This window comes from Mya arenaria, chromosome 6 (assembly GCF_026914265.1).
Source record: "Mya arenaria isolate MELC-2E11 chromosome 6, ASM2691426v1".
NCBI lineage: Eukaryota > Metazoa > Mollusca > Bivalvia > Myida > Myidae > Mya > Mya arenaria.
The window spans coordinates 16,683,918-16,756,006 of record NC_069127.1 but is presented as its reverse complement, the minus strand read 5'-3'; the positions used below and the strand labels follow the sequence as shown (position 1 = coordinate 16,756,006).

Genomic DNA, 72,089 nt, shown 5'->3' with positions numbered 1-72,089 from the left:
TAGCGGATCCTGGGGGCACCCCTAAAATAGTCCAAGTTTACCTTATAAGAGAAAAAATAATAAATACGCCCAAAATGGACCATTTCAGATACGAAATTGTTAATATTTCCTTGGGGGAATATCCCCAAACCCTCTGCTAACACTTTAAACCAAACTAATTACGCCCCCTCTAACGTCGAATCCTGGATCCGCCCCTGAGTTGTATACGCTAACACAACAAAAGCTCGGACAGGCAATCAGACAATGTAAAACAAAGCTATATATTGGCAGGGTTCACGGTTTTATTAGTCTATGGTAAACTTGTGTCATGGTTATATAAGGGCATGGTCAGTGTTATTATGTTTAATTTTTCTTTGCTAATTTCATTTTATTTCTAAATTCGGCCATATTGTAGGTCTCACAAAGAATACGAGGATAATTGTTGATTGCAGTGTAAGATCGTATTTTATTTCACGAATGTCTTGGAAAATTATGTTTCACGAGTGGCGAAGCCACGCATGAAAATATTGTTTTTTCTTCGATTATTGCCCCTCGCTCTAACTTCTATTTTTCACAGGCAATATTTTCGTGCACATTTTTATTTACAGTACCGAAATAACAATGAGAAATTTGTTTCTTAAGTTTAGGATCTTACACTAGTTGTCATTTAATATAGTAATATAAGAAACGAAGGGAATGTTTTTTTTCATTTTCATCAAATTACACATTAAACACATTAAACATTACAAATTACACCTTACACATGACGCAGTTAAGATTTCATTAGTGTAACATAAATTTGTATTCATTTTAGGTATAATGTTAAATTATGTAGTTTATTACACTAGTGAAATAACAAAAAACATGTATTGACGAGTACATGAATGTAAATTTGAATTTAAGGGAAAATATCAATATTGTAGAAGTTTCAAGTAAACTTCTGGAATAAGTATTTTAGTTTCCGTTTCGATGATACCAATTACTGTGTTCGCTGTGTTATAGCAGGGGTCTGGTTGACGGAAACAGCGGGAATCAGCTCCAGCGAAGAGAACGTAGACTTATGGGTGGAATTTTTTTTATTTCCACTGAAATTGGAATTCTCTGATCGTTTATATTGAACAAGCGAAGTAACGTAGTGAACACCAGTGCCTTCAGTGCCTTGATTTACTCACCCTCCATATAGAGGTGCTCACGGCAACAGTCTCTATAATGGTGGTCTGTGTGCTTTCATCGTTGTTAAGATCGTTAAAAAATGGCTTATTATCTGCAAAAGAATGGTATTTAATTATGTTCGGTAGTTTACTGAAAAATAGCGATAGTGTCACGTAACGCCAACGCTCACTTAACTTTCGTGATAGTTCGTTCAGTAACCAACCAACAACTGTTCAAGTGTTCTAAGTCTTTATTGTTCACCGTTCTTTCTAAGTATAATAATCAGTATATAATAAAGTATCATACGGGCCATATGTCTAGTCCACGCCCAAAATCTAATCTAACTAACATGAGTAACATGCGTTCATATATACTGCTGATCTCGTCCAGTTTGTGACAGGTATGCATATCTAATATCTTATTATAGACGAAGGGATGTATTCTATAGTCATGAACTGTCACGCTAATTGGTCTAATAGCCAGCGGCTATCACGAACTGTCAGCATCTAAGTGTATCTACATTTGATCATCATGATGAAGTATTTACTTTTTGATACAAATAAACTTTGAATTCTATTATTGATTTTGTTTTTTACTTTAAAGTGTTTCATACGTAACTTTTATGTTACGTAACACTTTAAAGTTGATACGTAACGACGGTTACGTGACAATAGATTATATCATGATAAATTTACTGTTTGTTAAAAATTGAACGCCAAATCTACATAGACTCTTATATTTTAAGAGCTCCGCAAATATTTAAGGAGCTCTTGAAATAATAAGAGAACTCTTCTTATAATAATAGAACTCTTCAAATGGTTTGAATAGCTTTCTATAACAGTTGAAGACCTCTAATTGATTGAAGATATAATAATGTTAGCAACGATTAAGTTTGTGCTCTCATTTGTTGTATTAGAGAGATCTTTTAATCAATTAAAGCTCTGATAGAATCAGAGAGGGCAACAGATTATTATTAGATCCAATCTTAACAAATCCGTACGTATCTTCACTTGATTTAAAGATAGCTCTTATTTCACTAATAAGCTCTTTAATTCAGCTAAATTTGAAAAATTCTTCAAACAAATTGTAGAGCTCTCCAAATGATCTCTTGTTCAATTGATGCTTTCATTAATTCGATTGGAGTTCTCTTTAATTGATTTGAAGAGGTCCATATAATTTTGTATAAAGCATACTTCTGTCGAGGCGGACGCCAAAAGGGTATTCCCGGGAGTTAAGAAGGGTCCCTGAGTTTGACCAATTAACTGCAGTTCCGTTAGTGAGAGACGGTATGGAGAGTACTATATAATTTTCGCCAGCTCCTCCGCCACGCGTATCATACTTCATTGTATCTGCACCAGGAGTGTACCTAAGCGGGAAAACGTGTACTAATGCACTAATAATTTCGATATAGTATTTTTTGTGAGTCAAAATATTACAATTGTTACCCGGCCTTATAAAATCTTATTAGAAACTTAGCTAAAGCCGTATATTAACTGCATTTGTCATAATTGAAGATGACATAATTGTAAAAATGATATCAAGAGATTAAAGTTACAGTGTGATAAAACATTTAATTAAGACATCAAATACATTGGTAGCGGCGACGAACAACTATTTTGTTTCTATTGGTTTATACTCACCATCCGAACAAATCGCCTGGGTGAACGGTAATTTCGGCGCTATTTGGGAGATTGTAGTCGCATTCTGCAATAGCGAACATGTATTACTGCATTAAGTTGCTAATGTCTGCGAGTTGCTTCCCCGCTTGCACTGCGATGAAACATGGATTTAAAACAAAACAGTTTGCTTACGTGTGCGACTGTTAGCCTTGGTGTTAGGATACTTTACGACAATGGCCTGACTCCACAAAACAACAACACTAACCATTCACCGCAATCAAAATAACAGGCTCAGCAGCTACCTGATATAATTTTTGGCGGGAAAATATTTTCTCGTCTTAAAAGCTTTAATGTGTCGTCTGCAATCTAACCAAGTGTAATTCAATTGCTTCATTGAAATGATTCCCACCCCCCCCCCCCCCCCATTATCTACTCATTTAAAACTACTGTACGTATGCTTGAGGCATCTTACTTTTATTGTGGATTTTACAAGCAAAAAAAAAAAAGGCCAATATTTCATTTAAAATGTCTTGTACCTCCGTTATTGCAGGTTTGCGACCAGTCGCCAATGAGAGTGTAACCACTGCCCGATGGCCGCCATATTTGGTAGTGGAACTCCGCAGTATTAAATTCCACATATGCTTCAAACTCGTCCAGCAATCCACAACAAGTAATTTCATCGCTTATTACCACAAACGCAGCATCTGTGCGAAATAAAACATAACAATTCAGTACATGGCAGGATTGAATTTACTTGTCTCAGCGATATTACTTTAAAGTAAGATTAACTTCGAGGAAATGGGAGTTTATTTCATAGCATTTTGGAGTATTAACGATTAACAATACAATCTTACCGGTCATTCCTTCCGGTCCACCATCATCGAAGTTCTCCATTCTGCCAACGTTTCCTACATCTGTATTGTCCGAGCATAATTGACCTGCAAAGAATCATTGGCATTAAGTAATTAACATTAATGGGTAAAATTACCGTTGTGAAAACATACGCATTACCAAAAATCATCTACCCATTTACTGTTCTCGCTTATCCAAGCAAGTATATTATTGAAAACATTAAACAATCTATCTTCAAATTCATTTGGGACAAAAAGCCAGACAAAATAAAAAGAGATATTATGTACCAAAACTACGAAAACGGTGGACTAAAACACACAAATGTCGAACTCATTCTTTACTTCATTAAAGCTGTCTGGGTAAAAAGATATTTAGACGACAAAAGTCAATGGAAAATATTTTTTTTATTTCTTAAACCAGAAGCTTATTTACTATGGAAATGAATTGGGTTTTGAATGTGAATTAAACAATGTCCTAATAAACAAACTTTCAGAAGAAGGTTCATTCATTAATGATGTCATCAAAGCCTGGAGTAAAATTAAACAAATTTACGACTCAGACTCAATGAAAACAGCTAAAACAGTGATATGGAATAACCAAACAATTTGCAGTATAGGAAACACTATGTTTTTTAAACAATGTTATGAAAAAGGTATTAAGTATCTTGAACATATTTTTGACTATAGAACAAACAATTTTTATGAATTTAATCAAATAGAATACCTATACAACATAAGGAACACAGATTTTATAAAGTAACAAACACTTGTTCAATCAATTCCAATACATATTAAGACTCAGCTGACTACAGATGGGAACATTCAAACAAATATTCAACAATTTAAAGAAAAAGTTGAAACATCAAAACAAACAAATAAACTTATATATTCACTGTTGTTGCAAAATAGTCTTCAACCGACTTCTGAAACAAAATGGAAAGAAACTCTGGATACAAGTGAAAATCTGGAATGGAAAACCACATATGGTAACTTTTACAAATCAACGATAGATACAACATTGCGTAGCTTCAACTACAAATTCCTTATGAGAATATTGCGGACGAACCAATTTCTATTTAAACGCAAATAAGTCGACTATAGTCTATGTACATTTTGCAATTCAAATGTAGAATCAATTGAACATTTGTATTGGGAGTGTCAAAATCACAACAATTATGGAATAACAACTTTATCCATTGACGTCAATGAATATAACAATTTACAAACAGGAAGCCCTATAAGGCATTGTCGAGAAAAGCAAGTACAGTAATACATGTAACTTTCTAATTATATTAATGAAATTTTATATCAAGTTTCACAAAATGTAATGACAGACAATTGTCTTTCGATGCATTTTTGCATTATCTGAAATTAAGAATCAAAATAGAAGCGCAAATAGCATTTAACAATGATAAGTATGAAACCCACAGAAACAAATAGGAAGTATTCAATATTCTAAACAACTAATTTACATAGGAAGACACATCTAGTCTAAACAACACATCATGGTTTTTATTCCTGAAATAAATAAAGTAATATTTTTGAACACAAAAAAGCACATCACGTTGTGTGTGTGTGTGTGTGTGTGTGTGTGCGTGTGCGTGTGCGTGTGTGTGTGTGCGAGCATGCGTGTGTGTAGGCGAGCATGCGTGCGTGCCTGCGGCTGTGAGTGCGTGTGTGTGGGTGTGCGTGCGTGCGTGTGTGTGTGAAAATTTCCTATCCAACATAGTAATGTTTAAGTATATGTATATTCTTAATATATTAGGTAAATATGATATATGTTGAAAATAATTGAGAAAAAAGCATCATCGGCATGTTTTAAGAATGTTTAACGCTTTTGATCCCACCGCTTACCCCGTCCTTTCGTAAAACTTAAGGGGGATGTATCCTTACCAGTGAGTGGGGTATGAAGCCGAAACCCAAAGGTGGGCTGGTTGTGTAACAATAACGACCGACATAGACCACACGTGATTATTATGAACGGTAGTACAGCCATTTTTTTTCTCGAGCAGATGAAATCCTTTTAAATGACTGACTGTACATAGCATTCCGAGGGGTGAAAGCGAAAAGGTTATATCTTCTTCATTTATTTAATGTCACTTATAACCTTTTTTTTGAGGTGCTAAAGCATTTAAATCGTTAATGAATGCACATTAGTTGTGGGCCAGTTTGACAAATTTGTGGAAGAAGTAGTAGTAGTAGTAGTAGTTGTAATAGTATTCCGACGCTCTATTGCCTCGGCAATGTTGCCATACGATCGCAAGTCCGGCGCTCTTTCGCCTCGATCATGTTGCCATACGATCGCAAGTCCGGCGCTCTTTCGCCTCGACCATGTTGCCTTACGATCGCACGTCCGGCGCTCTTTCGCCTCGGCCATGTTGCCTTACGATCGCAAGTCCGGCGCTCTTTCGCCTCGGCCATGTTGCCTTACGATCGCAAGTCCGGCGCTCTTTCGCCTCGGCCATGCTGCCTTACGATAGCATGTCCGGCGCTCTTTCGCCTCGGTCATGCTGCCTTACGATTACAAGTCCGGCGCTCTTTCGCCTCGGCCATGTTGCCTTACGATCGCAAGTCCGGCGCTCTTTCGCCTCGGCCATGTTGCCTTACGATCACAAGTCCGGCGCTCTTTCGCCTCGGCCATGCTGCCTCACGATCACAAGTCCGGCGCTCTTTCGCCTCGGCCATGTTGCCTCACGATCACAACTCCGGCGCTCTTTCGCCTCGGCCATGCTGCCTCACGATCACAAGTCCGGCGCTCTTTCGCCTCGGTCATGCTGCCTTACGATCACAAATCCGGTGCTGCTTTACGATTTCAAGTCCGGCGCTCTTTCGCCTCGGTCATGCTGCTTTACGATTACAAGTCCGGCGCTCTTTCGCCTCGGCCATGCTGCTTTACGATTACAAGTCCGGCGCTCTTTCACCTCGGCCATGCTGCTTTACGATTACAAGTTCGGTGCTCTTTCGCCTCGGTCATGCTGCCTTACGATTACAAGTCCGGCGCTCTACCGCCTCGGCCATGCTGCTTTACGATTACAAGTCCGGCGCGCTCTACCGCCTCGGTCATGCTGCCTTACGATTACAAGTCTGGCGGGCTTTACCGCCTCGGCCATGCTGCTTTACCATTAAAGTCCGGCGCTCTACCGTTTCGGCCATGTTGCTTTACGATCACAAGTCTGGCGCTCTATCACCTCGGCCATGTTGCTTTACGATCACAAGTCTGGCGCTCTATCACCTCGGCCATGTTGCTTTACGATCACAAGTCTGGCGCTCTAAGTCCTTTGCCATGCTGCCTACCGACCAGAATTCCGGCGTTCTATTGAAACGGCCATACTGTCTAACGAGCACATGTTCGGCGCTTTATCGCCAAGGCAATGTTGCATTTCAAGTAATTATTATTTATAAGGTTAATTGATGTGATTATTATTAAAATCATCATCATAATTATTACTAGTATTACTTTTATTATAATTATCACGATCATAAGCATTATGTATTATTTATTATTATTATTATTATTATTATTATTATTATTATTATTATTATTATTATTATTATTATTATTATATTATTATTATTATTATTATTATTATTATTATTATTATTATTATTATTATTATAACTTTTAGTAGTAGAAGTAATAGAATTTGTGTTAGTTTTACTATCATTTACCTTTGACGTTCACTGTGCAAAGTAGTAAAAATATTCCTCTCAATATAACAGTCTTCATGTCGGATGTTTTAGCAAAACTGATTATCTCAGACTATTTGATAAACTATAGAAAATATCTAAAACTGTGCCTTCTAATAGACTTTTTATTGGTGACTTATACAACTTTGCTGTCGGATATGTTAAAGGCGGAGCATTGGCTTTTGTAAATATTATTTAGATTGACAAAAATGAGGATTGTTGATCCGACGCTATATCGACACTTGTGCCTAAATAGGGATCCGACACCATATCGACACTCGTGCCTTGATAGGGATCCGACACCATATCGACACTCGTGACTAAATAGGGACACGACACCATATCGACACTCGTGCCTAAATAGGGATCCAACACCATATCGACACTCGTGCCTATAGGATCCGACACTTATCAACATTCGTGCCTAAACAGGGATCCGACACCATATCGACTCTCGTGCCTAAATAGGGATCCGACACCATATCGACACTCGTGCCTAAATAGGGATCCGACACCATATCGACACTCGTGCCTAAAAAGGGATTTGACACCATATCGACACTCGTGCCTAAAAAGGGATCCGACACCATATCGACACTCATGCCTAAACAGGGATCCGACACCATATCGACACTCGTGCCTTAATAGAAATCCGACATCATATCGACTCTCGTGCCTAAATAGGGATCCGACACCATATCGACTCTCGTGCCTTAATAGGGATCCGACACCATATCGACTCTCGTGCCTTAATAGGGATCCGACACCATATCGACTCTCGTGCCTAAATAGGGATCCAACACCATATCGACTCTCTTACCTAAATAGGGATCCAACACCATATCGACATTCATGCCTAAATAGGGATCCGACACCATATCGACTCTCGTACCTAAATAGGGATCCAACACCATATCGACATTCATGCCTAAATAGGGATCCGACACCATATCGACTCTCGTACCTAAATAGGGATCCAACACCATATCGACATTCATGCCTAAATAGAAATCCGACATCATATCGACTCTCGTGCCTTAATAGGAATCCGACACCATATCGACTCTCGTACCTAAATAGGGATCCAACACCATATCGACACTCATGCCTAAATAGGGATCCAACACCATATCTACTCTCGTACCTAAATAGGGATTTGACACCATATCGACACTCGTGCCTAAAAAGGGATCCGACACCATATCGACACTCATGCCTAAACAGGGATCCGACACCATATCGACACTCGTGCCTTAATAGAAATCCGACATCATATCGACTCTCGTGCCTTAATACGAATCCGACACCATATCGACTCTCGTGCCTTAATAGGGATCCGACACCATATCGACTCTCGTACCTAAATAGGGATCCAACACCATATCGACTCTCGTACCTAAATAGGGATCCAACACCATATCGACTCTCTTACCTAAATAGGGATCCAACACCATATCGACATTCATGCCTAAATAGGGATCCGACACCATATCGACTCTCGTACCTAAATAGGGATCCAACACCATATCGACATTCATGCCTAAATAGGGATCCGACACCATATCGACTCTCGTACCTAAATAGGGATCCAACACCATATCGACATTCATGCCTAAATAGAAATCCGACATCATATCGACTCTCGTGCCTTAATAGGAATCCGACACCATATCGACTCTCGTACCTAAATAGGGATCCGACACCATATCGACACTCATGCCTAAATAGGGATCCAACACCATATCTACTCTCGTACCTAAATAGGGATCCAACACCATATCGACACTCGTGCCTTAATAGAAATCCGACATCATATCGACTCTCGTGCCTAAATAGGGATCCGACACCATATCGACACTCGTGCCTTAATAGAGATCCGACACCATATCGACTCTCGTGCCTAAATAGGGATCCAACACCATATCGACACTCATGCCTAAATAGGGATCCGACACCATATCGACACTCATGCCTTAATAGAGATCCGACACCATATCGACTCTCGTACCTAAATAGGGATCCAACACCATATCGACACTCATGCCTAAATAGGGATCCACCACCATATCGACTCTCGTGACTAAATAGGGATCCGACACCATATCGACACTCGTGCCTAAATAGGGATCCGACACCATATCGACACTCGTGCCTTAATAGAAATCCGACATCATATCGACTCTCGTGCCTAAATAGGGATCCGACACCATATCGACTCTCGTGCCTAAATAGGGATCCGACACCATATCGACACTCGTGCCTAAATAGGGATCCGACACCATATCGACACTCGTGCCTTAATAGAAATCCGACACCATATCGACACTCGTGCCTAAATAGGGATCCGACACCATATCGACACTCATGCCTAAATAGGGATCCGACACCATATCGACTCTCGTGACTAAATGGGGATCCAACACCATATCGACACTCGTGCCTAAAAAGGGATTTGACACCATATCGACACTCGTGCCTAAATAGGGATCCGACACCATATCGACACTCGTGCCTATATAGGGATCCGACACCATATCGACTCTCGTGCCTAAATAGGGATCCGACACCATATCGACACTCGTGCCTAAATAGGGATCCGACACCATATCGACACTCGTGCCTAAATAGGGATCCGACACCATATCGACACTCGTGCCTAAATAGGGATCCGACACCATATCGACTCTCGTGCCTAAATAGGGATCCGACACCATATCGACACTCGTGCCTAAATAGGGATCCGACACCATATCGACACTCGTGCCTAAATAGGGATCCGACACCATATCGACACTCGTGCCTAAATAGGGATCTAACACCTTATCGACACTCGTACCTAAATAGGGATCCGACACCATATCGACTCTCGTGCCTAAATAGGGATCCGACACCATATCGACACTCGTGCCTAGATCAATATTGATGAGCTGTCAATATAAATAAACTGACATTTTGTATCTACACTAGGGATCTCCGACATAATGAATAAACCTTCATGTAGGATACTATCTTAATTAGAGATATCCGACAAAATATGGGTAATCATGACAAAAACACCATTTTGAATACAACCCAAGTTATGCTACGTTGACACTATGTTCCCGGTGGCCGCGGCAGCCCCGTTCGCCCGAAACGTATTGCGCCGTGGGATTTTGGCCATTTTTGTCTCCATAAACAAGTTTTGTTAGGTTGTGCTAAGTTTCCTCACGTTTTATCAAGGTAACCGTGACAAGCCGTAGGGGCGAAAAAGTGGTTCGTCCAAGGCGCACTAAGGTCCGGGCGCGGTCTACCAGGGATTCATGTACGTTGCGTCCCGGTCCGATACGTTCTGATAGGATCCCTCACGTTGTTCACGTCTTGATCAAGGTCTGATGCGTTTTCCACGTTTTGTCAATGCCTCCTATGCATCGAACGCGAACACCGCAGAGCTTTGGATTACGTTTGTGCCCACGATATAAAGAAAATCCCCCAGGCAACACCAATCCCTGTATCAGAATACTTCGACAAGTAAACATGAATTCCCAAGATGAAGAAGATTTTGTGTTTTCACCGCAAATGAAACGTAACGAAACGGCTATCGTCCACCCTAGCTTGCCGTGAAAACCGTGACAAAACGAAGCACGACGTGACAAAACTAGAAAGGAACTTCAGATGCCGGGGATTACATATGATTCCCGCCCCCCCGCCCCCCTACCGACGATTTATAAGTTGTGTAACGGCCTATTACGTACTGTGACGTACTGTCACGTGTCATTGCTTTTACCCCGTTTTACTACGACCTACTACGTTTCATATCCACACCGTGGCTGCCGTGGTAATTTTTTGACAGTTTAAAATTCTGGCCCGGCATGCACGGCAATAACGGTCTGTCACGTTTGCATATCCCGTTCCCCCGCGCTGTCTCACGTTTATCCCGTTTTCTCCACGGTTGTCTGAAACGGGGCTGCCGTGGCCACCGGGATTAACATAGTGTTAACGTAGCATTAGTAATATCCGACAATATATCGTTCATAATGAATAATACTATCTACACTAGAGATCTCCGACAACATATCGGCCATAATGAATAAACCTTCATTTAGGATACTATCTAAATTAGATATCTCCATAAATATATATTCTTAATTACTTTTTTTATAAAACACTATGTTTCTAAATTTGAAGTTGACTTTACACAACCAGGTGGCTGGATTAGCAAGACATACTCGGAAGTGTTTAATTCAATTAAGTTTTAACTTTTTAAGTCAAAAATAAAAGCCGAGTTATAATTTTCTATTGAAACAGTCTATGTAAAATCAATACTCTTGGACAAAATCTGAATCGGTTAGAACTCGCATTTTTAACCACTTATTGAGTAAATGCCGTTCAAAGTTGTAACCTTCAAGATATACTGCACCTTTAATATTTGTCGTTTTCAATCAACATTTAAAACTAATATTTGAGAATCTACCAAATGCGTTTGCGTTTGTTTCAGTAAACATTCCTACAGTATCGAAATAAATAAGGAAAACGTTTTTCCCAAATCAATTCAATGAAACATCACGTTAAAATGATACGTTATGGATGCGCATTATAAATTATTGGATGTTTGCCTAGACTATGGAAGTCTTTAAAGGGACTCTGTCACATAGTTCATGCAGCAGAATGCTTTTTTGAAAATGAGTTCGGATTGGGTTTATTCATTTAAGCCGGGAGCCACAATGTTTTGTTATGGGCTCAAAATGCCTCCTCTAACACTGCTCCGTTGTGGTCCCTATTACTTGAAGAATGGGGTTGGGGGAGGGGGTAGACGTTGGTACGCACAAAGTCGAGTCTGGTGCACCAAATGTTGCAAAATAAGTTCATTTAGTTGTAACAAGCCTACAATAAAAATAATATAGTAGGATTGGGAAGCGCAAACAATACGGAACGATAACAATTTGCATTGAAATCATGATGTTGACGTTATCAATGTGACGCTCTAGCAGGTTATATTGAGTTGTAGACGATCAGTCAGAACTTTTACATCAAACGAAAGACATAGTGAAACTAACACTCCCCGATATTTGTCCATTTTCGAGTATAAACCTCTAAAAGGGAGAAACATCAGACCATACTCACCGTTCACATACATTTCCCGGCATGTTATATATCATGATTAACAAACAACAAAATATGTTGTTGGCAGATACGTTTTTAATACAACAGTACAACCTAGAACCACCTCATCCAATTTTCAATAGCCTAACTATCATTTTTCGGCAAGATTCCATGTAGCTTATGTCATATTTGTAAATAATTCAGAACACAAGATACCAGACAGACAGACAGACAGACAAACAGACAAACAGACAGACAGACATTTTATTAAGACTTATACAAACGTACATCGTCTAAACACATATAATTAAGCTTAATAAGGTATCAAATTATGTATATTTATATAACATAAAAAATATGTAACAAAGTAATATAACAGTATCATAAACAGTGTTGTTATAGAGGATGAACAGTATTATGTAGAATTATTAAAAATAGCATTACGGAAACAAGGTGATTCTTTAACATATTCTTAATCAGCTCAATTCTATTAACAGAGTTTAAAAGTTGGTAATATTTATACATAATTTATGACGTTTTTTGTATTTCCGTGTAATAAATAGAGAACAAGGGCATAAACGCACAAATAACGTCTGACTCTCAAGTAAGCGAGCGAGTCTCTTTAAACACACACGGTAACACGTCTCACTTAGTAGTTGTAAAGCTCAATACAATCTAGCTTTTTCCTCATGACGCAATTAAGGTCATCATTTGAAAAAAAATATTGAATTCGCTTAAAAGACCGTGCCTAACGGATGTTTATCTCTGAATTCAAAAAGAGTAAGCAATCATAGAAATAGGTACAATCCCACGATATAATGCGCTCCTCAAATCCAGGGAGGAAAAAATTCCGATAAGTATACCCTTGGATGAAAGCTTTGATGTTTCAGATGTATTTGCTTTTATGCATTTAAATCATCATGTCATCACTTTAAATACCATGACATAGAATCTCATACAATTGTATACAATGTCTGTTTGGCGCAATACACCATTGTGTACATCTCACCATATTTTCTTTAACTCGTAAGTCAAGGCAATTTTTTGGTCCCGATTTGAATAAAGGTTATTGTTGATCAAGCCCGGAGCAGCTAGAATAAAATACATGTTAAGAACTGAATCAATATGAATGAATACATGCAAGTTCTATGTTTTGACATCTCAAAATGTCTACATTCTAACATTGTTGCTTTTCAGTTCATAATTTGAAATAAGCTGTTATTTAAATAGGTTTTTGATTTAAAATTCAATTTATCGCAATTTAGATTCGATTGTCGTTATTGCTGGTTTGTGGTTGGGGGTGGTGGGTATCTTCCATGGCCGATAGTGTTAGATTATAAGTATCTTCCATGGCCGATAGTGTAAGATTATAAGTATCTTCCATGGCCGATAGTGTAAGATTATAAGTATCTTCCATGGCCGATAGTGTAAGATTATAAGTATCTTCGTTGGCCGATAGTGTAAGATTATAAGTATCTTCCATGGAAGATGCTTTTTCCCCACCTCAGTTAATCAAAACAAAGTAAAAATGAATTTATCGCTGGAACTTTTTTGTGCGTGGTGAAGATAGTGTGCGTATAGATATGTGATAATTCGTGGTTGACGAGTGTCATGGATATGCGCGCAGTGATACAGGTTATGTAAATAGTCAAATCGTTCTTTAAATAGCTCTGAGAAGAGTGCAACATTATTTCCTAAAGTGAGCGTGAACACTTTTTTATGGTGTCATTTGAAGCGAGAAATAATTATTTTGCATTTTAAATATAGCCACAAGACAAGGTTGCCATGCTACAGACGACGGTCTTCAACAAGGGAGGTTATTGTGGACTTTAAATAAAAAGGGAGTTCCATAGAGGTACTGATTCAGCCATCGCCGACTTACTGTTCCGGAACAAGCCTCTGCCATGAAGCGTGCGCGTGGATGACCTGGTGGGGCGCCTCATGCTTCCGGGTGTTATGTTCCAAATGGCGAAGTGCGGCCAGAGAGCAGAGGGAGGTTCAGCCCCTGCCATCCCACGCCTCGGTATAAAGCCATGGGCGTGGAACACCGAGTGTCTCCGACAAAAAAATATCTATTGAAACGTACATGTACGAGCGTACTTAAGGAAATATTCAACTTATAGATAAAGTGCGATCGAAAATGTATGATCTCTCGTGCATGTTTCAGCCAAAAGTTAACATGATTTGAAAACTCCACAAATATCATGTAAAGGCTTCGCTACCTTATAAATGTCGACAAAAGTACAGTATTATTATAGAGCGTGTGTGAACAAACATATTAAGTTAAATCAGACACCGATACGTTGCGTTCATTTAATGATCGACGTAGTTTATATTCCGAATTTTAGCTCAAGGCTCAGTGATCATGTTGTTTAATTAGATGAAACAATTTATCAAAACTCACATGAGCTTTTGACAAAAGTGACGTTTGCATATCACATGAAAACAAGCGAGTTTTTATACACCGTGTACATTCTATCCTAAGCCGGTATTAAGTTATTTCAACCTGCTTTGGACTATGGCTATGGACGGAACATCATGGGTGTTTCTATGTATGGCAGTTTTGCTACAATCGTTGGACACATCAATCGCCGACCTGCCGTTCAGGAACGTCTCTCTCCAATGGAACACGCGCGTGGATGACCTGGTGGGGCGCCTCACGCTTCCGGACATTATGTTCCAAATGGCGAAGGGCGGCGCGGGAGCACAGGGAGGTCCCGCCCCTGCAATCCCACGCCTCGGTATAGAACCATGGGCGTGGAACACCGAGTGTCTCCGAGGAGATGCGGGAGCCGGCGAGGCGACGGGCTTCCCTCAGGCCATAGGGCTAGCGGCGGCATTCAAGTAAGATTGCTCGAAGATGTGTATTTGTTAGTTCGTGTCATTGGTTGTACATGTTCGTCATCGTGTATTCATCTAGAATAAATTGGAGTCACTGATAAATAAGAATATTTAACATGATACGTTTGCAATGCATGACAGTATATGGAATACAGTTCTAATAAACGGAGTTACATATGTATGTCAGTAGCCGTCTCTAAGTTGAAAATATTTTATGATACAGCCAAATTCAAAAGTTTGATACAAATTTGAAAATTTATTGTCAGCAGTATATCGCCATGTTTAAATCTATGTCAATATTGCACGCATACAAATACTTGTGTTTTTAAGTGACGCTCTTATTAAAAATCAATACATACACATGTATAACAAACATAAATTTTCACTGATAAACCTTACTAAATAATGCATTTATGGAAAATATTTACTACTGATAACAACCGTGACTTTTATAGCAGAAAGCGCAAACATATTGAATGATCGTTCTTCCGTAACGATAGTCATGTAACCGGCGTGGATGTAAATAAGTTAAAAAGTATTCTCTTGTGGTAGCGTGCAGTGTGATTTTCTACGAGATGGCAACTAACTGTTAAGACTTCAAAAACGAAGATTCTATTTTTTCCAAGGGAAGACATGTGAATTATAAGTTATTTAAACGATTGACTACAAGAAGTAAACGATTATATTTTCTAAGGCAAAAGAGCATATTACAACACAAACTACCAAAGTTATGTTGTGTTTGTTGAATACAAAAACAACATATCACTGTATTTCGATCGATATAGAAATATACTTATTCAAAAAGGTTATGAAACCTATTTTGTTTTGGGTTATATTTATAACCCCACCTTCCATAAATACTGTAGATGTTGATAGGCTGTTGAATAGGATATAAAACATGATAAAATAGTGACGGGTCCGACATGAGAAAACATTAAGCGTTATCTATAGTGGCGGGTCCGACATGAGAAAACATTAAGCTTTCTCTATAGTGGCGGGTCCGTCATGAGAACACATTAAGCGTTCTCTATAGTGGCGGGTCCGTCATGAGAAAATATTAAGCGTTCTCTATAGTGGCGGGTCCGTCATGAGAAAAGATTAAGCGTTCTCTATAGAGGCGGGTCTGACGTGAGAAAACATTTAGCTTTCTCCGAAGTGGCGAGACCGACATGAGAAAACATTAAGCCTTCTCTGAAGCGGCTCCGACATGAGAAAAGATTAAGCGTTCTCTATAGTGGCGGGTCCGACATGAGAAAACATTAAGCGTTCTCTATAGTGGCGGGTCCGACATGGGAAAACATTAAGCGTTCTCTATAGTGGCGGGTCCGACATGGGAAAACATTAAGCGTTCTCTATAGTGGCGGGTCCGACATGAGAAAAGATTAAGCGTTCTCTATAGTGGAGGTCCGACATGGGAAAACATTAAGCGTTCTCTATAGTGGCGGGTCCGACATTGGAAAACATTAAGCGTTCTTTATAGTGGCGGGTCCGACATGAGAAAACATCAAGCGTTCTTTATAGTGGCGGGTCCGACATGAGAAAACATTAAACTTATTTTATTGTATGGATTGCAGGCCCAATTTTCTCGAAAGCTCTTAAGCGAAACAATCAAGTTGCTTTGCACAAGTTAATTTTCTCAGTTTATCCGGAATTTACTAAATAAGTGTTGGTTTAATTCATCTTGATTAACATAAAGCTATTTTCTTGAAGTCAGACAGCTCTTAAGAATATTAATATAACAAAAAAAATATCAAAACAAAAACTTATCTGAATCCTTTTATAAGCGACTTTAAAGTTTCGGGGTTCTCTTATTTCATTTTGTAATAATCCGCCTGTATAATAGTATTATTTAACCGTGAAATAGTTATTTTCACAGCATATTTATTTCACGGGACCGCACGGAAGTAAACAAAATAAGAAATTAAAGTCACTAATATATAAATTATATATATTTGTCGTTTGCTATTGCATTTAATAAATACAAATTTTAATTTCCCTGCCAATATAATGTCTTAGTTTTAAGAAATATAATGCAATGACTGTCACTAAAACCACTGCCTGTCTTATCTTATTTTTGTACTGGGAAACATGGGCTCAGTTCCCATTCCAAAATCCAAGTTTGCCTTGGGATAATCGTGTAGATGACCTGGTTTCTCGGCTAACGATTGAGGAAATAATGTGGCAGATGGCCAGTGGAGGGGCAGAGATGAAGGGGGGTCATGCCCCTCCAATCCCCCGTCTTGGGGTGGGGCCATACCAGTGGGATGAGGAATGTCTACATGGAGATGCTCGGTCTGGACAAGCTACTGCCTTCCCTCAGGCAATAGGCCTTTCTGCAGCATTTAGGTGGGCTGATTATAACAAGCCAGAGCTACCAAAATATATCAGTATGACTCGTATCTCAAAACTGATCAAAATAACATAATTAATTTTGATGAACTGGTACACATAACCTCTTCGAAGGTTCATTTTATAAATTAAAATTCATTCCATGTTGTTGCAATATTAATTGTTTGTGAGTTTGGAATAGTAAGCGATGCCACATTACAACGCAAAGTTATTGCAGCACCATCAGTTATTTTTTGTTGTAAATGTCATGATAATGAATATAAAATATTTCTAAAATCTTTGAAAAAGTTAAAAAAAATGTCGGTAAAATGGTTTTAAATACCTATAAGTCAACATTGCATTGGAAGAAATTTGTTTTCACTCCATCTTTGTTTGGTGTATCATACATTTGTCTTTGAAACATAATTTTTTTCATTTAATTCATATTAGTATATTCATATTCAACTAGTATTTGTAATTATCATTTTGACACGACTTAAGTTTGAAACATATGACTAATACTTTGTGTTTTTATTTCCTATTCCTTTAGTAAAGCTACTTAGGTGTTGATACTTGATAAAAAGAGAGTAATCATTCATTTTATAATGTCAAGTTTTGGACAGGCTAGCTTATTTTTGTTTGTTTTAATTAAAAAGCTTTATTTTGGGCAACATTTTTTTTCAATTATTGGGTAACATGAAGAGTATAACTGCTGCAACCTATTTATTTTTATTTGTTACACTTAGATATTAGCAAATAAACAAGCAAATGCTGAGTTTGCCCCTTGTTAAAAGGAGAAATGTGACACAATGGTGGATTACATTATTTCAACTGGTGTTTTTCAGTCCACAACTGATATTTGATGTTGCAAAGGCCACAGGAGTTGAGGTACGTGCAAAGCACAATGACTATGTGAAGCACAAGCAGTATGGGGACCATAAAGGCCTAAGCTGCTTCAGTCCAGTCATCAATATCATGAGACATCCACTGTGGGGCCGCAACCAGGTCAGCTTGTGATGAAAAATATGATAATTTTTGTGTCAGTCATTATTTGTTGTTTGGCTGTCTTTAATTGTGAGAATCAATGATATTAAAACTTTTGTCCATTTCTAGAATAGATAATGCTAGTATATTTATTTACGATAATTCGTTTATGTTGAAAGACTTAAGTTTTAACCAAGTGTAGAAATAATTGTTTTGCTTAAAAATGTTAAAAAAAATAGTGTATCCCTTTGATTTCCTTTTACTATTGAATCTGATCTTATGCACAAGTGCATATGAATGTAATAAGCTATCCCTGTGTCCATGGATAATTAACAAACAAATACCTCCTCAGTCACTGTATTTCACTGTCTTATTATCTAACCCAGGTGAGTTATTTTTATCTGTAGGAGACGTACGGTGAAGACCCGTACCTGAGTGGCGAGTATGCAGCCAACTTCGTTAAGGGTCTACAGGGTGACCACTTCAGATATGTTCAGGCAAATGCCGGCTGCAAGCACTTTGACGTCCATGGAGGGCCAGAAAACATCCCTCAATCAAGATTCTCATTTGATGCAAAGGTAAAAAATACAATTCTTAGTTAATCAATGAACATCATGTAGAAACTCTGCTGGAAAGCTACATGTATCTATATTTATGTAAAAGGCAACATGCATGTACTTTGATATGTATTTTCTCAATAGGGCCTTCCACAATGGGAAAGTCGTTTAAAAGGAACAAAACATTAAATGTTTTAAAAAAATACATACATCTTTTGTAACATGTGTATGTGTAATAAAAAGTTGAACAAATTTTAAGAAAGATTTTATCAGATTTTGGCTCAAAAAGCATTATTTTTGTGCTTTTTGTCAATATGTTTTTGTGTGATACTATTCAAGTCTATTTGATAAAATCTTCTTTTGTAAAATTTGCTCAACTCCTTATATTATTACACCAAATATGTTGCAGAAGATGTGTGTTTTATTGTTAAAATGAATTTTCCTCATAACTAAATAAAACATGAATTTTGAAACATTTTAATTTTTGACTTTCCTTACCCACCTTTGCACTGTGGAAGGCCCTTAAGTTGTTATGCCTCAATTGAATGCAAGTTATCTAAACATAATACAGAAATAACAAGCTTTTAAAATAAATTGTTTTCAGTATATAAATTTTTATGATGAAATTATTTTGTCTAATGTTCTGTACAAACTTAGTCTGTTTATATATTCACTAACACTAGATGACAACTAAAAAATGCTCATGTCCCATTGTAATCATATATATATACAGCTCGTATGTAAACTGCTTCATAGATCACATCATCTATTTAAAAAGTGATTTGTTTTGTGGCAGTAAGTTGCAATGCTTTACTTTATATACAAGTTTTGTGTTGTCCATGTGTACATTAAAGCTGCAATGTTTGTGATGACAGGTGTCTGAGCGGGACTGGCGCCTCACCTTCCTGCCGGCTTTCCGAACATGTGTGAAGGCGGGCACATATAGCATCATGTGCAGCTATAATAGGTACCGGGGCAAAGTTTGTATGGCTTGGAGCCTTTGTACGGTGGGGCATCAATGTTTGGCATTCCAAGTGGCTCAAAACATCCAAATACGAGGGCCACTCAAAAAATATGTAGACACTGTAAATTAAACATTTAATAATAGAGCAAATAATTATTTTTTATACATATTACCTAAATTTGAGTATATTTTCTATTATAATTTCTTGTTTTTCAATTTGCACTTGGGGAGTGTCCTTTTGCTGATGTAAAAAAGAGCAGTCATTGTCTAATATATCTTCAAATTTGAATATGAAACACATGCATCAGTGGTATTTCTGCACCTATATGTAAATTTATAGCACTTTTGAAACAAACACTTTATAGAATTGAGATGTTTATGAAAAAACACACAAACAAATGCTGTTATGTCCGTATTTCAACATTCTCCATTTTCTATCACTCACTTCATAAATGAAAGATTAATTTGCGGAAAGTTTGTAATTCTTACATTGTTATTCTTGCTTTACCTATAATTTTTAAGTGCATTCACTGCAGATCAAGGATTTGACGTAAGAGAGGGCTTAATTAAGCCCTCAGAACTAAAATTAATTTGGTTTAAACTGTTGGTTGGGGGTTTACGTGGGTACTCCCCTCAGAACAAAAAATAACAACTTCTACTACAAAATGGGGCATTTTGCATATTTTATTACGTTAATGAAATTTGTCCAATTTTCTTGCAGTTTCTTTAAAAGAATACCTTTGCTTTTATTTTCACCCAATATTTTAAGCAGACCTCAAAAAGTTATAAAGAAAGTCTACATATTTTTTTAATTGCCCTCAGCTGCAAATATTTATAGCTACATCTTATTGCCATAATTTATAGTTGTCGTTGTATTCCAAAAGGTCTACAGCTGTATATTTTCAATACTATTGTAGTTTATAGCTGTGTAGCTATGAACATTGCTACAGCTGTAATGTAAGACTGGTGTTGCACATATATCTTACTTAAAGCCACAGTTGTAAAAAACAACAATTGCTACATCTGACATTACTTTCAAAAACACCAACGGCTATAAAATACAGCCAGGGGCATATCTAGGCATACTCTTGTACTAATGTGTGCTGCATACAGATCCAAATGCTACAGGTATGAATCAGACAGATACAGCTATAAATGTACAGTTGTAGCTATCATTGTGTATCTTATTGTTGTTAATAGTTCATGTTTGAGCCACTTGGTACACCATACTTTTGTTTTGTTTGGTTTAAAAATTATTGTTCATGTTTGTTGCTTTGTAAGATTGACACAGGGCTTAAAGGCAGCATTAAAGGAATTAAACACATTAATTCTATAATTTTTGTCGTTAAGTGAGTGTTAGTTATTTTATTGCTAAAACTATAAAGAAGCTTTTTTAATGGCAACCACACTGTCGTAGACACCAAGTTTACTTAACATGCATGCATATGTAATTGTAAAAGTGCTTTTTGATGCAAAACATAAAAATAAGCTCTTTGTACATGTACATGTTTGAACTGAATGTGTTCTTGCATTGTTGGTGCTTGCATGTGTACTTGTAGTGTTGGTGCTTGTATTGTTGGTGCTTGCATGTGTACTTGTAGTGTTGGTGCTTGTATGTGTACTTGTATTGTTGGTCCTTGCATGTGTACTTGTAGTGTTGGTGCTTGTATGTGTACTTGTAGTGTTGGTGCTTGTATGTGTACTTGTAGTGTTGGTGCTTGTATGTGTACTTGTAGTGTTGGTGCTTGTATGTGTACTTGTAGTGTTGGTGCTTGTATGTGTACTTGTAGTGTTGGTGCTTGCATGTGTACTTGTAGTGTTGGTGCTTGCATGTGTACTTGTAGTGTTGGTGCTTGTATGTGTACTTGTAGTGTTGGTGCTTGTATGTGTACTTGTAGTGTTGGTGCTTGTATGTTTACTTGTAGTGTTGGTGCTTGTATGTGTACTTGTATTGTTGGTGCTTGCATGTGTACTTGGAGTGTTGGTGCTTGTATGTGTACATGTAGTGTTGGTGCTTGTATGTGTACTTGTAATGTTGATGCTTGTATGTGTACTTGTAGTGTTGGTGCTTGTATGTGTACTTGTAGTGTTCGTGCTTGTATGTGTACTTGTATTGTTGGTCCTTGCATGTGTGCTTGTAGTGTTGGTGCTTGTATGTGTACTTGTATTGTTGGTGCTTGCATGTGTGCTTGTAGTGTTGGTGCTTGTATGTGTACCTGTAGTGTTGGTGCTTACATGTGTACTTGTAGTGTTGGTGCTTGCATGTGTACTTGTAGTATTGGTGCTTGCATGTGTACTTGTAGTGTTGGTACTTGCATTTGTACTTGTAGTGTTGGTGCTTATATGTGTACTTGTAGTGTTGGTGCTTGTATGTGTACTTGTATTGTTGGTGCTTGCATGTGTACTTGTAGTGTTGGTGCTTTTATGTGTACTTGTGGTGTTGGTGCTTGTATGTGTACTTGTAGTGTTGGTGCTTGTATGTGTACTTGTATTGTTGGTCCTGGAATGTGTACTTGTACGGATGAACTGTCAAGTGCCTTCTGCGATTCTCATGATTATGTGTATTAAATCTTTCTTGTGTCAGTGTGTATCTATGGTAACTGAGTATGTCCGCTTCGTGGAGTCGTTATCGTTCAAATTATTTTTCCTGTGGCAGTGTGCATCCATGCTATAGCCAATATGTGTGGCCATTGTAATGCGTGCGTGAATTTCTATGGTGAATCGTGTGTGTTCCCATGGTGAAGCGTGTGTTTCCATGGTGAAGCGTGTGTGATTCTATGGTGAAGCGTGTGTGTTTCTATAGTTAAGCGTGTGTTTCCATGGTGAAACGTGTGTGTTTCTATGGTGAAACGTGTGTGTTCCCATGGTGAAGGGTGTGTTTCCATGGTGAAGCGTGTGCGTTTCTATGCTGACGGTGTTGTAGAGGTATTGTGTCTGGGCTGGCGCTTCAGGACTAAGTGTGGAGTCATGCTGTTGTCATTTAAGCTATTGTTCTGTTTCACGTATCCATGGAAGTGTCCGCATGTTTCTATGGTGACGGTGTTGTTGCAGGTGACAGATCGTGACTGGCGCTTAACCTTCCTGCCCGCCTTTCGCCAGTGCGTCCACGCAGGCTCCTACAGCCTCATGTGCAGCTTCAACAAGTCTGTAACTCTCTAAATGGTCACATCTCTTTTAGTGCCTTACCCATTTTCTCCTTTGCTTATCAAAAAGTTAACTTTGGTATATGAAGCTTTCGTTATTTCTTAACTTAAATTCATTGTCATTTCAAACGGAAACTACTATTATTCTGACGTTTCTTTAGAAAAACATTTTGAGGAATACATTTTTACTTGTACATAGGTTAAAACAGCAAAGTGACTATTGATTGTTGGGTAAAAGTTAGTTCTTATTCTAACATTTTGTCGCGTCTAGAATCAATGGTGTGCCAGCCTGTGCCAACCGAAAGGTGTTAACAGAAATAGCACGTGACCAGTGGGGTTTCCATGGTTACGTGATAAGCGACGAGGAAGCGGTTGAGAACATCGTGCTATTTCATCACTATGCCAACACGAGTATGCAGGCGACCATTGACGCCATCACTGCTGGGCTAAATATAGAACTGACAACGAGCAGAAAAGACCCATACTTCTTTACAATGAGTAATCTAAGTTCCTCCCCAAATATTATCGTTCATTGCAGCTTCTTGTAACATTGCTCTTTGGTGTCGGTGAATCCTATGACAGTTTTGATAATATCTAAAAGTATCAATTTATTTTAAATGAAAGCAGAATCCATGTTAAGCTGACACACACTGGGTTTTCCACATGCGCATATAGCTTGCATTGTAGCTTGTTATGCACAGTTTAACCCATATTTGCACTGCAAAACAATGTACTTAGGCACCATAGCATCCGACTGTTTCACAGTTTCTGTCAGTAATAAATTTTTAGTAAAACAAAACAAACAAAAAAATGCAACCACCACGGCAGGAGCAATAACCGTTGGCTTGTTTGCAGCATTAACGGGGTACCGGCATGCGCCAATCACGACCTCCTTACCAAGACGCTGCGTGCACAGTGGGGTTTCCGTGGTTACGTAGTGAGCGACGCGGATGCCCTAGGCAACATAATTACGTGGCACATGTACACTAACTCCACAGTGGATGCGGCGGCCATGTGTGTGAACGCAGGATGTAACCTGGAGTTGGGTGGGCCCTCCATATATCCTCACATCGGTATGTGGTCCGCACTAACACACACACGCTTAAGTTGTGTAATGCAAGCTATTATTATACCTTGTACTTACATGTAGCATGTATTGATGGTTGGGTTGTCGTTTGGTAATTTATAGTATGCTTCCTTTGGTGATATCTATCGATTTGGCAAACGATTGAAAATTTCAGATTTGACTTCACTTCCTACAGCATGCATGAAAAGAACTCTGGTACTGGACCTCAAATGATCGATGTAGCTGCCGCTGTTATTCATTTCCTTGTTGACCAACACCAAATATAAATACCATATATCTCAAAACAATTGAAACGACTGTTTCATAGTCTGTTGTTACAAATATATAACAGTAGAGATGTATGCAGTCTAACAAAGACATTTATAAGAGAGTGAAAATGACGTACTGCTAATGCTTTATTTCAGATTCTACTAGTTAGTTAGCAAGTACTTCCACATCTACTAAGAACTAAAGATTTTACAAAAATTGTGTTTTCACTCTATATATGCAGTGCATTCGTTTCTATGTGTGATTTTTAATGTGTGTTTTTAATGTGTGGTTTTCAATGTGTTGTTTTTTATGTGTGATTTTGCGCTTGAGGCCTCTCGATGGCAAATGCAGCTGGTTAGTTTATTTCAGTTGATGCCATCAAGCAGGGGAAGCTGTCGGAAACGCTGGTCCGTGAGCGCGTCAAACCCCTCTTCTACACGCGCATGCGCCTTGGCGAGTTTGATCCCCCGGAAATGAATCCGTACCTACGTTATAATCTCTCCCTCGTCCAGGTAAAGATCTACTAATTCAGTCATTGTTTATTGAGGTTTTATGGAAAAGTTATGCAGGGTTTTAAATCTGCGGTGTAAATGGTAAACTTGTAAATCATCCGCATGCAGGCTGTGCATTGTTGTACAGAAATGCAATTTAGTATCACTGTTACATTGAAAGCCTGAGGTAGTCGACCTTTGACGGACACTTTCATGTAAAATAACAAGAACATCACAATGTTCATTTTGAGTGGAACTGCTGATCTATAAGTAGTACACGACATTGTACGTTCCCATATGCGAAGTCAACAAACTATTACATTCTTGTGGAAATATCAATGAAATGAATTAGTTGTATATGCCGCCCTACAGAGCGATGAGCATCGGGCCCTCGCCGTCAAGGCGGCCATGCAGACGATTGTGCTACTCAAGAATTCGAACGGACTGCTTCCAATCAAGAAACATTTCAACACAATAGCGGTAAGGGTGCTCTAAAAGTTGCAGTAGATTATCTATGACTTTATCATGTATAGTTTAGGCGTAGACGGTCATTGATGGCGTATAAAAACTAAAAAGACATCATTGCTGTGCTAAAACTACTATGAGGTATAGAACTTATGTAGGTTTGTGTATCATGTTTCTTGGCCATGATAGGGTTATATTATTGATAAGATGTGAAAAGCGACAGAACATTTGAACAGTTTTTCACAGGCTACCAGAGGTCATGATTACAAGCAGTCTCAAGTCCAAGTCTAGACTCAGTCTCATAAAAGCACTTTTATGTAATTGCAAAGCATCATCTTCATTTTGTCCCCCCCCCCCCTTCCATCAATGAGGATACATATTGTTTTGCTCGAGTTGGCGGTCCGACCATCACAAATCATGTCAGCTCAATACCGCTTTAAACGAAGGATTTTGAAATAAACTCCCACAAATGTTCAACATTTTGAGACGACGTGCAGAGCAGCGCATGACACAACCAGCTCGGTTTAAGGTCAAAATCACACGTAGAGGTCACATGTCAGATAACTACATTTCGTGTTCGCTCCATATCTATCAATCGTTTTAAAGATTTTAACCAGCTCGATTTAAGGTCAAGGTCACACTTAGAAGTCAAAGGTCTACGACTATATTTCGTGTCTTGTACAGTTTCCAGGCCTTAACAATTGTAAACATTAAGTTCATTGTCAAGGCCATGTGTCCCGAGTTGAGGATCCATCGCCATACGGTGATGCTGTATTGCAAGACATTCGTGCTACATCAAGAGTTCTTACATTGATATAAAGAGTAATAATTTAATGAGCACATATATGAATTGCTAGGATAGTATACATGTGTATCTGGTAGGTAATTTTGCATAACAAATGCGCGGTGCGTTCTTATTGGTAACAAATTGCATTTTGTTATAAATAATAACATGTCTTACAGCTCGTGTCATAATTACACTTTTATTAACACACGCTTATTCTGTTCTGCATCACACAAAAACTGCATAAAACTTCCTCGCCCAACATAAAAGGTGTTTAAACATAGAAAAATCGGCCATAGTTTTAAGTCAAGCAATTTTCTATTTTCACTTTGTAAAAAAGAAATCGTTCATCTTATACATTCAATAACTTTTTGGTTAATGCCTCTAGAAACACAGGTTAACAACTGAGAGAAGCTCACACGTGTGGCCTCCGGGTTGGTGTATTTATATTGCGAGAAAAGTGATAAAACTTACTTTCCATGTGAAAAATCCTCCTAAAACACCAAAATGTCTTCGAGCACCGCCATTTTATTCCGCATCACACATTTCCCCCACTTAAAATTGGGAAAACACAAAACACGTTGGACATCCTGATTAATTGCAGCGAAATTTGTCAACAATTTGATGTTTCTTTGTTTTTGTTTAGGTGAATTTAACGTAATTTAGAAGATTTAGTCATCATTCTTTGCCGACAGTTTGTATGTTTTTCTTGTGGCGGATTGGTTTCTTATTTGTCTGTAAATTATTTAATAAATGTATGTTTGATGAATTTTTAAAATGTATTTTAGTAAACGCCAATTTACAGTCCTTTTGTTCTGAGGGCGAAACACCTTTGGGTACAAGGTCTATAACATTGAATGTGTTTTCACCACAGGTGATAGGTCCGATGGCGGACAACCTGGTACAGCAGTACGGCTCCTATGCTGCGGATGTATCCGCCAAATACGCGCGGTCACCGTTGGCGGGACTGCGGCCCTTGGCAGACACCGTCAACTTCGCTGCTGGTTGTAACGACAACAAATGCGCCAACTACTCGGCGCCGGATGTGCAGAAGGCGGTGAAAGGCGCGCAGCTAGTTGTCATTTGCTTGGGTACAGGTAAGGGTACTCATGACAACTTTCATTAAATCTAACATCGACCCCCGGGGCTGTTCATTAATTGGTTGAGCATATATGACTTGTTTAGAGCCACCATGTGTGGTCCGTTGTAATGATATTTACTGGTCTTCTCAGACTAAATACAACAGTTTAACATATTTACACGTTTAAACGTTGTTACATTGACAGTTGTATATAGCATATGTTCAGTATACATTTATGCAACTTAAATGCAACCTCACTTGGATTTTAATGTCTCGCAGGCTGGTTGGTTGAGGGGGAGGGAAATGACCGCGCGGACATGAACCTGCCCGGGAACCAGTCCCAGCTGCTCACGGACGCAATCAAATACGGTAACTTACAACTCATGAAACTTGTTTTAATTTATTTGTTCTTGGGAGAGAATATAAATATCTTTATCAAACTATATAACATTCTTAAGTGTTCGTGTTACATTCTATTTTCAATCCGCATACTTTAATCATTTTCCATCCAAAGAATTTTATGGCAAACTGTATCAAGCTGTCTCTTCTTATCTACAGGCGGCGGCTCCCCCATTCTACTGCTAGTGTTCAGTGGCGGCCCGTTGAACATCAGCGCAGCTGACCGTGACCCGCGTGTCTCTGCTATCATGCAATGTTTCTTCCCTGCACAGGCGACCGGGGACGCCATCTTTAATGTGATCACCATGGCGACAAACGACGCCAGCCCGGCCGCGCGCCTCCCGTACACGTGGTACGACACAGCGGACCAGGTACGCGGCCGCAGCAGGAATCGTTGCTGGCTGAGAGAAAAGCTGGACATCTAGTTCCAGATTTTAGAAGTTCAATGTCGATAGTCAATGAAACAATCAAATAAAAAAAATACATTGATACAATGTCACTAACTAAAGGAAAGCAACTTTTGGTTGTCATATGTTCTGTATAAAATTCAGTATACAAACGATTAACGAAATATTGAACGAAAGTCCACTGTAGTGATTGTTGATTGCAGATTCCGTCCATGACGAAATACACGATGACGGGGCGAACATACCGCTACTTCCAGGGCGCGCCGCTCTACCCCTTCGGCTACGGTTTATCGTACACAAAGTTCCGTTACTTTGGTGTAGAACTGATCCCTGTCATTCTAGCCGGTGATGACCAGTATGTGTATGGGCAGGTCATGAACACGGGGGCGGTAGATTCGGACGAGGTATGGAGATCGTCAATTGAACATAACTCACTTAGCAGTTGATGTAGAGCATGGTCATATGGCATACCACGAAATATGTTATATATGCATTACTTGAAGGATAGCCGAGATTACAACGGTAATATTATGATGTGGTCCATAATGGTAGTATCGATCGGGGGATAATGGAAACATATATAGATCTACACAATACATAGCCATAATTCAGCGGTGTATATACTTATATAATACATTTCACAATTCCTGCACCATATTGGAACCAATGATACAGATTGTTGCAAATTGTTAAACCAAGAGAAAAAATGCATTGTGCGTATAAACGTTCGCATTAAAAGCAAGCATGGGCATGAACACCTGCATTTACCCATCCACTGATTGAGAAGACTGAGAGTTAGGTAAAGATTCGAAAACACACATGTAATACCCCTCATCTCCTGCCAGGTCGTGCAGCTGTACATATCTTGGCGGTCCACGAACCAGACGATGCCGCGCCTCCAGCTGGCGGGATTCTCGCGCATCCATATCCGGACTGGCGAGAGCCAAGAGTTTAAATTTACCGTCAACGCCCGGCAGCTCGCAGTGTGGACGGACGACAAGGGCTTCGTCGTGGAACCTGGTAAGACAGCGCTATTGGGTACACATAGATTCCAAGTAGCTACCTACATGTACCAGATTGCATTCACATTTCAAGTAGATTGTAAGATGCGGTGATTGGTGAGCTTAAAATCATTAATATTGCAGGTTTACTTGACATGTTTTTCTGGGTAATAGGATGCAGCGTCGGTCAAAAATGATATACTAAATTACATATAACTATAATTATGAGTGACATAATTGTATCAATAAAAAGTGCTGTTTCTGAAAATCAATACAAATTGATTATTCTTATAGACAATTAATGGGCTGATTGTCCAGAACTTTGTTAAAGTTAACAACATAATAAACGACATTGGTGTAAGATTTTAAACATGAACCTCTGATGATGTGCTCAAATATTTAAATATTAAAAAAAAGCTGAGATCTTGTTAAAATACAGCAGATCGGTCATCCATGAGGTTTCCAGAGCAGTGACGATTTGAAAGTACATTAACAGCGCGATTAACTTTTATAAAGTTATGAATAATAGGCCAAAGATGCGTTTAAGCAATTATCACAGCTTTTTTAACTTTTATGTTTTGTATTTGTATATATATGACAACTGTGTTTCGGCTTTGCAGGAGTTATTGACGTGTATGTGGGAGGCCAGCAGCCCAACCAGCGGCGGACCGTCCCCTCCAACGTGTTAAATACGCACTTCCAGATTGATGGACAGGCTGTCCTTGGGCCCAGCTAACGTTCCGGGAGCTACAAGGGACACGGGCGGGGACGTGGAAAGAAATATAATCAGAGATAGAGATGAAACAATAGTTCCTGGGGTTATCATGGCTTGACATGTGATCTGCCATATAAAATGATTATATAAATATAATATGAATAGACATAACCTTCACAAACATGATTATAAGTGTGTATATATATATATACGGCATATATTATATTGAGCCTGCATCTTGACTTGGAAATAGCGGCCTGTCTGCAGGGAATGTGATATTTATAAAGCTGTTGAATTTTTACACCATTATTGATTGATCTTTGATTAATTGATCTTTGATGTGGGAAATGAAATGTTTGAATCACGAAGGAATGCAAATTTATAAATATCACATTTTTATATCTGCTCCGCTGTCATGCAAGGTAAGTGTGTTCATATAGGATACATATAGTTCTGAGGTGAACATATCATTGTACTTCTGATCATAACTAGAAATTTATACATTCATTAAAGGTGCTAGTTCGCGCGATTTCTGAACAAATATGTGGAAGTTGCCTAATCTATCTTTACTTGAAGATCTATACTTGTGTTTATATATACGCCAACGGGATGCCAGCGTTTATCAAATATGCCATACCTTTAGTTTGGTACACCAGCAGTGAACCGTTGGTGGGTTTGTATTCAGGTGAATCGGTGAACACAGGCTGGGTCAGACTGGATCGGTGGACATTTTGGTAAATGCATATTATTAACCTATATCCATTACTTAGTACCAGTTGAATATTTTTGCGAGCAAACTCAATCGGAAGCTTTTAAACTGTCGATTGTTGAAACTTTTCCTTTGTTCGGCATATGGCCTTTGTGAAGAACGCCGACGATATGGACTTTCATTTCAACAACCGACATCATTTAATGTAATATCTAACTATTTATCCCCACACCAGTAGAACATTCCTGCACAGCCATAAAGCTCTATTTACATCGTATTTGTAAAATAACATGTCCTTGCATATTATCAATAAAACTGTAAAATCGTATTGATGACAATTTCAGTTCTTGTTATTTTTGTCCGAAGTGACGTTATTTAATGCAGGAAATGACGTCGGAACCAGGTTTTTTTTAGGCTTCAATACAGTCGGCAGATCCATAGCTACCCGTCTCACGCACGTGTCAGGAACGACAACATGGCGATGCGTATTACCTGTAACTGTTAAACATTGCATATCAAATAGCATTCACTTAAGCTCCCGAGAGCAGACGGATGGAATGGGCGATTACGTTTTGAATACTTGAAACAAACTCTATTTTTTCAAGTCCTATTAAATCACTAGCGAGTTAATGGTACTCTTACCCTGTTTATGATAAAAAAAATGTTTATCATTATGAGGATTCAGTCATTAATATCAACATATGAAACTGATCGAGGACGATTCTCATTGTTGTTTTCCTGGCCGTGTGCCTGCCCCTTGCTTTTAGGCGAAACTTGCGGTTATAGTGTAGCACTCAATGTAGGAGAGGCTACCATTTCTGGTTGATATCCTGTTCTGCACCTGCCAGGCTTGTGCGAGGTTCGGGCTTGGCATTACAGCTAGAAACCTGAATGATGGACGTTTGTCAAAACAGCTGGTACCGATCATCACTTTCTGCACCGAATTACCTCATAAAAACCGAAATTGTGAATTTTAAGACGCATACCTTGTCAAACGTTTGATTTGTGCAATAACAAATGCATTAATCCCATGATCGATTGTGTTGCTGGTACATAGTATCGTTATTATGAGTGAAACAATACTACATTAGGTTGTAGTTTACATGTCGTTGTGTCAAACGTCAAAGTGAGTTGTTGCGTACAGTTCTACAATATTTTCGAACTTAATCGTTCTTGATACCATCTGTAGTTTCGTCATAGTTGTACAGCGAAACGATTTCCCTAGATTGAAATGAACGTACCCGTACCATGACCTACCATGCGACTTATCTCAACAAGTGGACAAGCAATAAAATTGCCTCAGCAAAACACTTAATCAACAATATGTTTTACCCTCAATAATATAAGTCGATGTTCCTTATTGATTTACACCGATATCAAACAAAACGTTTTTTCTTGTCAACCAATTCCCCTCCTCCACAGTAACACAGGAGAACGTTGTCAACCCCCCCCCCCTCCTCCACAGTAACACGGGAACACGTTGTCAACCAACCCCCCTCCTCCACAGTAACGCGGGAACACGTTGTCAACCCCCCCCCCTCCTCCACAGTTACACGGGAGAACGTGGTCAACAAACCCCCCTCCTCCACAGTAACACGGGAGCACGTTGTCAACCCCCCCCCTCCTCCACAGTTACACGGGAGAACGTTGTCAACAAACCCCCCTCCTCCACAGTAACACGGGAGCACGTTGTCAACCCCCCCCCCCTCCACAGTTACACGGGAGAACGTTGTCAACAAACCCCCCTCCTCCACAGTAATGCGGGAGCACTTTGCCAACCAACCAACCCTCCTCCACAGTAACGCGGGAACACGTCAACAAACCCCCCTCCTCCACAGTAACACAGGAGAACGTTGTCAACAAACCCCCCTCCTCCACAGTAACACGGGAGCACGTTGTCAACCAACCCCCCTCCTCAACAGTTACACGGGAGAACGTTGTCAACAAACCCCCTCCTCCTCCACAGTAACGCGGGAGCACGTTGTCAACCCCCCCCTCCTCCACAGTAACACGGGAGCACGTTGTCAACCAACCCCGCCCCCCTCCTCCACAGTTACGCGGGAGCACGTTGTCAACCCCCCTCCTCCACAGTTACACGGGAAAATGTTGTCAACCAACCCCCTCCCCCTTCTCCACAGTAGCGCGGGAGCACGTTGTCAACCACCCCCTCCCCTCCTCCTCCACAGTAACGCGGGAGCATATTGTCAACCCCCCCCCCTCCTCCACTGTTACACGGGAGAACGTTGTCAACAACCCCCCCCCTCCTCCACAGTAACACAGGAGAACGTTGTCAACAAACCCCCCTCCTCCACAGTAACGCAGGAGAACGTTGTCAACAAACCCCCCACCTACACAGTAACACAGGAGAACGTAGTCAACAAACCCCCCTCCATCACAGGAGAACGTTGTCAACAAACCCCCTCCTCCACAGTAACATGGGAGCACGTTGTCAACCAACTCCCCTCCTCCACAGTAACACGGGAGCACGTTGTCAACCAACTCCCCTCCTCCACAGTAACACGGGAGCACGTTGTCAACAAACCCCCCTCCTCCACAGTAACACGGGAGCACGTTGTCACCCCCCCCCCCCCTCCTCCACAGTAACACAGGATAACGTTGTCAACAAACCCCCCACCTCCACAGTAACACGAGAGCACGTTGTCAACCAACTTCCCTCCTCCACAGTAACACGGGAGCACGTTGTCAACAAACCCCCTCCTCCACAGTAACACAGGAGAACGTTGTCAACAAACCCCCCTCCTACACAGTATCATGGGAGCACGTTGTCAACAACCCCCCCCCCTCCTCCACAGTAAAACAGGAGAACGTTGACAACAAACCCCCCACCTCCACAGTTACACGGGAGAACGTTGTCAACAAACCCCTCTCCTTCTCCACAGTAACATAGTAGAACGTTGTCAACCAACTACCCTCTTCCACAATCACGCGGGAGCACGTTGTCAACCAACTCCCCTGCTCCACAGTAACGCGGGAGCACGTTGTCAACCAACTCCCGTCCTCACCAGTAACGCGGGAGCACGTTGTCAACCAACTCCCCTCCTCCACAGTAACGCAGGAGCACGTTGTCAACCAACTCCCCTCCTCCACAATAACGCGGAAGAACGTTGTCAACCAACTCACGTCCTCCACAGTAGCACGGAAGCACTTTGTCAACCAACTCACGTCCTCCAGCATGTTGTCGACCAACTCCCCTCCTCCACATTAACACGGGAGTACTTTGTCAACCAACTCCCCTCCTCTATAGTAACACGGGGGCACGTTGTCAACCAACTCCCCTCCTCCACAGTAACGCTGGAGCACGTTGTCAACCAACTCCCCTCCTCCAAAGTAACGCGGGAGCACGTTGTCAACCAACTCCCCTCCTCCACAGTAACGCGGGAGCACGTTGTCAACCAACTCCCCTCCTCCACAGTAACGCGGGAGCACGTTGTCAACCAACTCCCCTCCTCCACAGTAACACGGGAGCACCTTGTCAACCAACTCCCCTCCTCCACAGTAGCACGGGATCACGTTGTCAACCAACTCCCCTCCTCCACAGTAGCACGGGATCACGTTGTCAACCAACTCCCCTCCTCCACAGTAGCGCGGGAGCACGCTGTCAACCAACTCCCCTCCTCCAAAGTAGCACGGGAGCACGTTGTCAAGCAACTCCCCTCCTCCAAAGTAGCACGGGAGCACGCTGTCAACCAACTCCCCTCCTCCAAAGTAGCACGGGAGCACGCTGTCAACCAACTCCCCTCCTCCAAAGTAGCACGGGAGCACGCTGTCAAGCAACTCCCCTCCTCCAAAGTAACACGGGGGCACGTTGTCAACCAACTCCCCTCCTCCACAGTAACGCTGGAGCACGTTGTCAACCAACTCCCCTCCTCCAAAGTAACACGGGAGCACGTTGTCAACCAACTCCCCTCCTCCACAGTAACACGGAATCACGTGTCAACAAACTCCCCTCCTCCACAGTAATACGGGAGCACGTTGTCAACCAACTCCCCTCATCCAAAGTAACACGGGAGCAAGTTGTCAACCAACTCCCCTCATCCAAAGTAACACGGGAGCACGTGGTCAACCAACTCCCCTCCTCCACAGTAACACGGGATCACGTTGTCAACCAACTCCCCTCCTCCACAGTAACACGGGAGGACGTTGTCAACCAACTACTCTCCTCAACTTTAACACGGGAGCACGTTGTCAACCAACCCATGTATATAGTAAGTTATACCTACTTTGGACTATGGCTATCGACGGAACATGGACGTTCCTATGTATAGCAGTTTCTCTACAACTGTTGGGCATATCGAGCGCCGACTTACCGTTCCTGAACGACTTTCTGCCATGTAGCGCGCGTGGATGACCTGGTAGCGGATGTTATGTTCTAAAAGGGGAAGGACGGCGAGGGAGCACAAGGAGGTCCCGCCCCAGCCATCCCACGCCTCGGCATAAAGCCATGGGCGTGGAACACCGAGTGTCTCCGAGGAGATGCGGGAGCCGGCGAGGCGACGGGCTTCTCTCAGGTCATAGGGCTAGCGGCGACATTCAAATAAGATCACTCGAAGACTTGTATTTGTTAGTTCTTGTCATTTATGTACATGCACATGCACATCATCGTGAGTAAATTAATGTCCGGAACTAATGGTAAATGAGTTCATTTGACCTGATGCGTTTCCAATATATGGCATTATATGGTTGTAAGTTATTATAACTAAAGTTGCATAATAATGTATATTAGTAGCCATCTTTAAGTTGAAAGTAGTTCATGATACAGCCAGATTCAAACAACTGATACAAATTATATTAATTTAATAATATACGAGGTGCAGTCAAAAAGTTCCCGGACTGGTTATATTTTGCACACTTTTGACGTCTGACTATGACGATACTTGTCACACATATATCCTAACAACATTTTTATATTTGGTAAGCAGAATTAATTACATAGCATCCATATTTTGATAGAAAAATATGTTCATTGTAGTATATAACCTACGCTACCGATCAGTTTGAATTATCACCGATTACGAAATTGTTTTCACTGTTATTAACGTTAGGAATGCAATATTTTGGCGCCGTTTTATCATGTAAATTTACATGACGTCTCACTAACGTCTTTTCTAAACACACGTCCAAAACAAACATCATCGCTTACAAATTATTGAATAAGTATGCATTGTCTGAAGCCATGAAAGATATCGCCGGTGTGGAAACGTTAACGTCATCCGAGCGAACGGAGCAACGAACAGTCATTAACTACTTTGCGAGAGCGGGAATGACACCAAATGACGCATGGAAATTTATAAATCTGATAGATGGTTTACGTAAATGTTCCCGGACACTCATATTGGACTGGCACAAGCATTTTCGGGACGGTCGTGACGACATAACTGACAATAATGGAACAGGATAGTGGCAGTTCGACAAAATGCAGCGTGTCATTTTCGTAGATCGGCGGAAATCGATCAATGAAATAGCTGATGTGTCGGATTTAGCCATGGGAATATACACAACATCTTGACAATTATTTATTTATTATTGATTCCAGGCATTTCTTATGATATGAATTGGGTTCACATTGAGTTAACATATGTTTGTGACATTTAAGGCGTGTAGAGACATCTTACGAACTCATGGGAAAAAAAACGCCCGGACTGCGAAATTTGATCTTTCATCAAGACAATGCTCCTGCACTTCTGGCTGAAGACTCATTACTAACAATAGATTTTTGGGGGTATGAGAGACTGCATTATCGGACTTGTAGTGTCGACCTAGCGCCTTTGGACTACTGTGTATTTCCAAGATTAAAGGCCGACTTACAAAGGTGGCAGATTTGAATCGTTCCCAATTTTTCTTCTTCGTCGATTTGTCTTTGTTTGGAATTGTTGGGGACTCATTGAAAGCGGAAGTTTGTTTAAGGCTTCGCTAAATTGGGTTGCCGAAAGTACAGTATAGAGCGTGTGTATACAAACATATGAAAACTCAGACACCGATACGATCCGTTCATGAAATAATCGACGTAGTTTATATTATATGTAATATCTTAGCTTAAGGCTCAGTGATCACGATGTTTAATTAGTTAAAACAATTAATCAAAACTCACATGAGCCTTTGACAAAAATGACGTTTGCATATCTCATGTAATTTCGCTTTCTTTAATACGCCGTGTTCATTCAATCCTAAGCCGTTATTTAGTTATTTTAACCTAATTTGGAAAATGGCTTTGGACGGAATATGCGCGTTTCTATGTTTGGCAATTTCTCTACAATCATTGGACGCTTCAATCGCCGACTTACCGTTCCGAAACGTCTCTCTGCCGTGGAACACGCGCGTGGATGACCTGGTGGGGCGCCTCACGCTTCCGGATGTTATGTTCCAAATGGCAAAAGGCGGCGAGGGAGACCAGGGAGGTCCCGCCCCAGCCATCCCACGCCTCGGTATAGAACCGTGGGCGTGGAATACCGAGTGTCTCCGAGGAGATGCGGGAGCCGGCGAGGCGACGGGCTTCCCTCAGGCCATAGGGCTAGCGGCGGCATTCAAGTAAGATCGCTCGAAGATGTGTATTTGTTAGTTCGTATCATTGATTGTACATGTTCGTCAACGTGTCTTCATCGAGAATACATTTAATCACTGATAAATGAGTAGCTTTCACTTGATGCGTGTTCAATTTATGGCATTAAATGGATTAAAGTTATTTTAAATGGAGTTGCATATGAATATTTAAGTTGAAAATAATTAATGATACTGCCAGATTCAAAAGTTTGATACTATTTAAAATATAATTTGTCAGCAGCAGATCGCCATTTATAAATCTGTGTCATTATTTTCCTGAAGGCTCCCTTTTCAACTTAAATCACAAATAATTATATACTGATAGATTATAGTCACTTTAAGCTAAATTTCATAATCCGAGGATGCTGTATTACATGACAGTGTATCTTCATTTGTATGTTGCCTTGTTAAGTTCTGAAAATGAGCTATTTATTAAACATGCTCTTATCATTCCACAGCTAAACATGGTTGTTTACTAAATATAGATTTGGTTAAAATTGTAAATCAGTAAAACAATAATATGATATAATTATCATAATTAAAAAAAAAACATTTGTTGAACTGTCACAAGAATGGCTATTCCAGCCATAGCGGTGTTTTGCAGGTCCTTCACACTTAAGATAACAAATTGCCTGTATTCCCTTACGCATTGAATCACATGCCCTAACAACTTGTCTTCGAAACAACAACACCCTCGATCTCCTCATCACTAACCTCCCTAGTATGGTGCTACGCACTTGTGTTATACCCGGTATCTCTGATCATGACTCCGTTCAGATGGAAACTGACACGCAACCTGTATACCACAAGCAAATTCCGAGAAAATACCCCTCTACAAGAATGCCCGATTGGAAAGCATACGAACTGACACTAACCATCTCCACTTACAGATAACATATCAAGTCAACAGTTATGATGATATTGACATGGTATGGAACAACTTTATAACAGCCTTAAGTCCAATATCATAAAACACATTCCACACAAATTGGCATAACTAAAGACTCGGCACCCTTCTCATCTAGCTCCTATCCTTACCAGCATCTTTAATTACTCGCTATCTACCAGCACTATACCCGATAACTGACAGAAAGCAAATGTTCTCCAATATATAAGAAAGGGAGCAAGTACAGCCCTGAAAACTACCGTCCGATCTCACATACATGTGTATGCTGTAAACTACTTGAACACATTGTTACCAGTCACATTATGCAACATGGGGAAATCAAAAACATCCTGTACCCACTACAACATGGCTTCCGTAAAGGTCGGTGCTGCGGGACACATCTTATCGAATTCACGGACGACATATCCTCAAACTGGAAAAGGGTAAGCAGACGGCCATTCGCTCGAGGGATTTCTCCAAGGCGTTCGAAAAGTCTCGGACAGTCTTCTCCTTCACAAGCTAAACCACTGGGGCATCCAAGGACGAGCTAAAGATTGGATTAAGGCCTTTCTGGGTGGTCACTCTCAGTCAGTAGTTCTTGAAGGTGAGTCCTCTGACACAGTGAAGGTGGAATCTGGCGTTCCTCAAGGCTCTGTGCTTGGCCTAAGCCTCTATTCATACTACATCAACGACATTCCTCAAGATCTTGGTGCCACAATACGCCTTTTCGCGGATGACACCATCGCCTACATAACTGTTTCCAACAACTCCGACTGTGCAAAGCTGCAAATAATCTAGACAAACTTGGACAATGGGAAAAGAAGTGGAAGATGGCATTCCATCCAGACAAATGCCAAGTAATTTGCATTTCTCGGAAGAAAAAAATAATCCACCATGAATATCGCCTTCACAACCAGTCTCTCCAGCATATAGACTCAGAAAAACATCTTGGAGTCACAATGAACATATTCCTGGACTGGGGGAAACACATCAGCAACATAACAAACAAAGCCAATCGAAACCTCAATTTTGTAAGAAGAAACTGGAACATTGCCTCCTCATCCACAAAATAAATCGCTTATAAATCACTCGTTCGACCAATCCTGTAATATACTAGCTCCGTTTGGGATCCTCAAGAAAAAGATGATAGTAACAAACTTTGTTTAACACCAGTACAGACCAATCGCCACTGAGATGCACCAGTACCTCAAATGGACCCCACTACAGGGCCACAGAAAGATCTCCCGCCTCAATCTCTTATACAAAATTTCAAACAATCTAATTGCCATCAACAAAACCAATAATCTTCTTCCACCGTCTCATCTCTTTCGACATACATCATCACTCTCCTTCAAGAGACCACAATGTGCTACGAACTATCGGCAATAATCTTTCTGCCTTCCCACGAACAATTAAGGAGTGGAACAGCCTCCCAATGGACACTGTATCAGTAGGCTCAGCCTTTAAGACTCAACTAGCCACACTCTTTATATCTAGACTCTTAATTATTTTTATTTTTTTCATCCTTCACTTTACATATTCTAACGTTTTTCTTCAGTCTTAGTTTACTTTATTGCGCTATCCCCTGGCAATAATGTTCAGCTGGTTGAACGTGGCTAGTATCTGGTAGAAGTAGAAGTGGGGAATGTCTACATGGAGATGTTCGGTCTGGACAAGCTACTGCCTTAGCTCAGGCAATAGGCCTATCTGCTTCATTTAGGTGGCCAGAATATTACCAGCCAGAGCCACTATATCACCATATATATCAGTATGACTCATATATCAAAAACTGGTCAAAATCACTTAGTTTTGATTTACCAGCACTTATAAACCTCTAAGAAGGGTTTGTTTTATAAATTAAATTCATTGCATTGTGTTGCAATACTTATTAACTGTGAATTTGGAACAGTAAGAGATGCCACATGACAAAGCAATGAAATTGCAGCCCCATCAGCCACATTTTGAACCTTCAGATTTTTTTAGAATATAAAAGCTTTTTTGTTTTAATTCTAAAACAGCTTGTTATTCACCAGGAATATTGTTAACATTTTGCTTAGTAACTTTCAATTAAGGTTCTGAACGGTTGTTCCATCTTACACCGCATTGGCAGAAATTTGTTTCACACTTATTTTCATTCCATCTTTGTTTGGCATGTCTGGCAGTCATCTTTTAAAACATAACAAAAATATTTGTTGAATTCAAATTAAAGTAATATTACATTTTGTAATAATCGCTTTGACGCTCATTAATTGCAATTTATATGACTATCACTTGGTGTTTTTTTTATTTCCTATACCTTATGTTGAACTTCATTGTACATTAAAATGTTGATACAAATGAAGCATTCACTTTATAATAACTTTTGCACTGGCTAGCTAATTTTGGTTTGTTTTAATTGATCCCATTTGAAGAACAAAGCTTTATTTTTGGGAAAGTTTTTCTTTCTTTTATTGGGTTACTAGAAGAATATAACTATAAGAGGCTGCAACCTGTTTAGAGTTTATATTTATTTGTTTTGCCTTAATATATTAAAGCTCAGAATGCCCGTTGTTAAAAGGAAAAATGGGACCCAATGGTGGATTACATTATTTCAACCGGTGTTTTTCAGTCCACAGTTGATATTTGATGTTGCAAAGGCCACTGGGGTTGAGGTACGTGCAAAGCACAATGACTATGTGAAGCACAAGCAGTATGGGGACCATAAAGGCCTGAGCTGCTTCAGTCCAGTCATCAATATCATGAGACATCCACTGTGGGGCCGCAACCAGGTCAGCTTGTTATATAAATTATGATATTTCGGGTATCAGTCATTATTTGTTGTTTGGCTGTCTTTAATTGTGAGAATCAAGGATATTAAAACTATTGTCCCTTTCTATATTAGATAATGTCGGTGTATTTATTTACGGACATGCATTTAAGTTGAAAGACTTAAATTTTAACCAAGTAAAGTGATAATTCATTTGCTTAAAAATGTTACAAATTTTGATGTACCAGCACGTTCCGCTTTGATTTTCTTTTACTTATGAATTTGATTTTATGCACATGTGCATATTAATAAAGAACGCATTCCCTGTGTCCATGGATAATTTACAATCAAGTACCTCCATAGGCACTGTATTTCACTGTCTGATTATCTAATCCAGGTGAGTCATTTCTATCTGTAGGAGACATACGGTGAAGACCCGTACCTGAGTGGCGAGTATGCTGCCAACTTCGTTAAGGGTCTACAGGGGGACCACTTCAGATATGTTCAGGCAAATGCCGGCTGCAAGCACTTTGACGTCCATGGAGGGCCAGAGAACATCCCTCAATCAAGATTCTCATTTGATGCTAAGGTGAAAAATACAATTCGTAGTTAATCAACAGGCAACATGCATGTCCTTTGAAATGTATTTAGTCTATTAGGGCTGGCGCTTCAGGACTAAGTGTGGAGTCATGCTGTTGTCATTTAAGCTATTTTTATGTTTCACGTATCCATGGAAGTGTGCGTATGTTTTTATGGTGACGATGTTGTTGCAGGTTACAGATCGTGACTGGCGCCTTACCTTCCTGCCCGCCTTTCGCCAGTGCGTCCTCGCAGGCTCATACAGTCTCATGTGCAGCTTCAACAAGTCTGTATCTCTCTAAACAGTTGTCTGAAATATTTTCATATTTTCTCATCAGGTATCATAAAGTTAACTTTGGTACATGAAGATTTTATAATATCTTAACTTAAATCAATGGTCATTTATAACAAACTCTAGACTACTATTATTCTACGACATTTCTGTAGAGAAACACTTTGGCGAATACATTTGTGTTTATATATAGGTAAAAACAGCAAAGTGACTATCGATTGTTGGGTAAAAGTGAGTTCTTATTCTAACATTCTGTCACACCTAGAATCAACGGTGTGCCAGCCTGCGCTAACCGGAAGTTGTTAACAGAAATAACACGTGACCAGTGGGGTTTCCATGGTTACGTGATAACCGACCAGGAAGCGCTTGAGAACATCGTGTTGTTTCATCACTATGCCAACACGAGCATGCAGGCCACCATAGACGCCATCACTGCTGGGTTAAATATAGAACTGACCACGAGCAGAAAAGACCCATACTTCTTTACAATGAGTAATCTAAGTTCCTGCCCAAATATTATCGTTTCCAGTGCAGCCTATTGTATTCTTGCTCTTTGGTGTCGGTGAATCCTTTAAGAGCTTTGATGATATCTTAAAGTATCAATTTATTTTATATTAATGCAGTAACCATGTTTAGCAGACACACATGCACATATAGTTTCGTTGTAACTTGTTATGCACAGTTTAACCCAAATTTGCACTGAAAAACAATGTACTTATGCACCATAGCATCTAACTGTTTCACAGTGTCTGTTAGTAAATTTTGTTCAGTAAAACAAAAAAATATATAAAAAGCAGCTACCACGGCAGCAGCAATAACCATTGGCTTGTTTGCAGCATTAACGGGGTACCGGCATGCGCCAACCACGATCTCCTTACCAAGACGCTGCGTGCGCAATGGGGTCTCCGTGGTTGCGTAGTGAGCAACGGGGATGCCCTGGGCAATATCATTACGTGGCACATGTACACGGTGGTGGCGGCGGCTATGTGTGTGAACGATGGATGTAACCTGGAGTTGGGTGGGCCCTCCATATATCCTCGCATCGGTATGTGGTCCTAGGCACACACGCACGCTTAAGTTGTGTAATGCAAGCTATTATACCTTGCACTTATGGTGTACTTTAGCATGTATTGTTGGCTGGGTTGTGGTTTGGTAATTAGGATAATGCTTCATTTGGTGATATATATTTGGCAAACTATTGAAAATGTCTAGATTTGACTTAACTTTCTACAAGATACATGGAAAGAACTCCGTCATTTTACCTGAAATAATCGATGTAGCTGCCGTAGTTATTTATTATATATAAGCATACCATGTATATCAAAACAATCGAAACGAATGTTTAATAGTATATTCTTACAAATTTATAAGATAGGTATGTATGAATTCTGAAACAAATACAGAAGAGAGTACAGTTGACGTTCTGCTAATGAGTTATTTTAGTTTTCACAAGTAAGTTAGCTTGTACTTCCACATCTACTAAGAAAAAAGTGTTGACGTCAGTCTCAACTCTATAGATGAAGTGCATGCATTTTTTGATGTATGGTTTTCAATGTGTGGTTTTTAATGTGTGTGTTTGCGCTTGTGCCCTCTCAATGGCGAATGAAGCTACACAGTTTATTGCAGTTGATGCCATCAAGCAGGGGAAGCTGTCCGAGACGCTGGTCCGTGAGCGCGTCAAACCCCTCTTCTATACGCGCATGCGCCTGGGCGAGTTTGATCCCCCGGGACTGAATCCGTACCTACGTTATAATCTCTCCCTCGTCCAGGTAACGATCTATTTATTCAGTCATTGTTCACTTAGGTTTTCTGGAAAAGTTCTGCATGGTTTTAAAGCTGCAGAGTATATGGTAACCTTTCTGTAGATCATAGAATTTTACATTAATAATATAATCATCTACGTAGGTAGGCCGTTCATTGTTATACAGAAATGCAATTTAGTATCATTGTTACAGTGATAACCTGAGGTAGTCTACCTTTGACGGACACATTTAATAAAGGAAATATAACAATAAAAATATCTGTTAGTAGTGTACGACGTTTTACATGCACAAATGTGAAAACAAACTATAACGTTCCTCAATAATGAATTAGTTGTATATGCCGCCCTACAGAGCGATGAGCATCGGGCCCTCGCCGTCAAGGCGGCCATGCAGACGATTGTGCTACTCAAGAATACGAACGGACTGCTTCCAATCAAGAAACATTTCAACACTATAGCGGTAAGGGTGCTCAAAAAGTTGCATTACATTATTTCTGATTTTATAAAATTAGGCATGGTGTGTCATCAAAGTAACCAGCCATTTTAGGCGTACATGGTCATGGTCATTGATGTCGTATAAAAAGACTATGATGTATAAAACTTAGGAACGTAAGTTTATGTATCTAGTATTGTAGCCATGATAGGGTTATATTATTGATTAAATAAGAAAAGCGACAGAAACAATTATCAGCGAACAATTTTCACAGGCTACCAGGTTCCATGATTACAAACAGGCTCAAGTCCAAGTCTAGACTCAGTCTCAGAAAGGCGCTTTTATATAATTACAAAGCATCATCTTTATTTTGTTTCCCCCTTCCAACAATAGGGATACATATTGTTTTGCTCGAGTTGTTGGTCCGACCGTCTACCCGTAATAAATCATGTCAGCTCCATATCTCATGAAACGTAGGGGTTTGAACAAAACTTGCCACAACCGTTTACCATATTGAGACGATGTGCAGAGCGCATGTTACAACCAGCTCGATTTAAGGTCATGATCACACGTAGATGTCGACGGTCAGATGACTACATTTCGTTTGAAGAGTTTCGATGTAACTTGCCACAAATGTTCACCGTACTGAGACTATGTGCAGGGCGTATGTTACAACCAGCTCGATTCAAGGTCAAGGTCACACTTAGAAGGCAAAAGTCGAATCGTTTCAAGAGTTTCGAAGTAACTTGCCACAAATGTTCACCATACTGAGACTATCAAGGTCATACTTAGAAGTCAAAGGTCTATGCTTAAATTTCTTGTCCGATTTTTGTACAATTTCCATGCCTTAACAATTGTAAACATTAAGTTCATTGTCTTGAGCATGTGTCCCTAGTTGAGGATCTATCACCATTTCCATGTTACAGTAGCATACAGAATACAGTAGTGTTGGACAGAAAGAGCAAAAAATACTGCTAATAAGTCAGTCCCATTTCAAACTTGGCTTTCATTATACATTAATCATAGACTGCATCACTTTAACAAGACTACCATGACATAAAGACAAACACTACCAAGTTTCAAGCCCTTTATCAAGACGATAGAGTCAGCAAAAGTAGGCACTGTTTATGTATGTAAGACTGTATCTGTTTCAAGCTTTGTATGCTTTTTCATGTTGTCTTCTATTTCACAATATAAAATGCCGTCGAACTGAATGAGACAACCAGGTTACAAATACAAACGTATTGTTCCATCGGTCTTACAAAAATAAATGTGAATTATTGTACAATTTCGAACAGATATAAAATTCATCATCAGACCTCGCCAAGAAAAAATTTTACAATGAAATGAAGACTTGTAGTTTTGCCACTTGAGTCTGAACTCAGACTTGAGACTGTTCGTAATCATGATCGCAGGAATCGAACCTGGATCACTTGATAGCCATTCAGTATGTTTGTCCCGAGTCAGTCGACGTTGTTTCGCTGATTAAGCTAAATAAGCTAGAATTTAAATGTAAACCGTTTATAAAAATGATAAAGATAAATTGGCAAGACAGTTTAAAGTAAAATAGTGGAATGAAACCGGTTTTTGTCGTCACCAGGAATCGAGCTCAGTACCTTGATTTTGTCTGTAGTCATCGACCATAACGATTAAGCCACTGGGGACATGTACGTAAAATGGTTGTATTTAGTAGCAACTAAACAAATAGGCTTAATTGCAACGAAGAATGTCAACATTTTGATCTTTCTTTGTTTGTTTTTAGGTGAATTTAACGTCATTTAGAACATTTAGCCATCATTCTTTGCCGACAGTTTTGTTATCAGATTGTGGGTTATAAGAAGAGTAAGAGGCCTTATTCATCTTGGTATTTCCTTTTTGTTCCCAAATATAAACGAATGAACTAGTCAAAGCCGAGAATGACCCTATAATTTATCGTTCATTCACTTCTATCTCTTATATGTATTTCTTGTGGGTGATTGTTTTCTTATTTGTCTGTAAATTATTTAATACATGTATGTGTGATTCCTTTTGTTCTGAGGGCGAAACACCTTTGCGTACAAGCACTATAACTTATAATGTGTTTTCACCACAGGTGATAGGTCCTATGGCGGACAACCTGGTACAGCAGTATGGTTCTTATGCTGCGGATGTATCTGCCAAATACGCGCGGTCACCGTTAGCGGGACTGCGGCCAATGGCAGACACCGTCAACTTCGCTGCTGGTTGTAACGACAACAAATGCGCCAACTACTCAGCGCCGGATGTGCAGAAGGCGATGAAAGGCGCGCAGCTTGTTGTCATTTGCTTGGGCACAGGTAAAAGTGCACATGATAGCTTCCAATAAAGCTAATGTATTGTTTTATGGAATATCGGGGCTGTTCATTGACTTGTTGAGGACGACCACATGTGGTCCGTCGTAATAATATTTGCTGGTCTTCTTAGACTTGCTTTAACAATTATAACATATTTATATAGTTGTTTCTTTGAAAGCTGTTTAGAGCGTATGTTCATTATATATTTATGCAACTTAAAAGCAAACCCACTCGTGATTTAATGTCGCGCAGGCTGGTTGGTGGAGGGGGAGGGAAATGACCGCGCGGACATGAACCTGCCAGGGAACCAATCCAAGCTGATCACGGACGCCATCAAATACGGTAATTTCATCTCATAGAACTTGTTTTCATTTATGTATTCTAGGGAGAGAATACAAATTTTATCAAACTAAGTAACTTTCGTATAATCTCTCCAATCCGCACACTTTTGTCATTTTCCATCTAGAGAATTTTGTGACCATTTATAGAAAGCGGTTTGTTCTTGTTTACAGGCGGCGGCTCCCCAATTTTACTTCTTGTGTTCAGTGGCGGTCCGTTGAACATCAGTGCGGCGGACCGGGAGCCGCGTGTCTCCGCCATCGTACAGTGCTTCTTCCCTGCACAGGCGACCGGGGACGCCATCTATAATGTGATCACCATGGCGACGAAAGACGCCAGCCCGGCCGCGCGCCTCCCGTACACGTGGTACGACACAGCGGACCAGGTACGCAGCCGCAGCAGGAATCGTTGCTGGCTGATAGAAAAGCAGGGCATTAAGTTCCAGATTTTGGAAGTTCAATGTCGATAGTCAATGTCTAAACGTAAATAAGGATTCAACAGTCAAATAAATACGTTGATACACTATGTTACCAACACCAGAAAAGCCACTTTTGATTTTCTTTTGTAATTAATAAATTTTTAGAATACTAATGATTAACAAATTGTGTACAAAGGTTCACTGTATTGATTTTGGATCGCAGATTCCATCCATGACGAACTACTCGATGACGGGACGGACATACCGCTACTTCCAGGGCGCGCCCCTCTACCCCTTCGGCTACGGTTTATCGTACACGAAGTTCCGTTACGTTGGTGTGGAACTGATCCCTGTTATTCTAGCCGGTGATGACCAGTATGTGTATGGGCAGGTCATGAACACGGGGGCCGTGGATTCGGACGAGGTATACGAGTTCGCTAATTGAACATAACTCACTAAGCAGTTGATTTTAGAGCATGGTCGTATGGTATGTCACGAAATATGTTATATGCATTACTTGAAGGATAGCCGAGATTACAACGGTAATATTATGATGTGATGTGCTATCCATAATGGTAGTATCGATCGGGGGATAATGGAAACATATATAGATCTACACAATACATAGCCATAATTCAGCGGTGTATATACTTATATACTCATGAAAATCTCCAGGCTAACAAGATGTGAGTGATATGTACAAAACAACGCGTTCAATACACTTATTAAACAAAAACATGTCAATAAATATTGAACATTAGCTATCTTTTGGGATTGTTTTCCCAAATATCCGGACCTTCTCTGTGTTTTCACAGTTTGCAAAATTCCTAATTGGCATTCAATGGCTTCGCCTATCTGTATTTATGATCAGGGTACATCTTCTTTTATGACCTTAATTTCCAATTAAATCGATAATGGACATGGGTATATGCACTAATTGGCATGTCGTACCACTATAGCAGGTGTCATAAACCGTGTGACGTAGAAGACGGAAATCACGGGCCAGCGCGTGGAGATAACGCAGACGATCTAGGACGATCGCAGTTTCGTTTTTTTTTTCAAAAACGAATTCAAGTACCCACGAAATTGTAATTTTACAGCAAACCACGAAATTTCATGCCAACGAATATAAAATATTTCACAGTAATACATTTCACAATCCCAGCACCATAGTCGAATTAATGGTATAAATAATTGCTAATTGTTAAACCAAGAGTTTAGAAAAAATGCATTGTAGGCTATTGTGTGAAAACACGTTCGCATTTAAAGCATGTTTATAAGTTTACAAGTTTATTGATACACTTAGCACATACATACATGTGATAAAAGGTTATACAACAGTATATTAATAACTACAATAACCAGGCTGTGGGTTGTTACTATCAGAAGGAAGAAATAATGCGGAAAAGTGGCTTATAAAAAAGGGGAAAAACATGCTTCTATGATTATCTTACGTTTTGTGTGTTTGGAATGCCTGGTGGGTTTTTAAAATGATTTAGTATAATAGCCAAACATTTGCCTAATTGAGGAAGTGTTTGTTCATTGTTTTCATTCATAAGAGATTCAAAATTAAGACAATTTGTGTTTCTTTGGAATCGCTCTGGAATTTATTTTTTTTCGTAATTGATTAAAAAAACTACATTTGAATAAGTAATGAAATTCGTCTCCGACCTCTCCAGAATTACAAACATTGCAAATCCTATCGTTACGTTGGACATTTGCCCATCTAAGTTTTTCAATAGGAAGATGGTTGTTTTACATTTTAAAATTAACTAGTTGTTGTACAAGGTAGGGTGACAATTTATCAAAATACTGTTCATATTTATGTTCGTGTTTGTACAAACGGTAATTAAGGCATTTACTGGAATCAAAGACCTTGCTATGCCATATTTGTGAGTACTGATTTTGAAGACTTGATTCTATATTCTTTAACAACATATCTCCAGAACCATCAAACATTTGGTTTATCCATACATAGCTTAAACCACATTCATCTAGAATAGACTTCACACATGTTAACCAATTATAAATTTTAGAATTATGAACATAGTCTGAGTACATGAATTTATAAAACAACGATGCATGGGCATGAACACCTGCATTTACCCATCCACTGATTAAGAAGAGTTAAGTAATGGCTAGAAAACACACATGTAATACCCCTCATCTCCTGCCAGGTCGTGCAGCTGTACATATCTTGGCGGTCCACGAACCAGACGATGCCACGCCTCCAGCTGGCGGGATTCTCGCGCATCCATATCCGGACTGGCGAGAGCCAAGAGTTCAAATTTACCGTCACTGCCCGGCAGCTCGCAGTGTGGACGGACGACAAGGGCTTCGTCGTGGAGCCTGGTAAGACAGTACTATTGGTACACATGATTCCAAAGAGATGTATGCATGTACCAAATTTCATTCACATTTTAAGACGACTGTAAGATGAGGTGATTGGTAAGCATATTGTCATTAATATTGCAGGTTATTACTTGAGATAATTTTCTGGGTAATAGGTTGCAGCGTCAGTCAAACATGATATAAAATATATACTTAATAATATAATGCTTACAGTAAAGTTATGAGTGAAATAAGTGTGTCTTTAAGTAGTGCTGTATCTGATAATCATATTGATAATTGGTACAGAAAATAATCGGCTGATTGTTCAGAGCTTTGTTAAAATTAACAACGTAATTAACGTGATCGTTGCTTGCTTTTAAACATGGACATCTGACGATGTGCTCATAGTTTAAATTTAAACAAAAACACCTGAGACCTTGTTAAATTACAGCAGATCGGTTATCCATGAAGTTTCCAGAGCAGTAACGATTTGAAAGATAACAACGATAACATGAACAGAGTTGTTAACTTTAATAAAGTTCTGAATAATATGCCAAAGATGTGTTTAAGCAATTTAATATCACAGCTTTTTTTTACTTTTTGTGTTTTGTATTTGTATATGACAACTGTGTTACCACTTTGCAGGAGTTATTGACGTGTATGTGGGAGGCCAGCAGCCCAACCAGCGGCGGACCGTCCCCTCCAACGTGTTAAATACGCACTTCCAGATTGATGGACAGGCTGTCATTGGGCCCAGCTAACGTTCCGGGAGCTACGATGGATACGGGTTGGGACATGGAGGGACGATAATCTGAGATAGAGATAGCAAATAGTTCCTGGCGGTTATCATGGCTTGAAATGTGAACTATTATATGAAATGATTATATAAATATAATATGAATAGACATAACCTTTCAGCAACATGATTATAATTGTGTGGGGGGGGGGGGGGGCGTGCGCGTGGGTGCGTGCTTGCGTGCGTGCGTGCGTAAGTTCTTGTCAGCTTTTGTGTGTGTGATTGGTGTTCAAGTGTTCTAGGTTTTTCGTCTCATATATATATATATATATATATATATATATGAGTGACATAATTGTGTCTTTGAGTAGTGCTGTATCTGAAAATCAATATATTATATTGAGTCTGCATCTTATCTTTGAAATAAAAATAAAAACCTGTCTGCAGAGAATATGAGATTGATGAAGCTGTTGAATTATTACGCCATTATTGATTGATATTTGATTAATTGATCTTTGATGTGGGATATGAACAGTTTCATTCACGAAGGAATGCATTTTTATAAATATCGCATTTTCATATCTGCTCCGCTGCCATGCAAGGTCAGTGTTTATATAGCATACATATAGTTCATTGTCAACATATTATTGTTCCTTTGATCATAACTGAACTTTTAAATATTCGTAGAAGGTGTTAGTTTGCGCGAGTTTTGAACAAGTATGTGACTGTATCGATAAACACAGGCTGGGTCAGTGGTCATTTTGGTAAATGTATACTATTTACTTCTAACCATTTCTTAGTACCAGTTGCATATTTTTGCGAGCAAACACAATCGCAAGCTTCTAACTGTCCACTGTTTGATTGTTTTTCCTTTGTTCGGCAAACGGCCTTAGTGAAGAACGCCGACGATGTGGACTTTCATTTAAACTGCAAACAACAAGATAACTGGCATCATTTATATGCTATATACCCTCACAGCAGTTAACATTCCAGCACAGCCATAACGCTTATTTACATCGTATTTGTAAAATAACTTGTCCTTACATATTTATCAATAAAACTTTAAAAAACATTTTTTATTCTTTATGATGAAAATTTTGGTGTGTTTTTTCGTCTAAAGTGACGTTTTTCAATGCAGGAAATGACATCGGCGCCAGTGTTTTTCCAGGCGTCTATGCATTCGACAGATAGTTCGCTGCTCCTCCCTCGCATGTTTCCGACATGATCTTTGCGGACCGACTACAAGACCTTGTTAAAAATTGCATGTCAAATACCATTCACGTAAAGCTACCGAGAGCAGACGGGTGGCATTGTGACCAATTTAACCGCCATGGAAATGGCATTAAAGACATAACTGGATATCTGAATTCCTCTGTTCAAAGAAAAGATGTCGTACAAATCGTTATTTGGAAGGCGTTCCGTTGTATGATTCCAACATGACACTAGTGGGCCAATTGTTCAGAACTTCGTTTAAGTTAACAACTTTCTGAAGGTTATCTGTGTTTACTTTTTGTTTCTTTATTGCTCTGAGAGCTTTATGCACACGCTTGTACTGTTTTAGGTATGCTTATTTCATTCAAATACATCAAGACACTTACTTCAATTCAAAAGTATTTCAATAATCGACCCAATGTCTCCTTTGATAAAAAATATTTCTGGCAGTATAGTTATAGAGTGCCCCACCGATATGTAGTCTCATACCGGCGCTTTGAAGTTTGCAAACTTTAATTATGTTAAAAAAAGGCTGCTATAAAGTAGTAATAATTTGGCCTAAAACAGCCTATAATGTTTACAAATGAGTAAGTTACAATAATTTAAAGTATTTTTTTTTTGACAGAAAAGATATGAAATAATTTCTTTGCCAATAAAGGCTATGCTATTTTCTGTTTCTATACGTTTGAACTTTTTCAGATTTTTGCTTATATTTTAATGATCCAATCCTTTGCCAAATTTTCAACTTGACGGAATTCGGGATTTTTGCAAATGGTTTACAGTTAGGCAAACTCTCTAAATCTCTATACAGTATTTATGAATATATTTAATATCCTTATATTGTAAAATTCTAGAACAATACTTTAACACATTTGCAACTGCTCTAGTGATTAATGTTGTTCTACTTAATAAACACAAACACTACATAAACACTATTATTCTGCATGTGAGTTCTTACAACTAGAAATTCTTTGCAACAATTTAAGTCAAGTTTTTATCTAAATGCTTTCTGCTTTCTGGTTAACAACAAACTACACAGGAATAAATTAATACCGGATATACCAGTCTACCAAACAAAGACATAGATGACTGAGTGATAAACCAGGGCATTAACTAAGTCAGACTCAAGCTTGTTCATACATACTTCATAATTTGTCCCGATAAAGTTTCAAAAGATCAAAATAAACAGCAGTAAGTAAGACATAATACAGTTTCTATCTTTTGCCCTTCATTAAAACATCACACGTTCTATTCTTCCTAATGATACTTTTTTTTTCTAAAATCTCGCCTCATAAAGAATCCTATTTTATTATGTAATTCACTAAAAGATGAATTTTATGATTTTTTACTAGAAAACATGAGTAAAATCGGACTAGACTGGAGTCAGCCAAAGACAATTGCCTTAGTCGTTTAACGGACATGGCTTAGTGGTTTGAAATTGGATTTTCCATCACGAGAAAGTTTTTGCCGTTGGTTCGAATCTAAAAAGAGGCAGCATATCTGACATCAATGCGTTTTTTTTTAACAACTGTAAATTGTTATTCAATTGTGCTGAACTATTTCAGTGAACACATTGTCATCAATGTGGAAACAACGAATAATCGAAATATAACGTCAGACTGTATTACATATACTGGAAACATTTTTTTTCAACTATATATCCTATTGTCCTATGTGTGGTTCTGTAAAGATGTACATATTGTTATGTCCTGTGGGTCGTTTGTAAAGAGAACAAGCTATAACTGCATCGATATATGTCATATGGGTCGCTTTGCAAATCATAAGTGTATAGATTTCAATGTGTTTCATATATGTCGTCCGTAAAGAGTCCAATTAATAATTGTATAGAGTCTGATGTATGTCCTATAGGTCCACCATAAAGAGTCCAAGTAATATATGTATATAATCCCGTGTATTTCCACTTCGCGCTTTATGAAGCATCCTATCCATAACTGTATAGATAACAATGCTTTCCTGTATTCTGTTCGTAAAGAATCTATACACTCTATTTTTCATTGTGCCGCCTGGAGTTTTATTTCGTTTCATTTATCTAATAAAAGATTCCGCATTGATTATCGAATTACGAAAGATTAACACTCGTCATTCTGTAAAAGACATATGCCGATTTTTACATTATAGTGTGGAAAAGACCGATCTCAGTTCGTAGTTCTACAAATGTACATATGGATGATTGAGGTTTTAATTAAATATATATTTATGGATAGCTCCGCATTAACCATGCCTTTCTTCCTTCTTACGTCTCCCGGAATATTTCGCTATCACTCGGCTTAAAAGGATAAACCAATTATGGACACTAAGGACCATGGATATTTCGAACAATATTCTGGATTACGGATGATCTATACGGCGACACTTTTAACCATGATGTGGGGGCACTAAGGACAATGCTTGAAAACAGGTTGGATAATAAATATATTAAATTTCTAGTATAATACTGTAGAGCTTTCATGTCTAAAAAATTATGTATGGTATTATTTTTAAGGCTAATCTGTATTGTACTGTATAATTGAACACGCATTAGATAACATATGAATTGACACATGAGTGCAAATTGATGGCATTTGGTTCGAGCAGAGCAAACGTAAGTAAGTACCATAATTTCATACTTAGAGAAAGTATTATTTGTCTTCTAAATTACAATAAACACTATAATTCTACCATTAGTTCAGAAATGGACCACAGTCTGTATTGAAACGTAAGATATTAGCGAATTTGGACCATGTTTCAGATTGCATACATTTTTAACAGGTTTGTGAATAAATGCAACTGGTCTTAATTGCGATCTTTACATAAAACATATTGTGTAAAAACAATATTCTTTTGACGCCAAAGATCTTGCCAAGATCGTTAAGAATAGAGGTTAATTACCAGGTATCTGATATTGATAGTTAAGGTAAACTAAGATCACAACTTCATATAACGCATGCATTATAACGAATGTCGACTACATCAACATTATAAGATGGGAGAGAACTCCCATACATAAAGTGCCTCCGGAGGCGGTCAGAGCTATAATTCTTGCAAAATGCACAATTTCACATCATTATAATAATGTTCCAAGTTTTAATCAATTAGTAGCAGTGTTTGAGTTCTGCTCCGGACCAAAATTATGTGAAACAAAAAGAAAAGTCATTATATGAATAAGAAGAAGAGAAATGACAAATAAAGTTTGTCTCCCTTACCGCCGAAGGTGATCCATATCTAGACCTAAACTAAAACACTACATCATGGTCCGAAGTGTCTGATTGGTATTGGCCATAGTTAGAACTATCCTGAGTTGAGAAGTTCCGGTTCGTTAGCTCCATCAACTCATCTACGTTTTTTTCCTAGTGACATTTACCATAAAGGGTAATGGCGAAAATTTCTATTACTTTATTTCTAAACTAGTAAATTGACTTCTGTCTACGTGGTCTTGTAGGTCTGCAAGTGTTCAAAAGTCTGCTTTGCGATTGCAAGAGTTCAATTTCACAAATGCATGATAAATATATACACACACAAATGTGAGGGATATTTAGAACGAATTTTACGAAATACGGATCAGATAGTGGAAATTAAAACATCAGGACATTTGGCAACGAATAGCCTCCATACTGTGTCCACCGTAAAAAGACTGGATCGGAACTGTATAGAATAGAATGCATGCCCTGTATGTCCAATTCTTTGCAATAAGTTAAAACGTATTATCTATTTATTAAATGCTTTCCTATGATTAATTATTATAGATATCACTGTTCGGAAATTGTTTAATAATGTTTTGAGCATTTGAATCGTTTTGCTGTCCAAATCAAACATCAGCGCAAATATATCCGGGACAAAATATCAATGCCATAATTTCCAAGACGCAAACAAACTATTTTCCCACCTTTTCTGTTAGATTAAACAATCTTTGATGGCAATTTATAATAGTTTTTAGTATTGTTTAGTTAGATGTCGTTTATATTGCATCTGATGAATTCCGAGAACTGATTATTCTTTCGTATGTCTAAGCAATCTTGCAAAGTTCATTCTTATTAAGATTTATAAGTGACCAAAAACAAGACCGAATACTATATTTGTTCTAACCCTGATTATCGAAGTAGATATTTTGCCCAGTGTAGACATCAATGGTCTCATTTGAAATAAGCTCCAAGGATTTTGTGGGCCGTTTTAAGTTATCACACAAATTACCAGTCCAAAAGTGCATTAAATAGTTTTAGGCATTTACATATCCTGCAAGTGCTTTATAATATTCTGTGATATTTTTTCAAGTATTGCTGAATGATATAATTTATTATTATGTATTATGTAATTACAAAGTGTATATAAGATGTGTTTTAAACTGAAACAACATCAATCAATCAATCAATCAATCAATCAATCAATCAATCAATCAATCAATCAATCATCCGAAAATCAAACAATCATTCGATCGATAAATAAATTCAACATTTTATCAATTAAATTGAATAATTAGTAGAACAGCTCAGCCCTTTAAAATGTTGTACTTTCGGTTTTACTTTTGAAAACGCTGTGTGCAACTGTCTGTTTAATCAAGTATCTTGCAACTTTCCTCTGTAAACCATTTAAATCTATTTAGACACTTGCATAATACTTTCGGAATTCTTTGTACACAACCAGCTTGGCAATCAATGTCAATTGCTGTTTGTCACGCCAGCTCGACATTCATTTTCGGAATGTTGGCTGTTCTTTGTTCAGCCATTCTGACAGCATTCACTGTAGTTTTGAGAGCTAGCTCAACAACTATTCTTTGAATAGTTCATTTTTGTAAGGTCAATCCTGCCAGCATTACATTTATTTTCCTAATGTCATGTGTCCATCGTCAAGCCAGGTCATCATTCCATGTCGTTTGTGGAGCAAGCTCAAATTCGAATCTCGAATGTCGTTTGTCGAACCATATTTAATATATATATAATAGGTGGCAGTTCTGTGCACTTTCAAGCCTGTTTTTAGTCTTATGTTATTTATCTTATCAAACAAACGCGAATACAAGCCTGTTTTTAGTCTTATGTTATTTATCTTATCAAACAAACGCGAATATTAACTAGATAGCTATCGCGAAAATTGAGTGGTTGACACGAAACAATTCGCGAACGTTAACAGGTTATCTTACGGCAGTTATATGCCACCATAGCTTTTGTATTCAAGAAGAGGAGTTCAGATATATTAATGTCCTACACATTGTTATAAATAAGACAAGTGTACAATTCTCCATAATAAATCAGTATTGTGATGGACATGATATAATTAAGAAATTAACAATGTTTTGTAAATTGTTTAATACATGCATGTGTGATTCTATTTGTTCTGAGGGCTAAACTCCTTTGCGTACAAGGTCTATAACATTGAATATGTTTTCAACACAGGTGATAGGTTCGATGGGGGACAACCTGGTACTGCAGTACGGCTCCTACTGATTACAATAATCTGGTCCCTTCATGTCAATGGAACTGAGGTTAACCTTGATTGCATATTTTCTAGCAACAAATATTGAAATTGTTGTTTTAACAGCATCTGTCGCACGGTGGAGAACCCATGTGACTTATTAGTAAGGTGCACGACAAGAAATGTAAACAAAAGGTCTCGGATCATGTAGTTTTTTTAAAGATTTGTATCTATTTACTATATAATTATTTTTATCACATGCTTACGCTTGTTTTCATTGTAATATACCCATAACGAATAGTTTTATCTTAAGTGTAAGATAACATATCAGACAACTCTTTTGGCTAGACTAATCACACGCGACCTAGATATTCCTCCGCGTTGTTTAAAAACAAACTAGTTTAAACGCCAACCAATACTTACCTCAATAATGAAGCTGTAGGACTTCCGGTTAACAAATGGTTAACGATTCATAGTGCCAGAAAGCATCTTGTTGAAACACATTCTGATAACAAGGTTCCGCCAAACAGATAATGCAGATCACTTGTCACAAAAATATCCAGTCAGTCAACAAATAGAGCCACATTAGTGACAAACAACACACGAACATTTCAAACATCTCCATCTTGACAAATATAGGCTATTTGCAATCAACGTCAGTTTAATCAGCTGTTGTTTACCAAAAACACACATACGAATTCCGCAGCACATGCTTCTCAATACAATTCCATGACGGCTAGAACATCGTGTTCGCTGGAAACATTCTTGGTGGAACTTCATCAAATTGTGTACTTATTGTGTTTGGGGTTTTTGTTAAAATTGTTCGTTTTTCAAGTTGTTGGATATTTTACTTCACGTTTTTATATTTGTGACTTGTTAAGCGCTTTATCAGAATTGAAACTTGATAACTGCTTGCTATTTTGTCATTTTCATTTGGAACTATTGATATGGCGCATCGATGACATTCCACTCTGAGTACTTTGGCTGTCAAACAATGGGTTCAGAAAGTGGAAATAAAAACACGGTTTTAAGCATATGATAAAAACAGATCTGACACTCGTTGTCATTTTATACAAGATTTTTATTAAACTCGTCCATCAAAGACGTTAGTAAGCTCGTCAAAGGCTCTCTTACGAACAAATTTCATGAACTCGTTTTATAAAATCTTGTCTTAAATGACAACTTGTTTAAGATCCTATATGTATATAGTTTTTCACATTAAAACTATTATTTATTTATGATTGTTTTAAATTTATATACTTACATCTGTCGAACACATACAACTACTTGTGTATTTTTCGGCAAAAAAATTGTTTAGGTGTTACGATTTGGCATTTACAGTTAACATTCTTACACAGTTGTAGTTGCTGATATTGTCAGGACAGGGGCCAGGCAGAGATTTGGATGGTTACTTGTAGGAAGGGAATGACCCAATCATATGAGCAACCATGTACGCTTCAATTTCTGATAATTTCAGCAAAATCTAATAGTATTTAAATTAAATGATAAATGTAATACTTCATTTTAACAATACTTTTCAAAGATTGTTTTCTAGCAAGCTAGATTATTACATTTTTACCAACTACACATAACTGTAGCGTGATGTTATTCCCATGTATACAATGCTAAGTTGACAGGTTTATAATGTATACGAGTATCCTTCAAGTTATACTCTTGAAAGAACTAACCATTTTACGATGGTAAGTCAACTAGCGGAACAGTGCGCGTGTTGACTGGCCGTACAGCCGAGAAAACTTGTCCATCTTACTTTTTGTAATTGTTTGCATAAATATAATAAGGATTGGCTTTTGTAAATACTTGTTCCTATATTGTACCTATTTATATGCTTTTATTTCCATGTCACAAGCTCATTGTTACGTTTTGTTATGAATATGTGTTGTTCATTACGGGAAATAGCTCTTTGGAGTAATGTTTCTTGTTATCATAAACCCGACTTCTTGTATTTCGTATCTTGAGTTATGTGACGAGGCAGGCGTTCGACCTATTACCGAGGGTGGATCGTGTGATGCATACTCGTGCTTTACTCTGCCAACTGTATAACCCGCTGGATCAATTGTGCAGTATATTTCTTTGAATAGAATTACCTTTATTCCTGAGAAAGTGTTTTGGCGATATGTTTATTCTTTAAGTTGGATAAATCAAGGTCATGCTATTCTATTTACACATATTTTTGGATTTTCTTTCAATATGTCTGACTGTTTTGTTGCTATTGTACATGCAGAGGAGTTAAGCAAACGCATCTGTTTAGTTGTTAGAATCGTTTGTACTTTAAATCCGATATAATTGAAATCTAAACTGGAATGTCTGCCATTTTTAGTTTTTATAATATTATTTTGAGAATAGATCCAAACTATGCGCTTGTATCGTTAATGGTTATACGAAACATTACCTTCATCCCACTATTAAGAATGTTGATACACGCAAAAGATATCGTATCAAACTTTCTTTTAGCAAAAAGGGTATAGATCTATTTAAATGGTATATTCAAGAAAATGTATATCCACGATGCTTTAAGAATAAAGAAGTGCCAGTAATATGTTATAAATATAAATAGCCTATTAGAAATTTCATATCTAATTATAATAAAGTAGTAGCAGACGATGACATTTCTGCAAATACACCTTCTTCTTGAGATTGTCTTGACTCAATGTACCGCTACGACCCTGTTGGACATATGGTTACAGGAGATTATAATTCTATTAAAAACAATCTCAGAAAGCTGCTAATTAAATAAAGGTCCTAAATACCGGATAGCATCTGAAATTAATTTCCATACATGTAAATTAGAATTGACAGACTTTTTATCAAAATATTGTAAAAGCTGGTGTTAAAGAGAAGGATTCAAACTTAATGCCTTAATGACGTGGATGAATAAAATGTTGTACCTAATAGATAAGAAAACAGAGTTTTTCAACAATAATCCATTGGCCCTACGCCAAAGTCTATTTCGATATCTCCAAAGCTGATCATGGATATCAAATATCTACATAAAAGAACTGGTATTTGTACTAGCTGACAAAGCAGCTAATAATGTACTCATAGATTGACGTTTATATTATGTTAATACTATAATTGAAAAGTTACAATCTTCTAGAACCTACATTCCTAGCCAACTCGATGAAGAAAGTGTTATTGAAAAGGATCTTGATTCTAATGCTAAATTTCAAGTTCTGTTGAATGAAGATCATGAAAACATTCCTACAATACACTGGTTACCTAAAATGCATAAAAATCCGTATAAATCAAGATTTATTGTTAATTCCATTTCTTGTTATACTAAACAAGTTTCAATTTTACTAACATCCTGCTTAACTGCTATTAAGTTTCATGTATTCAAATACTGGAGCAAAGTTTATGAGAATTCTGGAATTAATCTCTTTTGGTCTATCAATAATTCTTTAGATTTAGTTAATGATTTTGAAAGAAGACGATATAAGGTATTAAGTGCTTAATACTTATGTCTTTTCAACGCTCTATACATCTATTCCACAATATTTAGTTACAAACAAATTGACTCCTCTTATCGACATGCACAGATACCATTGAAGTTTTAAATTTTGTACTTAATATTTCTTTTCTAAGATTCGGTAAATGTTTATATAAGCAAACACTTGGCATTTCAATTGGTGCCAATTATGCACCTTTACTTGCAAACCTCTTTTCATACTGCTATGAAAGTGAATATATGTTGAAATTATCTAAATCTGAAGATCTCGCTCTTGTTGAGCATATGATATATTATTTTTTTCTGAAACGCGGATCTTTAAAACTACTAATGTAGACATAGACCATTTTCATTGTTTTTCTTAAAATGTAATAAAAAAGCTAAACGTAATAGTGGAGGTGTAATAATTTACTATAAACAAAAATATTTTGGTTATATAAAACTCATTTCTATTAATACTAATGGATTAGTTTGGATTAAGTTAGACAAAACATTCTTCGGAACAGATAATGATATTTATATCTGTAGCTGCTACATTCCACCTGAAGATTCTAATGTCTATAAAAAACATTAATTCACAATTATTCGAATTTGACTTTTTTGAATTATTGTCTTATGATATAAGGCATTATAGCCAACTTGGAGATATACTTATAAAGGGAGACTTGAACTCAAGGGTAGGCCAGAGGTCAGATAGTGTACAAAATATTAATCTGGACCGATTTGTTGACATGCCGTTAAATGATTTACCTGCTGATTATTTACCAAAAAGATCGTCGTTTGACAATAAATCTAAGGCCACAACAAATTGATCATTTGTTCGTCGAATTTGCCGCACCTAAAATTCGAAAAACGAAAAAAAAAATAAAAAACTTTTTTTTTGCGCCCGCACTTACTATTTGGCCGCGCATATTATATTTTTTTTAACTTCTGAATTTCCTCTATTTTCTGAAGTTTTTTTTACTTAAAATTTGAACCTGCAACGTCGACTTCGCCTTTTTTTGAAGGTATTTCCATGCTTTACATTCTCCGCGAGCAAACTTTCCTCGTGTCAGGACAAAATCAGGTCCGGGTAACCGCAAAACAGCCGATATTTGTTGACAGTCTTTTTTGTCGGGAATATTTTGCAGGACGCACCGTTGTTATCTATTTCCGGTATTAATTTGCAGGATACTTTCAGTTTTCGTTAATGTAAAATACACATTTTTAATTGAAAATCAGTGTCATAGTCAATGGATTATAGTCTTCAGTAAACAACAACAGTTTCACAGCGTCGAAGGAAATAATTATTTGTGTGTGTTTTAAGTAATTCATTGTTTTGTACTCAAAATTTAGTGTTAAATAATAACTAAATCAGATTTTGAGTGCAAAACTTATATTAAAATACACGGACACTCGACTTACAACAAATGAACATGTTTTCGTGAGTTATTTTTTAAATTCTAAAATGCATTTCTCAGTTTTATACTCGTAATTGATAAAAATAGAAGGACTTGTAAATGTTTCAGAAACAGTCTGTATTTATGCACCATTCAATTGTAACCATGCCCCCCAGGACCGGGGGTATACCGGAGATAGCCGGTGAAATGGGCCGTGTTGTCACCTTCCAGGTGGCCCCGCAGTGCCGTTGGTTTTACCCGGGGTTGCTGGACCGAAAGTCAAAGTCCCCGCTATTCCCCGGACCTTGGGGGTCGTGGTTACAATTGACTAGTGCACGGACCTATAAACCATTGGTTCGTGGTAAAGGCGAGGTCTTGAAAGGGAAACATCTTTATTCCACCACCTGCATTAATATAATGACCGGTGCAGATTTGTTTAATACTGCTTCAATTGTGTTGTCCCGCAATTTAATCGGCAGTGTCTTAAGTAATAGTAAAGCACTGGATCTTATTGCCATTTGTTATATATTGAGACAGATTTTCATGTGATACAATCAAAACCTTTTCATTTATATTTAAATTAAGAACCTATGTTTGCAATTAAAAAGCATTTCTTGACATATTGCATGATAAATTTAGTAAGAAATAAACTTTTTAATTTTTATTTTATTTTTCGCCTTGCGCTCGCCTCTGAATTGCCTTAAATTTAAAAAAAAGTATTTTAATTTTTTTTTTCGCTCGCTCGCGTCTACTTTTTTTGGGCAAAATCCGTAGAACAAATGATCAATTCGTTGTGGCCTAACGGTTTCGGAAATAAATTATTAACGGTCTGCAAAGAAAACAGTATTTTTATTGTAAATGGTCGCAAAGAAGTGGGAAAATTTACTAGCTATAATCTGATCAGGAATTGATTAGCCGCTAGTGTTGTTGATTATGTTATTGTCAATTATGATAAGTTTCAGTTGATCGATCATTTTGAAGTGCATGAACTAAATGAATCTTCGGACCACTGTCCATTACATTTTACAATAAATCTAAACAATATGAAAAGTTGCAATGAAATTTTTCATGTGATAAAATTATGTGGGATGTTTCTAAAAAGGAACAATTTTTATCAAAACTAAATGATAATAAGCCTCATTTTGATAATATTGTTGAAAATTTATTAAACGATTGTGTGGATTTAAACACTTGTATCGATGATTTTTCAACCTTGATATATGATATATCATTTGCTGTACATGGTAAAACCATTCGTATTACAGGTAACAGAAATAGTTCACCACACAGAAAACAGTCGCTATGGTTTGATAACACGTGTAAGCAACGTAAAAAGGATTTTTATAATTGTAAAAGGCTGTATATTGAATATCCTACACTTGATAACAGATTATTATTTTTGAATGCTAGGGCTTTGTATTGTAAAGCCAAGCGTTAAGCTAAACAAAGGTATTCATATATTGAATAATGTACATTAGCTATACTTAGCCAGACTAATGCTTGATCCTTTTGGAAATATATTAATAAGTATAAAGGTAAAAAAAATACAAATTTTAATGACATAAGTATTGATGAATTTGTTCAGCATTTCAAAAATAATTCAAATACACCCCACCCCAGCAATTTCGATTTTAACGATTATCCTGATTCTATGAATACTATTGAAACCAATGAATTTGATTGCGGCCTCGTGCTCGGTGTCAATGTCGTCTGCTTACATTGTGGCGTGCCAAAGGATTTCGGTATGCGGTGGGCAGAAAAACAGCCATTTCCAGGACTTTGTTCCCCTAGATTGATGCGTGGCGGATGAAGACACTGTCCAGCTGAATCTCTCCGTGGCCCACTCCATTCTCTCGTTATTGTCACGCTCCTGGATCCACTAAATTCTAACGTTTGCTTACGATCTGTGCCGTTACTAAATACCTGATGCGCAACCGTTGTTGGTGTAGGAAAGGTCTCAAACGACAATAAACTTGATACACAAACAAATAAACACCATATACACTGATACAAACAGACCACTCACTCATCCAAACAGCTTTATCGATAAATGATTGGTTACCGCACAGAACAATCAGTGAAACATGAGCTCTGACCCAAATCTACTAGGGGCTTAAACTAGTTTGCATGGCCATAACCTCAACTTGTCCCAACATTTATCAATAATTACTAAATTAGAAAATTAAGTCTCATTAGAGCACGCATCAACTTGAAAACACCCCTAGCTTTATATATTATACATGTAGAGGGTTGTTAGTGGAGTATGTGTTGTTGTCCCATCGTTCTGGTTTGTGATTGATTTTGTTTGTGTGTTCTATGTCATTGGCCTGTGCCATCGAACAGTGTTCATGTTAAAACTTTTGACTCTTTCATGGTTTCGAATTATGTCTTCTTTAAGTTTAGTTATGAAAGTGTATCATTGTGCAAACAGAAAGGGAAAACACAATGAAATTAAAATAAAACAAAAGAAATTTATAAATGTTGTGTAATAACCCTGGAGATAAAAAACGAAATGAATCGTAAAACGCCAACATCAATTAGAATGGGAACACACATTTTGAAGAATTTGAATAGAGTTCCTTTTTTGTAAACACTATCCATCAAACTATATTATTACAACCATTTTAAGGCCAACGAAAATGAAAACAATAAACGTCCGGTGCTAAGCTACCTTAATAATAACAACATACGATAAAAATTCCATGATTTTCGTAAAATGTTTTATGATAAACTTTCAGATCTACTCGTTATTGCTGTGACCAAACTGAATAAGAGTTTCAACAACAACAACAACCTATTACTGCTTATGGATACACGCTAGAAAGACGAGATCGACACTGTCATTTCCGAGGACTGACGACCTTCACACGAGCTGATCTCCCCTTCAAACACCGCAGGGACCTGCAAAATGATCAATTTGAGTACCTGTGCTACGAGTTGTCACTTGAGAGGCGTCAGATACTGACTTTGACTATTAAAAAGTGTTTCGGCTACTGAGCTTGTTTCTGTAGTTTTTCATAAAATATTTGGACAAGATGTTGATAACTTTTGAACATATCATACCGGGTCGATTTATGAATTACTGAAAGAAACACATTGTAATCCTCTTCTTAACATATGTGATAACTTTAGCCTGGAAAATATTATCTCTCTACCTACATGTTTTATGAAGATTCGGCCAACAATTATTGATGTCATCCTAACCTATGCAATGTCTTTCATGTGTAAAACTGTCTACTTAATTTAGCGACTGCCACAACCTCATAACAACTAGTTTAAGAGAACAATGTGAGCCATTTATGAAAAAGAAGGTCTTACAAAACAAGTTTACAACATTTTTTTAAATGAACATCTTTCCCATGTACCGTTTCATTTCGCCCATATCTTTTAGAACATGAAGATATCTATTGGGCTCACGAACATGTATTATAGCAAGTCATTGACGAGCATGCCCAGGGAAAACTGAATAAATCTCGAATCTAGCTCTCCTTACAGGAACTCTAGGTACCGTTAACATATTACAAGGCTCGTCAAGCAAGAAACACCTATAATAGAAATCAGAACATAGCTATTTTTTTTCAAGAACGATGTAAAGGAAGATCCAAATCTTAAGACTTCTGGTCGACAATTAAACATATTCTCTCACAGAAACCTATAGATAATTCGGATAATCCAATAATACTCAAAGACAACATAGGAATGTATGTTTCTGATAAAAAGCTGTGGGCAAAAACTAGAACTCAGCTTAAATATACTTTAAATGTTTAAATCAAAATAGTCTTAAGCTAGAACAAGCTACCCATTTTTTTAAGAAAGATGACCCCTTTTTAGAAAAGATAAATAGACCAGTCAGTATTTTACCTTCAATGTCAAAATTATATGAAAGGTTCATAAGTGAGCAACTGATAAGTCATTTATAAAGCAATTCTCACCCTTCCCTGGCAGCTGTAAGAACAACATATGGATGTCAAAAACCCTTATTAAGGCTGGTAAAAGACCTTAATGAGACCTAATATGTAGGTGCAGTTCTAAAAAAGCATTCGACTGCCTAACCCATGAGCTCATCTTAGACAATCTCAGCCTAATGCATATGGTGTCTCAGCTTAAAAGGGACTTTATTCCTCAACACCTTTCTCAATGACATCTTCTACTCCAGCCTTGTATAATTATGCAGATGACAATAATCTTTTTTATGTATGATAAAAACCATGATATTGTTAAGACCAGTCTTGAACTTTTTGATAAACTGGTTTACTTCCAATCAAATGTAGGCTACCCTGACATATTTCAAGCAATCTCAGTTGACTCAAAGTCTGTTATGAAAAAGCAAACACTTAAATATACATAATCACATTATTGTTTGTGAGAAGTAAGTTAACTTTTAAAAGTTGAGGTAGATAAAAAAATATGCTGATTTCAATATTTATAAAAGCAGCTAAGTAACTAAACATCCTTCAACGATTTTGATAATCAATACTAAGCTTATTACCTTTAAATCTTTTATAAGATCCAATTTCAACTAATATCCTGTGGTTTGGCATTTTTATAGCAATACCAATACAGAAAAATGAAAAGAAAAATTCAATACAGAGCTTTAAAATTTGTTTTAAATGATTACACCTCAACGTACGCAAATCTTCTTCATAAAGTTCAATAGCCAAGATTACATCTGAGCAGGGTAAGATGCGTCGCTTACTTATAAATGTTTGTACGGTTTATCACCTGAACCTTGTAATTTTAGTCTCAGATAAATCAGAAGGAACAACTAAATATTGGAAGAATTATATCGGTCTTGAAGCCAGTCAGGTATGGAACAGCATCCCAAAGGAAATAAGGTGATCTCAGCGGAATTTAGAAGGCTGATCCGCACCTGGACAAGCCCATCATGCAAATGCTCGATGTGCATATAAACCTTTATAACTTCAAAAATAAGAAATAAAAAGAGAATTATAAGGCGTAATATCTTTTATCCTTTGTCTCCACGGGAAGTGAGTTTTGTTTTCAGTGGAATGGACTACACCCTCTGGAAAAAATGTGTAGATACCAGAAAACATTTCAGCGGGCATTTTGAATATGAGTAAAAATATAATAATATATTACACGACCGTAAGTCTATTCATGAATGTTTCAAATTCATATTTTTATTACAATCTGTAATACAAATACAAATACGTGTGTGCTTTTTTCGGCAAGTGTTTGTTAAGGTATTACTATTTGAAATTTATGATTGATATTCTTACACAGTGGAAGGTGCTGATCTTGTCAGGACAGTGGCCGGGAACAGGTTTGGATGGTTACTTGTAGGTAGGGATTAATCAAATCATAGAAGCATCCATGCCTTTATACACTACTGTTTCTGATATTTTCAGCAAAATCTGATAATATTAGAATTACATGATAAATAAAGTACCTCCTCTTAACAATTTTTTCAAAAGCAAAAATGTCATTTTTACCAACTTAATGTTATTAACATTTTTGCTGCTTTAAGCTTATAAGATTACCTAAATTTATACTGACCGATCCAAGGCGGTACCTAACAATCCTTGATAAACATGCCTGGTTTTTTATATATAGCATGTATGCACTGTGCTGTTTGTGGAGTTTTGTGCTGTTCTTCCATGTTTCTTGTTTGTGGTTTTATGTTCTATATCTTAGACGTTTATCCAGTGCCATTAAACCGGGTTTATGTTTAAACTTTTTGCTTCTGTGCTTGTTTCTGTAGCTTTTCGCATAATCTTAAAAGAACTGACCATTTAACAGTGATGTCGAGAGGAACAGTGCGCCTGTGGATTGCCCGTACTGCCGGGAAACTAGTTGATGTTATCACTGTATACAGTGTTCTATGCATAAATATATAAAAGGCTTTTGTAAATAATTGTTTCTATATTGTACCTGTTTAAAACTGTATGCCTTTATATCTAGGTCACCCATCTCTGTAATGTTTTGATATGTTATGTATGTTTGTTATTCATGTCGGAAAATAGCTCAATGAGCTAATTGTTCTTGTTAGCATATACCCAACATTAATAAACGATTTTTGTATCTAGTATCTTGTTATGGGATTTGAGCGAATCGTGTATGGTAATGACACGAATATTTATAGTCGCGTTTGTAAAATAATAATTGAAATAAAAATATACAAGACAAGGTTTCGTTGAATTCTAACAAACAGATACAGCTTTTATAATTTAAAATTATAATTTGATATTTTCAACAGAGTATTCATATATTCAATTTCAAAGATTACAATGGAGAAAAAGTGTGGTTAAATGGAAATCATATAAAATGAAACATACTTCATTAAGAGTTTAATTGTGCACTGTTATACATATCACGCCTATATGTTATATTTCGATTTAACAACTAATTGCCTTGATATGGCCCTAGGTCATCAATTGTGACGTTCCCGGATCTGGCATTCAGCCCGTTGTAAACGCCATTTGCTTTGTATCGATAAGTTTTCCCATTTGTCAACTGAAGCTCCATCTCGGCCTCGTACTCGGTGTCAATGTCGTCTGCGTACATTGTGGCGTTCCCAAGGATTCTCTTATGCGGTGGGCAGACAAGCGGCCACTTCCAGGACTTCGTTTCCGTGTGGGATGTTGATACAGAATGCGTGGCTGATGCAGTCACAGTCCAGCTAAATCCCGACGTGGTTGAAGCGACTTCCGGTATTCCGGCTGTAACTTCAACGCTTAGGGTCATTGAGAGTGTGGCGGTCATGCTCCATTCTCTCTTTATTGTCACGCTCCTGGATCCACTCAACTCGAACGTTTGCTCACGATCTGTGCCGTTACTAAATACCTGATGGGCAACCGTTGTTGGTGTACTTGCAACAATCTCCATATCTAACTTTGGATAGTTCACGTTCGTCAAAGTCGCCCGAGAGATTGGACAAAGCATTGCAAAGCCCAAACGGTCAACATCTTCACCTGCTGCTCCAAATATTCCACAGCAGATACCGGAACCTACTTCCGGCCAATAACGACCGTCATCGGTTAGATTGCTAGAAAATATTCCCCAGGATCTTTGTTTGTTTGTCTCTAGGAAAATCGCACCCAGTCGCCGGCGCCCTAATACCGAAGAGTACGGGCCACTGGCTTGGACGTTGAGCTTCGTGATCAGTTCCCCAGCCCGGAAAGTGAATTCACCGGGCGTGCCCCCACTCTTGCCGACCAATTTGCTGCTTCCATCGCTCATAGATACCTCAACGCCTATAATGCGCCAATCATCTTTCCATGCCTTAATTTTAGTCAATACCGCTCCTTTGTCCAATTTAACGAAATCAAACTGAACTCCACCCTCACCACCGGAAGCATTGTTGTCCGTAAAATAATCCCTACTAATAGAACTCTCTGGAAAAACAAACGGCATCCTTGCGTTCAGGTAGGTCAACGTATAGTGAGGTTATGGAGATTGCAATCTCACATATAAGTACTGTCGCTGGTATGAGCTAACTACACGAACCTGCAGGCGGAAAAGATAAAGTAAGTTCAAGTGTTTAGTATCAGGTTAAGCACATGTCCATAATCATAGCTAATGAACAGCTCAAGTTTGTGCACACTAAAATGCTTACGATCAGCATTGACCGAATTGTTTTTGTATTCACAAGAGATCTACGCATGTCTCTGTTTGCTTAAATGACAGAACAGTTGATGTGTAAAACATTAACCTTATATCAAAAAGACTAATGAAGAAAGACAAGATTTATATGTGCAACAATTAAGTATGAAAATGATCGTTTTCGAGTAGGCGATCCAGAGGCTCGTATCGGACACAATGGTAACTACGTATCTCGTTTTCGTTTCCAGATTTTTTGGTTTCCCCGCATCAATTCCGTTTTCGTACTTAACCAATAAGATATCTTCCGTAAATCAGCTCCGTGTTTAACCATCTCCGGAACGGCTTGGTATCCGACGCCTATTTCTATTGTTGTATATTTCAATTAACAATGCTTTGCTTACTCGTGATTGACCTACTTATTTGCTTGAGTTTTAGTAACTTATATAATGCGTAAAAATTAATAGTTTGTCCTTCTATCACTGCCTTTTATTATCGTTATTTTACCTGTCACATGTCGACTGCTTGATATGTTTACTTACCAGCGTGGCAAATAACATAGATGAAGGTCGATAACAGATCCCTACCACTCAAAGTCCATATTACATGATAAACATTTCATTTCAGATTTGGATATCATATTACCGTCCAGTGCATCGGTAGCAATGACCTGTGAGACGTTTGGCCAACTCCGTCAGTTTCGCCCAAGAATTAATTACTTTTTCTTAATGTCAGGTTGAGGGTTATAAAATTATTGTTTTGTCTGAAATATATTGCACACACATAATGCGCAAGAGTAGAACCAGCGCTTGACGAAAACGAATAGGTGTCTACGGGCTCTTTTACTAAACTGCCCTTGTGTTCTTGTGTCCATTTCTTCGGAATGACGTTGCTCTATATTGTAAGCATGCATGTAGGTTCAATCTTTTGCCTGCTATGCTTTTATTCTTGTCTCCGTGGTGCTGTTCTACTGGCGGTTAATTCTCTGGTATAACACTTCCGAAATTATGTTGGAATACATGTTTTTCACAAACGTGATCCTTCCTGGTGTCAATGGTTTGTACTCCCAAGAAAGATTGAACCATTGACCTGTAGAAAGACCGCTAGCCCGGTAATTATTGTTGACATAGTCCAATATGGAACAAGAATCAAATTACTGTCATTTTGTTTTTTACCACACTGCCATGCATTTGTTTGTATATTTTATAATTTGCATTATTTCAATGGCATCCTAGTCATTTCATGTGGAATTTATTCTAATACGTACCATGTTTAAAAATAGCCTTCAAAACGTTGTTAAAGTTTCATATTGTCCAGTTTGGACAATTATGTGTAGCTAGCACTATCGCTTTATAGGTACATATGGATTCGTGAGTGAGAATAAGTATTGTGTTACATCTTTTATTTTTAATTAATAAACACAATGATGTTAAATATTTGATCAATGGCCTGTTTCTATAGGTTTATGAACACAAAATGTTTGAAAGACAGTTGTTAATATTGGGCTTTTCTGCACCGGGTCTGTTTAGTTTTGGGCCCTTTCTGGTACCGGGCCTTTTTGGAAGTGGACCTTTTTACCCTCGTTTCGTGATAGTGCAGACAACCCTATTTTGGCATTTTGTTAATCTTGGCCGCCTGTGAGTGTTTTTGTATTAACTCATGTCTTTATGCATTAAATCATACCTATACCTCTGATGTAGGTGTTTATGGTTTTTTTCTCAGTCATTGAGTGTTGTTTTGTTATATGCAACCAATTCAGATATTGTTGTCCGTTCTATATATATGACTTGGTTAATCAGTCCTGTTTACTTCAGTTCAGCGCAAACTTAATTAATGAATGATAAGTCGTTCATTTATAGATATCAACGTCCCATTTCGGATATATTCTACGTTGCTTCATTTTCCCATTTACTCACCATTTATACATCGAATTCTACAAACTGTTTCCTCATTCCCTTTTCTGTGCATTTCGTTACCGCATGCCAATGAAACGACTGAGTTGTACTGTGGTGGCAATGCAGGCTGCTGTACAACTGGCGGGGTAAGCCGTTTTCGCTCCCTTAATGCAGGTACAAACGCTATGTGTTCCTCATACTGACGACTACATGTGCAATACTGGCAACTACGTGGGTCCCTTAGACTTGTTTCTCATACTGACGGCTACTGGTGTGCCATATGGGCGACTACGTGTGTCCTCCAGACTGGTGAATATTGGTGTTCCTCATACTGACGGCTACAGGCCTGTCATATTGGCGACTAAGTATGTCCCCCAGACTGAGAGTATTGGTGTTTCTCATACTGACGACTACTGGTGTGCAATATTGGCGACTACGTGTGTCCCCCAGACTGGAGATTATTGGTGTTTCTCATACTGACGACTACAGGTGTGCAATACTTGCGACTAAGTGTGTCCCCCAGACTGGAGAGTATTGGTGTTTCTCATACTGACGGCTACTGGTGTGCAATACTGGCGACTACGTGTGTCCCACAGACTGGAGAGTATTGGTGTTTCTCATACTGGCGAATACAGGAGTGCAATACTTGCGACTAAGTGTGTCCCCCAGACTGGAGAGTATTGGTGTTTCTCATACTGACGACTACAGGTGTGCAATACTGGCGACTACGTGTGTCCCACAGACTGTAGAGTATTGGTGTTTCTTATAATGGCGGCTACTGATGTGCCATATTGGCGACTACGTGTGTCCCACAGACTGGAGAGTATTGGTGTTTCTCATACTGACGACTATAGGTGTGCAATACTGGCGACTAAGTGTGACCCCAGACTGGAGAGTATTGGTGTTTCTCATACTGACGACTACAGGTGTGCAATACTGGCGACTTAGTGTGTCCCACAGACTGGAGAGTATTGGTGTTTCTCATACTGACGGCTACTGGTGTGCAATATTGGCGACTAAGTGTGTCCCACAGACTGGAGAGTATTGGTGTTTCTCATACTGACGGCTACTGGTGTGCAATATTGGCGACTAAGTGTGTCCCCCAGACTGGAGAGTATTGGTGTTCCTCATACTGATAGCTACTGGTGTGCAATACTTGCGACTACGTGTGTCCCACAGACTGGTGAGCATTGGTGTTTCTCATACTGAC

At 38.4% G+C, this 72,089-nt stretch overlaps 4 protein-coding genes across 9 annotated transcripts in view; 2 read left to right on the top strand and 2 right to left on the bottom strand.

The window, feature by feature from the left end:
* The window catches only part of LOC128237589 (protocadherin Fat 3-like), a 20,629-nt gene extending 14,651 nt beyond the window's left edge, over positions 1–5,978 (bottom strand). The window contains exons 1-6 of the mRNA XM_052953179.1: positions 5,828–5,978; positions 3,605–3,688; positions 3,287–3,454; positions 2,772–2,835; positions 2,325–2,497; positions 1,152–1,243 (exon numbers count right to left, since the gene is read on the bottom strand). Of these exons, the coding sequence (XP_052809139.1) occupies positions 1,152–1,243; positions 2,325–2,497; positions 2,772–2,835; positions 3,287–3,454; positions 3,605–3,688; positions 5,828–5,978 (732 nt within the window). The remainder of the gene's footprint in view (positions 1–1,151; positions 1,244–2,324; positions 2,498–2,771; positions 2,836–3,286; positions 3,455–3,604; positions 3,689–5,827) is intronic.
* Positions 5,979–14,751: 8,773 nt separating this feature from the next.
* LOC128238290 (uncharacterized) lies at positions 14,752–30,900 on the top strand. 6 transcript variants are annotated; one of them, XM_052954051.1, is made up of 13 exons: positions 14,752–15,211; positions 18,382–18,541; positions 18,928–19,098; positions 23,093–23,184; positions 23,456–23,682; positions 24,890–25,032; positions 25,384–25,491; positions 27,135–27,357; positions 27,621–27,710; positions 27,900–28,111; positions 28,351–28,551; positions 28,993–29,167; positions 29,769–30,900. In XM_052954051.1, exons 1-13 carry the CDS (start codon positions 14,886–14,888, stop codon positions 29,882–29,884), a joined length of 2,244 nt encoding a protein of 747 aa, XP_052810011.1. In that variant the 5' UTR covers positions 14,752–14,885; the 3' UTR covers positions 29,885–30,900. The 6 variants fall into 6 exon arrangements, with proteins under 6 accessions (XP_052810011.1, XP_052810010.1, XP_052810012.1 ...); XM_052954050.1 differs by lacking the exon at positions 23,093–23,184 and adding an exon at positions 19,953–20,044 and having other exon boundaries at positions 14,754–15,211; XM_052954052.1 differs by lacking the exons at positions 23,093–23,184; positions 23,456–23,682 and adding exons at positions 19,953–20,044; positions 24,040–24,257 and having other exon boundaries at positions 14,755–15,211.
* A 5,754-nt stretch (positions 30,901–36,654) lies between these two features.
* Positions 36,655–51,036, top strand: LOC128239425 (uncharacterized). The gene is made up of 13 exons (XM_052956047.1): positions 36,655–37,118; positions 40,625–40,784; positions 41,181–41,351; positions 41,536–41,627; positions 41,899–42,125; positions 43,260–43,402; positions 43,748–43,855; positions 45,921–46,143; positions 46,393–46,482; positions 46,653–46,864; positions 47,121–47,321; positions 49,075–49,249; positions 49,874–51,036. The coding sequence occupies exons 1-13, from the start codon at positions 36,796–36,798 to the stop codon at positions 49,987–49,989; spliced, it is 2,241 nt and encodes a 746-aa protein (XP_052812007.1). The 5' UTR covers positions 36,655–36,795; the 3' UTR covers positions 49,990–51,036.
* A 16,751-nt stretch (positions 51,037–67,787) lies between these two features.
* Positions 67,788–68,798, bottom strand: LOC128237588 (aerolysin-like protein). Its single transcript, XM_052953178.1, has one exon. The coding sequence runs from the start codon at positions 68,796–68,798 to the stop codon at positions 67,788–67,790; it is 1,011 nt and encodes a 336-aa protein (XP_052809138.1).
* Positions 68,799–72,089: the final 3,291 nt, after the last annotated feature.

Coding starts and splice junctions, on each gene's coding strand:
- LOC128238290 (XM_052954051.1), top strand. CDS start 14,886: ATGGCTATGGACGGAACATCATGGGTGTTTCTATGTATGGCAGTTTTG. Junction 18,542..18,927: donor CACTGTGGGGCCGCAACCAG/GTCAGCTTGTGA, acceptor TTTTATCTGTAG/GAGACGTACGGTGAAGACCC. Junction 23,185..23,455: donor CTCATGTGCAGCTTCAACAA/GTCTGTAACTCT, acceptor TGTCGCGTCTAG/AATCAATGGTGTGCCAGCCT.
- LOC128239425 (XM_052956047.1), top strand. CDS start 36,796: ATGGCTTTGGACGGAATATGCGCGTTTCTATGTTTGGCAATTTCTCTA. Junction 40,785..41,180: donor CACTGTGGGGCCGCAACCAG/GTCAGCTTGTTA, acceptor TTCTATCTGTAG/GAGACATACGGTGAAGACCC. Junction 46,483..46,652: donor CACGGACGCCATCAAATACG/GTAATTTCATCT, acceptor TCTTGTTTACAG/GCGGCGGCTCCCCAATTTTA.
- LOC128237588 (XM_052953178.1), bottom strand. CDS start 68,798: ATGCCGTTTGTTTTTCCAGAGAGTTCTATTAGTAGGGATTATTTTACG.